We start from the raw sequence: 72089 nt of genomic DNA on the forward strand, positions 1-72089 counted from the left end.
CATGTTTAATTACAGCACCTAGCACAGTGTCTGGCAGATAATAGGGATGTAGTAGTATTACTGAATGAAAGAAAAAGCATGCTAGGTGTAGGAAAGTCTCTCCAACCCAGCTCCTGCCTCTGCAGGCGAGTTACCAGACACCCAGTGGAGGTGAAGAGACTTCCAGCAGGAATGGTACCAGTCCCAGGTTTCTGGCTGATGGGCCCCTGATTTTTCCCCTGCACCATCCTGCCCTCTGCTGCTTAACTTGTCAAGAACCTGTAAGTGTTTTAAAAAGCACAGATTCTTCCAGATAGAATTTCTTGCTTTTGGATTTCCCATTCTAAGGTCATATTTGAAAAACCTTTGCTTTTTGTGCAAACCAACTACAAAAAAAGAAAAAAGAAAAAAGAAAAGAAAATGTATTTTCTGCATTGAGGAGAAAACCAAATGGATTGTGCCTTTGTTCTAAGCATTGAAACCAATATGGGACTAGCCCAACCAGCATGGCTCAGTGGTAGGGTGTCAACCTATGAACCAGGAGGTCACGGTTCGATTCCTGGCCAGGGCACATGCCTGGGTTGTGGGCTCAGTCCCCAGTAAGGGGCATACAGGAGGAAGCTGATCAATGATTCTTTCTCATCATTGATGTTTCTATCTCTCTCTGTCTCCCTCTCTGAAATCAATAAAAAATATACTAAAAAAAAGAAAAAAGAAAACCAATATGAGATTGCAACTCAGTAGCAAAACAAAACCTAATTTAAAAATAGGCAAATATGAACACATATTTCTCCCAAGAAAGTATACAAATGGCCAATAGGTAATATATGAAAAGACGTTCAACACCATTAAGTATATGGAAATGCAAATCAAAACTATGAGGCATGAAGATTTTTTTTTTAAATTAAAAATAAAACTACCATATGATCTAGCAATCCTACTTCTGGGTATATACCCGAAATCATTGAAATCAGTATCTTGAAGAGATATCTGCACTCGTATGTTTGCTGCAGCGTTATTAAATAGCCAAGATATGAAAGCATCCCAAATGTTCATTAACAGATGAAGGAATACAGAAAATGAGGCACAAATAGTATTCAGCTTTAAAAAAGAAGGAAATCCTGCCACTTGTTTGGACATGGATGAACCTAGAGAATGTTATGCTAACACAGTGGTCGGCAAACTCATAGTCAACAGAGCCAAATATCAACAGTATCACGATTGAAATTTCTTTTGAGAGTCAAATTTTTTAAACTTCTTCTAACGCCACTTCTTCAAAATAGACTCACCAAGGCCGTGGTATTTTGTGGAATAGCCACACTCAAGGGGCCAAAGAGCCGCATGTGGCTCGTGAGCCGCAGTTTGCCGACCACTGCACAACAGAAATAAGCCAATCACATGACAAATAAAGCTTGATTTTACTTATACCTGGTGTCTCAAATAGTCAAAATCACAGAAGCAGAGACTACAATACTAATTACCAAGGGCTGAAGGGCTGGGGGGAAGTAGAGTTGTTGTTCAATGGGAACAAGTTTCAGTTTGTTAGAGGAATAAGTTATACAGATCTGAATACAACATGATGCCCATGGTAACAACGTGGTATTTTTCACTTCAAAATTTATTAAAAGGGTATGTCTCATGTTAAGGATTCTTGCTACAAACAAACAAACCACAGAAACGAAGGGACACAAGGAAACTCTGGGAGGTGCTGGATCTGTTCCCTTGATTGTGGTGATGGTATGACAGATGCTTGCACATGTGCAAATTCATCAAACTGTACACATTACACATGTGCAGTTCCCTGTATATCAATTACACCTCCATAAAGCTGCTAAATACACACAAAACAATATGAGACCTTCAACCTGGGGTTCTGGTGACCAAAATGAAGCTAAGGATGATGACAAGTGATTTGAGACATTTATCACCCCCGGGAGCCCCACCCTGGGCTGCTGGCAGTGCTCAGAGCCTAGCTCAGCCTGGCCTGCATAGGTACTTATGTGGTTTTGAGAGAGTAAGTGAAGAGTAGAAACAATATGTGCATGCTGATAATCACCTCGTACGAAAGGTAATTGGCTCATGAACACTTAGAAGTCAGAGGGCTTTTTGTTGGTTTGTTTGCAGGCTCACATCTTAAATGCAGCAGACTCTGAACAAATGTCTGTTGAATTTAACAATGTACTTGTCACGGGAACATGACCTGCACTTCATGGCATCTAACTAAACTAAAACATACTTTTCACGAAAAATATTCAAAATACCAAAATAAGGTAAACAGGTCATCTGTTTGTATGTCAAATATTTATATGCCACAAAAGATCTATTCATTAGAATAAGAACAAAATGGGATTTTTTGGGTCCATTAATAAAATGTAATTTTATTTAGTATAGGTTATTAGAAATGATAGGGAACTGGAGAGATCAGGGAACACAGTTATATGTGCTATACTCTGTATGTTTCTTTATCAGGATAAGAGGAATTCGCTTACCAATACATAATAACAATCATGAACCTCAGACTAGCTCTGTTCTTTGCCAGTGAATGGTTTGGGAGTTATGTGAAATGTTTGTTGTTGTTACAGGTAATACAGGTGACAACGCAAACATCACTTTTCCCTTTGACCAGCACACACAGAAGCCAGGCTGACTCCTAAGCTGCATTTGAGCCATAGGCTCCCAGCGATGCCAGGTTCTTTGCTCTGATTATTCTGAACCTGAGTCCTCTTGAGTAAGCCATGCTGGAAGCATCTGAGGAATTTCTATATGCGTTGTAGAAATTACAGGTAAGTTATATGCTTTTTTTCTCCTTGCCTTTGTTATTGCGAGTGGTAATTACAATTTTTTAGTTTTATCATTAGGTTTCTAAGGGAGAATATTGAACTTTTATTTAAATGTGGAAGATTGCTTAATGGTGTAGAAAACATGCCAGAGATGGCCAAGAAAGCAGAAAAGGCCTGAGCTAACTACTTTTTAGTCTTGGTTACTATGGGGAAGGTGGGTGAACTTATTTTTCTTGCAGTGGCATTTTTGCAGGTGTTTCCAAGATATTCTAGGTTTGAGAGGTTGTTTGGACAATTGTCCTCAAGTTCCATAGCCCATGGGCCATACTCAGACTTGGGACTTGATCCTTAAAGCCGTGGGGGAGCCCTGGAGGGTGTTAGGCAGAGGACTAGTATGATCAGTCTTAGATTTTAGAAATCATAAGGGACATTTTTTTTTTTTTACTATGGGGGCCAACAGGAGAGCGGCTGGCTCACGGTGGGGCAGGACCAGACAGGTGCCTGAACACCAGCTGGGAGGCTATTGAGACAGACTGAAATAAGATGACTTTTAGGGGTGAGAAGGGCCAGGTCAAAGAATATGAAAAGAATATTCAGAACATGAGATGGTATGGGACTGTATGTAGGGACTCAGTCCCCAAATGGGAGAGGAGAAGTTTTAGTTGTTCCTTAAGTTCTGTGGTTTCGAACTTTAATGACAATTTCTCATATTCTTTTGATTGCAACTTCTCATGTTCACTTAGTCACCTTCAAGCTGCAGAGGAGCAGCATTGGGGCATTATAGGAGGAACACGGGATGGGGAGTCAGAGGGTGTGGCGTGGGTCTGAGCTGGAACCCGGCTCCTCCTGTGTGTGTGCCTCAGCACTCCCTCACTCTCTAAGCTAGTGCTACATGAATGTTAGTTATTATCTTGGATTTCTTTTCCTACCAGTTCAAGTGGAAGTTCATTTTCATTTTAAGTCACTAGGTGTTCTGACTGCTGTGGAGCTGGATGGAGCATTAGGGGACCACCGAGTCCTGGCTCATGTCAGACGTGAGATAGGCCAGAAATCTTAGCGTAAGCGCCAGAAGAGTGCAGAGAGCCTTGGTCCTAACCCACTCATGCTGTGTTCAGTGAGCAGAATGTCACTGGTCCCTAAAGTTTCTGCCTGGAGGCAGGAGTGCATGGTGGCTCAGAATGCCTGCTCCAAGTCCTTCACGTGTGAGTGTTCTTTCACCTCCCCATTCCTGTTTCCAAAATCTGAATATTGGAAATGATAATGGTAGGGCTGGGTGCAGACACTATATACAGTGCCTAGTATTTTGTGAGCACTCAGTATGTAAACCAATAGATGTTATGTGTTCTGAGTCTGACATGCTGACGTCGTCCAGGGAGACCTACACGGCCGTTGCACATTTGGTGTCATCTCTGTGTGGGTGGCATTCAGGGGCTTTATGTGGGGCTAGAAGTGGAGCTTCCAGCTGTCATAGAGACATAGGCTTCCAGCGGAGATACAGGCAGTGGCTGCTCTCGTAGTCCCCTCAGCATTGAAGACAGGACACATGGCAGCCTCAGGAGGTGTGATACACTATTTGGTGTTAGAGACATCACAGCTGACTGGGGAGGGACATGCAGCAGAACTGCTTGGTCAGTAGGTGGCGTCACTGGATGAGCCATGTTACCCTGGGAGACGTGGCTCCTCAGAAAGGGTCTGTCCATCTGGCCCCACAGGCTGAAACCCAACCCGAGCAAAAGCTTCCACTACTAAAGCTTCTTAATAAGTCCGGATTTCCTTCTTTCACCTGGTAATTTGAAAGTAATGGCATGATATTTCCACAGGGATATATGATGAAATCACTTTCTTCTTGTTGGCTAACCAGAACTTCTATACTTAAAGTTTTTAGTATAGATTCTGAGTAAACTCAAAGTGCTTGTTTAAGTTACTTGCCATTGGCTCCATAGCAATAGGTGTTTGGTTTCTGTTTGTATTTACTTTATTTAGTACCTTAGAATCATTTAATAGCAACAGACTACCAACGCCAGACAACACCCTTGGAAACTAGGAAACACAACGAAGACCTGGCCATTGCCACAGCTGGAGGGTTCCTCCGGGGCGAGGAACTGCTAGAGTAGTTTGGCAGGCATGGCTTCACGGATCAGTCCTATAGGAAACACAGCTGGTCTGCTCTAAAAATTATAACTTGTGGCTTTTCAGGTGATTAATTGGCACAATGTATAAATTCTGGTCATTGGGTTGCTTTATTCCTGTTGAATTACTTAGTCACAAAAACATTTTAGTAACTAAACAGAAAAAAAGATCAATAGCAAATACCATTGCTAGAACATTCTAATTTCTATGCATGGTTGATGAATGCCATATTCCAATTAATTATATATCCTGATAATATGAATTAATATAATGATATCATGATATAACAACTCTACTCAGATAATGAAAATCTACTCAAATGCATGAAAATAAGTTTGTTTTTTCTCTGAGAAGGTATTTCAATTTTTTATAGCATTTCAGAGACATTGATTATAAATATCACTTACCACAAAAAAGTACTGTTGCTACAGAAGATATATAGATGGGTTGAATGAATGGATGGTCCCCTAACTTGTCCAGAGAAATATGAGATGCTAATAGTTAATATTAAGTAATTAAAAATGAATCTACCTAAAAAACTCAGCAGCTATTCTATTACTCAAATGATTCAAAACCCAGAATTTCAAATTTCTTGTCTTAGTTATGTTCATATGTGAAACCAGTGAATAGGGATGTAATATTTTTCATTAAGAAAGTGGAGGCTGAATAGCTAAGATTTGGAAACAGCCTAAGTGCCCATCAGCAGATGAGTGGATTAAAAAACTGTGGTACATCCACACAATGGAATACTACGCTGTGGTAAAAAAGAAGGAATTCTTACCATTTGCAACAGCATGGATGGAACTGGAGAGCATTATGCTAAGTGAAATAAGCCAGTCGGAGAAAGATAAATATCGCATGATCTCACTCATATGTGGGCTATAATGATCAAGATAATTTGATGAACAAGAATATATCCAGAGACAAATGGCAGGGGAGGCAGGGGGTGGAGTGGTGGTTAGAGAGCAACCAAAGGACTTGTAAGCATGCATATTAGTATAACTAATGGACACAGACACTGGGGCGGTGGGGGCTTGCCTGGGGTGGGAATGGCTGGGGGGGGGGTGTTTCAATTGGGGAAAAAGGAGACATGTAAAACTTTAGACAATTAAAAAAATGAAAAGAAAAATAATTATAGCAATAAATGAAAAAAAAATAAAGTGGAGGCTGAATTAAAGAAAATTGCATGATTCATATCTGAAGTTATCTGATACTTCAGAGAAGGCATTCCTGAAGAACATATTGAAATGATAACACTTGTCTATGATCTATAAACAAGTCTCTGGAATAAGTTAAAAGAAATAGTTTTAAGTAATATTAGGCTTGGTTAAGTGTTACTATAAATTTATAGTTATCGTCTAAAATGTCTTTCTTTGTTTTGTTATGTTATCAGAGCCAGGTGCAAACGGCTTTCATGCTGTGTTCATTGACTTTAACCTGGTTACAACGGGGCTATGAATGCTAGGCAGTGTTTGCTGACAACTTCTTTTGGCTCCTCTGTGCCCTGTGTCAAAACTCTCTCTCCCTCCTGACCTGCATCCAGGGAGTGTGTATTCTCTAAGATTTCAATATTAATTGATTAAAAAGCATTTCCATGGATATTTTTTCAGGTGCCTTCTTCTTCAACATTGAAGAGAAAAGCAGTTTTCCAAAGGTCTTTGAAGGTTCCCAGGGGAGTTCTGGCAAGGATGCAAGGCCAGGCAAACCCCTTCTAATTCTACAGAATTTTCCCTGAATGGGTGGTGCAGGTGCTGGTCCACCAGGCAAGCCACACGGAGGCACCTTTAACCGGGGCCCCTGGTGTCCCAGTAGCAATTGTGGTTTTGTTCCTATAAGTGTACACCCGACTTTCTGCTCGTTAGTCTTACCACTCTGATAGGGAAGGAAATCGAATCTAAAGGAAGAGGAAAACATAATTAGTTGTTGCTTAAGGCCCAGAACAGAAGGGTCCGTGCTCTGGCGTGGCTCTGGCTGCTGTGGGGCTTCCTAAGATCTGAGGTTGGGAACAGGCTGAGAGGGAGGAGACTCAGGGCCACTTGTCCCTCAGTCATAATGGGTAGCTGGATTCCAGAGACACGCTCCTCCCAAAGAGAATGGCAGTGCAGAGTGTCGTCTAACACCCTAGGCCACCATTTCCATGATGTGCTGCAGATAAAATACCTTTCTTACAGAGTTCCTCAAGATTTAAGAGCCCAGCACATTTTAAATGCCTTACAAGTGTTTGCTGTTGCTGTTGTTGTTATTATTATTATTGACACCCAAATTTTCACTTCCTGGCACTAAGTCCCATACATTTGTCTAACAAATGGAAATAAGCAGTAATACTGGTTACTCCAGTAGAAATATAAGTAAACTCATTCCAGGAGGAACTCCCTCAAGTTAGGTTGATGTGAGAGATTTGGTGGCCCAGGGCTTTGTGCACAGAAACAGAACACCTAGAACATTTCCGACCAGGTCTCCTGTGGGTGGGGCTTCGTCCCTGTCCTGGTATTGGTGATGCCAGGAATGTCAGGACTGGTCAGCGGAGGGAACAGAAATCATTGGAGAGATTTAAAGCAGTGATCCTCAATCTCTGTTGTTCTTCCCATAAGAGAGGGACATAGAGAGACTTGGATGCCTTCAGAGGGCCCTGAGCTTGCCCCAAGCTTTCTAGTGGAAGGCCAGGATACTAAAGTTTAACCATAGGTCCTCTGCGTTCCTCTTTCCAATCACTCAGAGGACAGGCCACATTTTTTTAGGTTGGGTTCTCTGAGATGAGTGATGCCCATTTCCAAGGCAAAGCCCCACCGTCTCCTCCTGGAGGAGGACTGGCCAGAGCAGGTGCTTGTCAGATCAAAGCCATTCACCTGGAGGAACTCCACCCATGGCTGCTTTATTCTGGCTTTTCTTCTTCAGAGTTGTCTTAGCACAGTCCCTTTTCTCCTGTTTGAGCTGTGGTTTGTAACCTGAGCTGGACCCACGAAAGCTGTGGGGGTTGCGGGGTGTAAAGAACCAGTGCTGAGCTCAGAGCCACTTCTATTACCCTGGACCCTGGGCCTCGGTCCCATTGTTCCAAAGAAATAAAGGGGCAAGATAAGAGATTTACTGCTGACAAATTATTTACACAGGGCTCCAACCAGCAACTGCTACCAGCCACAGGGACAAGACAACCTTACAGACCAGGTAAAGTGTCTTTAATTAATTAACAGAGTACGAAAGTTCTCAGGACTGGAGGCCACTGTGGGGAGTGCAGGCTGAGGCAAGTGGTGGCTGTAAATTCCTCAAAGCCTCCCCCTGGTCTGACCCTAGTTCGAGGCCAGGGAATGACCAATTCACCTGCTAGTGGTGGCTGCAGCTCTAGACCTATCTTAGCTTGCATGTGTTCCTTGATTTTCTTATAATTGATTTGAATATTTAAATTCCTGTAGCTCAAAGAGCATTCTGACTTTGCTTCTCCAAAAATAAATACTTAAGTAAAAAAAAACCCAAAACACAATATAGGCAATTATTTTATCTCCTTAGAGTTAAATGCCTGTTTGACAAATTTTGTCAAACCTTCCTTTAGTCACAGAATGTACTATTGTTATTCATCAGTTAAGGTCTTTGGACATATAGAGGGATGCCCACATTTTCATTATATCCTGGTAAAAGGGCCAATTTAACATGAGCATCAATATCTCAGCAATATTTTACAGCCTCAGATCCAAATATCTTTTAGGAAACTACAAAAGGCTTTATTTTTACAGCATAATTCAAAGCTTACCCAGGTCACAGGCATTTCACTTTTTATCCAGAGGCTTCCTGAGGGAAAGTAAAATAAAAATATAGGCATGCAGACATCCATAACTTAACTTTTTAACAGGTGGAATGGAGAAGACAAAATGTTCCTACTGGTTTTGAGGTAATTATTTTTAGTGTAATGGTCTTTGAATGCAATAAGCAATGGGAAGCTAGACCTCATTTTGTATATTCAGGAATAAAAATACCACTCTGTGTGGGAGAAGGATCAATGATAGGATCATGGATTTGAGAATGTTTCATAAAATTTTGTGGTCCTCTAAAGCATATCTGTCAAATCTTTAGGAGAGATGTTTGTGGTTGGTGTGATCTCTTTGTTTCATTACATCAGGCATTGCCCAAATACCCACACATACATTGCATGTATGTGGGAACTGGGGCTGGGGGAGGTGAAAGGAATTGTTTCTAGCCTAATGCCTGGCAGGTAGTAGGTGGTACTCTCAGATAATTTTGGCTGAACATAACTGAAACATAAAATATAGAGTTGACTATGTTTCTTTCTTACTAAAATGTGAATGTATAGTCCAGGGCTGATATAGTTCATCTGCAACGCTGAGACCCAAGATGCCTCCATCTTTTCACTCTGCTGTGAATGGCTACCATTCTCAAGGTCATCCTGTGGTCCTCGATGGTTTCAGGAGTTCCAGCCATTGAACCACATTTTAGGAAAGAAAAGAGGAAGAAGGGTTTGGAAAAAAAAAGGAACCCTTCCCTATTCAGGAGTCTTTCTGAAAGAAACATATAACCCTACTGCTTCCAGGTCAGTGGTTAGAACAGTGACATGGGCAAGGTGGCTGCAACAGAGACTGGACAAATCTGCTTGGCTTACAAAAAAAAAAAAGTCAGAATCCTTTTACTGAAAGGAAGGTAATATTGGATTTTAAGATAGAGCTAGCAATCTCTTGTGTATGGCTCAAAAAATACTTGTTGAATTGAGTTGGATCCATGGCCAGAAGTGGTGCACATGAGATATTTTGTTGATTGATATCTCAGTAGGAGGCTTCTAGACCTCACAGTATGAACCATATGGGAGTTAGGAGAGAAAGCACTGGTTCTGGACAAATGTTGGACTGGCCTTGACGTCCTGTGCACAAGGACACTAAAACCCTTGTGCTCTTTTATCCTTCAGGAAGTTGGGAGTGAACATGAATAGTGTGAGACAAATACTTCAGGTTCCTTAAGATGAAAATCAAGTGCTCTGATGATGAGTGAGAAGGAGCAGAGGATATCTCATTTCCTTTGTATAGCCAATACCTGGGATGAAACCTAGGGAAGACTCCTGATTCCTCATCAATTCAGAAATCATTGACATTAGCAGTGGCTCCACCATTTATTTCCTGTGTAACTGAGGATAAGTTATTCAACAACACTAAGCCTCAGTTCCCTCATCTTTAAACTGGGGACCATAAACATTCCTAGTTTCCAGACTGTTAGGAGAATTAAGAAAAAAAAAATGAATGTAAGAGCCTTGCTCAGTGCCTGGCACATATTAAGTACTCGGTAAATATTAATTGTAATAATCAATAATGCAAAGAGCAGAACCAAAATCTTAACAGGTGGAAAATTCAATGACCCAAATGCCTTTATTCCTGGGCTGTCTTGAGGGAGGGAAGAGGAAACCTGGTACATATCACAATATTAATCCTCAAGGAATGTTGTCATCATTTTTCAGAGAACAATTTGCTAAGGACGTATCTAGTGGTCTGGGTATCCTTTGTTACATATAGTTTGGAGTATTTATCAAAATGTTCTTAGCTATTTTTCAAACAAATAAGCAAACACACAGAACATACCTTTTCACAGAAACCTAAAGGCCAAAACATGTTGCAAAGGAAAATGGGCGTTGCGATCTGGATTAAATAATACATGCTTATTCACAATTCTGTTTTCACCCTGCTCAGCACCATTTTTAAATAGAAACCAGAAAGAATGCCATTAGGCCCAACAGAAATCTAAATATAACTGAAGTTTGGAAGTGACTCATGATGTGAGTCTAGGACAGAAGGATTCCTTTGAAACTTGTGCTGCTGCTGCTGCTGCTGGAAATAGTCCCTCCTCAGCCTCCTGTGGCCTCGACAGGTTGAGTGGCAGCTCTCTCTGTATTATGGAGGACATTTGTTGCTTTGTCAACCCTCCATTCTCCCCTCTCTGCCTGTCGAGGCTGTCCCTTCCCTTAGAGAAGGGTTAGACTGTGCGAGCTCCGTGGTGGCCCTGCCCGGAACATGCACACCACCCCCTCCCACCCCACCTTTCTTTGTTGGGGTGCTAATTCCTCACCCTCATTTCTGTCTCTCTCTAAACCTCATTTGCTGGGCTAATTGTCCCAGGGCAGCCTCTGCATTTCCACAGCACACATCATACTTGTGATTACTTGTTTAGAGCAGATCTTCCCTGGGAATTCTGGGCCACAGGGATTGTGTCTTCCTGTTCATGGCTGTGTCCCAGGCCCAGACTGATGCCGGACACATAATAGTTGCTTAATAAATATCTGTTCATTGTCTGAGAGATGCAGCCCTTCCCCTCCCATTACCATAGGCAGGTTCCCAGGACTCAGAGCCTCTGAACAGTTGCCTTTATGGAACTGCAGGTGTTAGGCCTGAAGGGCCAGTAAGATCAATTAGTTTACCCCATCCTTTTTTTGTATGTGTGTTGTTTTTATCTCTCTTTTTTTTTATTGATTAAGATATTACATATGTGTCCTTATTCCCCCCACTGCCCCCCCCCCCCACCACTCATGCCCTCACCCCCCTGGTGTCTGTGTCCATTGGTTAGGCTTATATGCATGCATACAAGTCCTTTGGTTGACCTCTCCCCCTTACCCTCCCCCTCCCCTACCTTCCCTCTGAGGTTTGACGGTCTGATTGATGCTTCTCTGTCTCTGGATCTGTTTTTGTTCATCAGTTTATGTTGTTCATTATATTCCACAAATGAGTGAAGTCATGTGATATTTATCTTTCTCTGACTGGCTTATTTTGCTTAGCATAATGCTCTCCAGTTCCATCCATGCTGTTGCAAATGGCAAGAATTCCTTCCTTTTTACTGCAGCGTAGTATTCCATTGTGTAGATGTACCACAGTTTTTTAATCCACTCCTCTGCTGATGGGCATTTAGGCTGTTCCCAAATCTTAGCTATGGTAAATTGTGCTGCTATGAACATAGGGGTGCATATATCCTTTAATCCTCACCCAAGGATATATTTACATTGATTTTTGGAGAGTGGAAGGGATAGGGAGAGATATAGAGAGAAACATCAATGTGAGAGAGACACATTAATTGGTTGCTTCCCACACATGTCCCGACCAAGGCCAGGGATAGAGCCTGCAACTGAGGTATGTGCCCTTCACTAGAATCGAACCCCAGACCCTTCAGTCCATGGGCCTTTGCTCTATTCACTGAGCAAAACCAGTTAGGGGTATCCCATCCTTTTTCAGATGAGGCAATAGTACTGGTTTGCTAGGTCTGCCAAACAGAATACCACAAACTGGATGGTTTAGACAACACAAATTTATCATCTCACAATTCTGGAGACTAGAACTCCAAGATCAAGGTGTCGGTAGGGCTGGTTCCTTCTTAGGGTTGTGAGGGAAGGATCCTGCCACTCTCCTACCTTCTGGTGTTTGCTGGCGATCTTTGGTAATCGTTGGTTTGAAGAGGCATCACCCCATCTCTGTCTTCATCTTCACATGATGTTCTCCCTGAGGGCATGTCAGTGTCCAAACTTCCCCTTTTTATAAGAATACCAATCATATTGGGTTAGGGCCTACCGAAAGGAACCTCATTTTTTTCACTTGATAATTTGCAAAGATCTTGCTTCCAAGTAAAGTTACATTCACAGGTACTGAGGTTAGGACTTCAACATCTTGGGGCGGGGCAGGATTTAGCCAATAACAATGAGTAACTTCATAACACATTGTCCTCTCTACAAAAAGATGATGATAATTACCCAACATTTTTAGAACATAAGGGTTGCATTATTTTCCCAGGTCTAGTCTTACTGTCTTTTGTGAGCAAGAACCTTAAGACAGAGGACAACCTGGGTTACAAATTTAGAGGTTGGTTTGTTCAGGTATTGGAGCTTGCTTGCTAAGTTTGGAAAATTGTCTCCATATGATATTTTCTACTGACTGACATCAGACCCACTTGGCATATCCAAGAAGCACAGTCACAGGAGTTCATTTATTCTTGTGAATCAATAAACAATTATTTTAAGAAAGTGACTTTGTCAACAATTTAATTAAAGTCACCCAACGTTTGAAATTAGAAGTAATTCAAGATTTTGCCACCTATTAGCAGTGTGGCCCTAGGCAAGTGACGTAATTGGCTGGACATCAATGCATATCCATAAAGTTCTGGCACTGGATTAGGTAACCTCAATGGACCCTTCTGGCTGGAACCTTTTGGGAATTATGTGGTTCTTTTAGTGTTGAAAACAGAGCAAAATCCTCTAAGGAACTGGACTGTGCAAGTATAAGAAAGGAATCAATTGTTGAAGCACTTTTCTATTCATTCTCATCAGTAGATATGAGGTGGTTCTAGTCTCAGCACAGAAGAAAGAGGCTTGATCCCTGCCTTCATCAACTTTTATGTGCTCAGTGTCTACTCCTTATACGCTATGGACCAGCATGCAGCACTCATGTTAACAGGGCGCTATTCCCCTTGTCACCCCAGTGATCACACTCTGGTGGGTTTGTGGCATCAGAATTCAAAGGGGTTGAATGTGTCATTTTCACCCTCAAAATAACAAGTTTCTTGAAGAGCTATTTCTATGAGTGTCTGACAACATATTTAAGAACCAAATCAGAGTTTTAATTACTTGGTACTTGTACAGCTGAGCCTCTGGCTGTACTTGCTCACTCTTTATAATCTTGGCATCAAAACTCCTGCTAATAATAGCATCTTTACTATAAATAGAGGTTTTTAGATGCCCGTCCTTCTATTGTACTGCCTCTTACAATGCTCAATGTGTGTTAATTCTTTTTCTTTATTTTGTCATAAAACTGTGACCCTTGACTGTAGGGAGGATACCAAATAGACCAGATGCCTTAAACATGTTTGGATAAATCAGTCATCACCTTCTTTTTTCCAAGAAAAACGAGGGAGAGTAGCTTGAGTGAGGTGTAGACTCTATTTTCCATTCAGTCTTTCCAATGCAAACAGAAAAAAAACAGAAAGAAAGAAAGAAAAAAAAAAAAGAACGTCTGCTAATTGTGCTGTGTCAGTTGTGTGGTATTTGGTTTTAAGGATGCAACTCTCATTACTACAATTAAAGAGGGAGGTAAAATTATGTTTTTTCTCATTTAATATTGAAACCAAAAATAACCTCTCTCACACAAAAATAACCTCAGGAGAAAGAGAATTGATTAATAAACTTACTTCTAGTTTAATGGTTGAGAGGAATATAGATTTGATATGCAGCTAGGGAGATAGCTCTCAATATAATAGCCTTCCCCTCAAATTTAAAAATACTCAGATTTACATTTAAATGGCAAGTGATTTCAGAACTTTGCTTTTTGCCAAAAAAAAAAAAAAAGTCTCAACAATGTTACAATGAGGCAAAGAGTGGATTTGCAGCAATATCACAATAGAGTCAGTCATCAAAGTATTTTATCCCAACATTTTGTAGTCTGTTATGTATCAGTCATGAGGTTAGTTGTTGAGTGTACATGATATCATTTAAAGCAAAAAACAAACAAACAAAAACCTTATGAGATTGGAACAATGCCAATTTATAGATGAAAATAATGTCAAATTCATCCAAATATGAAATCGAGCGGGACCATTTGAGTCAGGCCCTGAGCCCTTTCCAAAAGTCTGGCTTCTATTAATAGGGCCTGATTTATGCAAATGATGTTGTCACATAGCTTCCCAGGTGTGAGATTCAGGTGAATACAGAGGCCTTGTTATGGCATCATTACTCTAAGCCAGGCCAGGACTGGTGGATTTAGGATTGGAAATAATAGTCACTAAGGGGCATGCAGAGATGAAGGAAACAGTTCCTCAGAGTGCTTTTTGGAGGATCCTGAAAGTGCACGCTATCATTGTGATAAAAGAGGATAGCCCAGCTGGTGTGGCTCAGTAGTTGAGTGTCGACCTATAAACCAGGAAGTCATGGTTCGATTCCTGGTCAGGGCACATGTCCAGGTTGCAGGCTCCATTCCTAATAAGGGGGCATGCAGGAGACAGCCCACTGATGTTTCTCATCATAGATGTTTCTATCTCTCTCTCCCTCTCCCTTCCTCTCTGAAATAAAAATATATTAAAAAAAATGAGAGAGAATAAAAGTGCCATGAGAAAGTCTGTGAGTGGAATATAATGAACAACATAAACTGATGAACAAATATAGAACCAGAGACATAGAAGCATTGAGCAGACTGTCCAACCTATGAGGGAAGGCGGGGGATGAGGGGGCAAGAGATCAATCAAAAGACTTGTATGCATGCATATGAGGATAACCAATGGACAGAGACAATAGGGGAGTGAGGGCATGTGCTGGGGGGTGGGAGCGGCTGGGGAGAGGTCAATGGGGGAAAAAGACTCATATAATACTTTAAATAATAAAGAATTTAAATTAAAATAAAAAGTCTATGAAATAATGCTATGAGGAGCTTAAGGAGAGAGAGATCCTGATATGCAAAAGTTGTTCTGATCTCTAATCTACATGACTATTGAGGGTGGTGGTTGTATCACTGGGTGAGAGGATGAGGAAAGACCTATTGGAGGAAGGGACACATGGAATGGGCCTAAAGGATGGTTAAGGTTTCGGTAAGAAGAAATTTGGGTGAGAGATGGCATTCCAAGAGAGAATGGGAAGACAGTGGGGTAAAAGTGGGGTAGAGTAGCTTTGTTTAGAACAAATATTGGGAAATGCAACCCTAAGTTTATAAGATTGGGGTCTGGGAGCCGGTCTCATGTTCTCTAAGAAGCCTAGGAATGGGCTTGATTTTGTCTATGAAGTTTTATTTTTTTTTTTTTTTTTTGTTTGTTGCGTGAATTTTTGCTTAAGACATTTTTATTTATTTTATTTTATTTTATTTTATTTTTTTTAATTTTTAAATTTTTTTCCAATTTTTTTAATTAAGGTATTATACGTGTACATATCTTTCCATTGCCACCCCCCCCCCCCACTCCCATATATGCCCTCACCCCCCAGAGTTTTGCATCCATTGGTTATGCTTATATGCATGCATACAAGTCCTTTGATTGATCTCTTATCTCCCCCACCTCTCCCTAACTTTCCCCCTGTAATTTGACAGTCTGTTTGATGCTTTACTGTCTCTGTATCTATCTTTTTGTTCAAGTTTATAATGTTCTTTATTATCCATAAATGAGTGAGATCATGTGGTATTTTTCTTTCATTGACTGGCTTATTTCACTTAACATAATGTTCTCCAATTCCATCCAGGTTGCTGCAAATGATGAGAATTCCTTCTTTTTTATGGCAGCATAGTATTCCATTGTGTAGATGTACCACAGTTTTCTGATCCAGTCATCTGCTGACGGGCACCTAGGCTGTTTCCAAATCTTAGCTATGGTGAATTGTGCTGCTATGAACATAGGGGTGCATATATCCTTTCTGATTGGTGTTTCTAGTTTCTTCGGATATATTCCCAGGAGTGGGATTACTGGGTCAAATGGGAGTTCCATTTTCAGTTTTTTATTTTTTTATTTTTATTTTTTTTATTTTTTATTTTTTAATATTTTTTTATTGAGGTATTATATGTGTACATATCTTACCATTACCCCCCCCCACCCCACACCCACACATGCCCTCCCCCCCCCAGAGTTTTGCGTCCATTGTTTATGCTTATATGCATGCATACAAGTCCTTCGTTTGATTTCATAACTCCCCCACCTCTCCCTAACTTTCCCCCTGTAATTTGAAAGTCTGTTTGATGCTTTACTGTCTCTGTATCTATCTTTTTGTTCATCACTTTATAATGTTCTTTACTATCCCTAAATGAGTGGGATCATGTGGTATTTTTCTTTCATTGACTGGCTTATTTCACTTAGCATAATGTTCTCCAATTCCATCCAGGTTGCTGCAATTGATGAGAATTCCTTCTTTTTTATGGCAGCATAGTATTCCATTGTGTAGATGTACCACAGTTTTTTAATCCAGTCATCTGCTGATGGGCACCTAGGCTGTTTCCAAATCTTAGCTATTGTAAATTGGGCTGCTATGAACATAGTGGTGCATATATCCTTTCTGATTGGTGTTTCTAGTTTCTTCGGATATATTCCCAGGAGTGGGATTACTGGATCAAATGGGAGTTCCATTTTCAGTTTTTTGAGGAAACTCCATACTGTTCTCCACAGTGGCTGCACCAGTCTGCATTCCCACCAGCAGTGCACGAGGGTTCCTTTTTCTCCGCATCCTCGCCAACACTTGTCGTTTGTTAATTTGTTGATGATAGCCATTCTGACAGGTGTGAGATGGTACCGCATTGTTGTTTTGATTTGCATCTCTCGGATAATTAGTGATGCTGAGCATGTTTTCATGTGTCTCTTGGCCTTCCTTCTGTCTTCTTTTGAAAATATTCTATTTAGGTCTGTTGCCCATTTTTTTATTGGATCATTTATCTTCCTTTTATTAAGCTGTATAAGCTGCCTGTAGATGTTGGAGATTAAACCTTTATCAGTGATGCCATTTGCAAATATGTTCTCCCATGCAGTAGGCCTTCTTGTTGTTTTGTTGATGGTTTCTTTTGCTGTGAAAAAGCTTTTTATTTTGATGTAGTGTCTATGAAGTTTTATTTGAAACTTTGAGTGTATGTCCATGTTTCAGTTTTCAATTGCTGCGTAACAAACTACACCAAAGCTATTAAAAAAAACCACTAATTGACTTAAAACAACAACAATTTATTATTTCTCATGATTTTGCAATCTGGGCTGGTTCAGCCAGGAACTAGAAATTTGCCATAGAACCTCAGCCAGGTGTTTGGGGCCCTATTGCCTATTTTCAGGCCACCAATGTACTTAGTGCCTGCCCTACCACTGCGAGTTTGAAGTAACAGCCAATCTCATCAAGGGGTTCCCCATCAAAGGCTACTAGATATTTCCACAATTCACATAGAAACTCCTGTTGCTGTACATATAGAACTTATACAAAAGAGTAGATAGACATCTTGAGGACCAGTTCAACATAAGAAAGAACTTTCTTATATCTGGAGCTAACTATGGGCTTTGTCCTAAGCTAAGGAGTCCTCCACTTTTAGATGAATTCAAGTAGTGGATGCATAACTGTGACTCAGGGATTCTGTTGAAAGCAATTCATTCTAAGACTATTACATTAGATGATGGTCTTATGATGACTTGGAATTTACGGGTCCTGAATTAGTTGTTCCCTAATGTAACAAAGCTATTGAGATGGAGAAAAACCAATGAAGTGTCTGAAAAACAGTGCACTTACTAACTGGAAGCTTAGAAAATGCCCATTCCCATAGAACCGTGATTAACTGGTGAGAGAGTAGTTCTTCCTCACCTGAGGGTGTGAGCAGAGAGAAGGAAGATATCCCTTTTTCAATCACTCTTTGCTGCTTTAGAAAGCGCCCAGCCTGTGTGGTGCTATTTACATGTCCTAAGGAGGAAACGAATGAATGAATATGTATGTTATTCTTACCCCTGATGAATGCTAGTAATCAGTCTTGCAACAGCTACTTGCTTAACAACTTCTTTAGCAGCTATGGGGGCGTGGTGGGGGGGGAGGGAGTATGTTTCAACTTCTTTTGCATTACTTAATGGTAACCTAATTTACATTGCCGTTTCTTCTCATGCTTTAAAGACATTCTTCAAAGGTATGCTAGATACCAGAAAAGTCACTGACTGCTTATGCTAAAAAAAGGATGCCCTGTGGGTCACAATGAAGAGATTCTAAACTACAGGTTCCCATTTAATTTGGGATCAGAGTGCAATTGATCATCTTTGTTACAGACAGGTAACAGTTGTTCACATTCAAAACGGCAGGGAAAGTTTTAGAAGTCTGGAAGTGAAAACACTGGGAAGTGATTTATTTTAGGGCAAAAGCTAATAATCTCTTTCCACTTTGGGTCCGGAAATTCATGGGCTTAGTTTCTCAGATAAGACTCCCTACAGCAGGGCCAACAGGGATGTGGTGGTGAGGCAATCTTAGGTGTGGCCGGTGTTATCAATAGCCCAAGGTTAAATTTGATAGACATTGATTGATCAGAACATGTTTTAGATTACTTATTATTTCTACTTTCCCTAGAAATACAAGTAGAATTGTAGAATTATCTACTATTCTACAATTTTAAATATGAAATGATAACTTCTTTAAATAAGAGAAAGTTATCTAAGACAAAAGATTGTCAATCATTTATGTGGGACTTCCATGGAAGGAGGAAAATGATAAAAAATACCAGAAGTAATGAATCCTCATTCAGAGTTTATAGTCTATGGGGTTTCCCATATATCAATAAATGAATTTTGCTTATGCAATTTGAGAATGGTGTTTAAATTCACATTCCTTTCTTACATAGTATGTTATGAATCAGTCCCATGTGTTATGGATTGCTCATTAATAATAAAATGACTAGCCTTAACTGCTTTGGCTCAGTGGATAGAGCATCAGCCTGCAGAATGAGGCGTCCCAGATTCGATTCCGGTCAAGGGCATGTACCTTGGTTTCGGGCACCTCCCCAGTAGAATCAATGTTTCTCTCTCATAGATGTTTCTAGCTCTCTATTCCTCTCCCATCTTCTCTGTAAAAAGTCAATAAAATACATTAAAAAAATAATAAAATGACTAACATGATTTCTTACTAGTGTTACACTACTTTATTTTATTTAATCCTCAAAATAATATTAAAAGATATATACTATGGTAACCCCCCCTATATTGTAGATGAGGAAATGGAGACTTAGGCTGTATAATTACCCAGGTCACACAGCTCGGAAGTGTAAATAAAGGTGGGGCTCCAATCCAGGTGTGTCCATTGCCAAACCATCCCTTTAATTAGTGTGCTCCGCTGGCTTTTCACATGGTGCCTGGGTAACCTCAGACTTGGACAAATTCCTGATGAGAAGCTTGGTAGACCCTTTCAGAAAGAAGATGGGAATGTTAGAAGCATTTTCTAATTACAGAGTAAGACATGGCTTAGAGCAGTGGTCTGCAAACTCATTAGTCAACAGAGCCAAATATCAGCAGTACAACGATTGAAATTTCTTTTGAGAGCCAAATTTTTTAAACTTCAACTTCTTCTAACGCCACTTCTTCAAAATAGACTCGCCCAGGCCGTGGTATTTTGTGGAAGAGCCACACTCAAGGGGCCAAAGAGCGGCATGTGGCTCGCGAGCCGCCGTTTGCCGACCACGGGCTTAGAGGAATTGATTCATTTATTAAAGAATATGAGTTGACAAAAATTAGTTGAAATTTTACACCTAATTTCATTTACCTCTGATTTGTGCTCTGGGAGTAGAATATTTTAATATTTCTCGCAAGGGTGACGTGCTACCTTTCAAATAAAAATATCTTTTTTTTTTAAAAAAAAATGAGCTGCTGTGTTCTTGTGTGCGGTTTATCAAAGGAAGGACTCCAGCATTTGTTAAGCACAAAACACTGTGCTAAGCAAGTTCCTTGATTTAATTCTCACCAGCACTGTGTCAGCAGGGTGTTAGTGTAGCCATTTTTCAGCTGAGGGAACCATTTCAGGGAAAGCTAAGTGCCTTCACAGAAGTTGTGCATACTGTAAGCCACAGGGCTGGGGTTCCAACTCGTGTCTGCCTTGGGCCCTTCTTAGAAATCAATTTATTATCCCTTGAAAAGTGAGAGGAATAAAATCATTTCCTCAAATAAGCAGATTCTTCATCACCCTTACAGTTCTCGGCTCCAGTGCTGTGTTCCTAAGGTTGGATGTGTAGTCAATGTGAGCTCCAATTCATGTTTGAAAAAGCTGCATCAGTGTGTTGTTTCAAGAACCGCCAATCTAATCAGCAGAGCTTTTGTCGGGGAAGCTGAAATCAGGGGCCTGAAGTGTCCAGATTTCCACTCGGTGTTATCTCAGTGGACACACAGCTGTAAATCAGCAGCTGCAGGCAGGCTCCTTTGATGATTCTCAACGTTTCCCTCCAAATGAGGGGGGAAACTAAGCAAACTGACGAGGAGTCTAGTCCAAGAAGCTAAAATGTAGGATCGATTCTGAAGGCTGAAAAGCAGGGAGGTATTAATGACTCACCTACCTGGGCAGATCTGCTCCTCCCTAAGGAAGGCTTGGGTGCCTGGTGGCATTTTGTTACCCTTTGTTAGTGTGGGGCATTGGGGATGACTGAGCTATAGGAATGATTCCTGATATTCCTCTTAGGGTCCGGGTCAAGGAGAAGTTCTGAGTCAGGTTCTTTAAAACACCTGGTCCCACAAATCTGTTCAGACCCTGATTCAAAGCCGAGGGTGGATCCAAAGCAGCTGAAGCCACAGTGGGATGGTCAGCAACGTAAATGTGTTTGCCAAGGATCAGGAGCTGCTGCTCTGTCCTGCTCACTCCCCGCTTAGGCAAGCTTGGGTGTTGCTACCCCACTGCCTACCCCGGTGTTCCCTAGCCCCAGAGTCTAGGTTCCTCATTTCTGCAACAGAGCAACAATGCCCACCTGGTTCTCTCCGAGATTGTCTCCAGAACGCTTAGAGGCAGTTTGTCTTCGGGGAAGTGTGGTGCTCTGCCCCATCCATCGCCTCACAGTCTACCCGGGGCAGGAGACAGCCATCATCTGCTTGGACATGGAGAGCCCAGAATCAGGTGCTCACATTCTCTGACAAAGGTGCTGTAGAAATGGCACAGGCAGCGGGAAAAGCAAGGGTTTCAGCCAGACGGACATGACTGAACTATTTTAACTCCAAACCACAAGTCTCAATTTCTTCACATTTAGGAAGAGGTGAATCACTGCTGTGTAGGGTTGTTGTAAGGTCAGAGTCAATGTATATAAAGCATCTGGCAAGTATTAGCCGTTTCATAACTGGTGGCGTTTACTATGTCTTTCAGTGAACTATTTGGACTTTGGAAAGAAAAATCTAAGTAGAGATTCTTAAGCCTCTGGGTGCTTTGCAATATTGAAAACAAATCAGGACTCAAGTTCTCCTGCACCAGCCCAGTGGTGATCTTTGGAGAATGCCTATCTTGGTTTTGATGAGATCTCACCTTTCTTAGGTATTTTATAGATAGATCTGACAAAGAAGAGAACATTCTCCCTCTAGCACTGCATCTGGGCATTGCAGCCAGCGAAGGCCAGGAGACCCAGGGAACCTATCGGAAGGTTGAAAATTTAGGCACAAGAACTAGAAGGACTGACAGATCATGAAGCTTCGTTAGACAGCAGAATGGTTTTACAAATGAAGTGCCTGAAGTCAAGACTCTCCGGTCATCTAAAATTAGACTGGACGAACCCTGGAGAAGGAGCTATGCTGGCCGGGAAATGGACAAGGTGGCCTAAGAACTTTTTCCATTTCTAATTCCATGTCTAATCTCTTCCTCTATCTCTCTTTTGTATGTTTTCTCATGTATTTTTTTCTTTAGCCTTCTTGGATTTTTTTTTTTAGATATATTTATAGATTCTACTTAAAGCTTAAAATTACAACAAAAGTGCCATTTCATACACTGTTGAGTTTAGTGCATTTTAAATCCTGTCTTGCAGATTTCTTCTCCCACAAAGCAAAGCTGTCCAATCATGTTGCCTGATGTCTGTTGCTATTTCTGAATTACATTTACGGCAGAGTTAATCCATCTCTGATAAGGAATTTAATATTCATTGGCAGGTCAACTTGTGACTGTATGTTGTGAATACAGCTGCACGTTATAGAACATTTTTCAATTTAAGTTAGTCTCTGGGATAGAAAGCCAGTCCAAATGCAGAAGAATACTTCGTGCTATAAGATCAAAGAAGCAATCTTACAGAAACAATGCTTCCAGGGTGGCTAATGCTCTCAGGATGGAATGTTCTGGAAGAGTGTAAGTGGCTTTGAACAGATGGAAGGGAGTTGGGTGTGAAAGAGCAAAAGCGAGATTGGAGAAGCCATAGGAGAGGCCACTGTGGATTCAGAGGGACCGAGAGAAAGTCCATCATGGCACTGAGGTTCAGAGTTGGGCCCAGCATCCGGACTGGTACAGGAAGTGTTCTTTGAAGATTAGAGCAAGCGGCTGGGCTGGAGTTTAGGAAAGCAGCTTCAGTGTTTGGATCTCAGCACAGCGGGAAGCAGGACCCAAAAGAAGGAAGTGGATCACAGGCGTTGGCCACAGAAAAGGCTTTGGCCACTAAACTGACATTTCGGTTTAGCCTGGAGTTTTTATGCTTGGCATGTTAGGTCAGTAGCTGGTGTCAGTTGCCTGAAGGTGCCAGTGTAGCTAAGTGAGAATATTCAGGGGAAATGTTACTGAGTAAGATTTATAGAAGGAAAGATCGTGGTTGACTTGATTACATATCCAGACACAGGCCTACCTTGGTTTCAGGATCCCTTGACTTTCAGCTTTTATTCAAATACTGGATCTTCTATCGGGGAAGTAAACTGAAAGGAAATTAAAGCAACACTTCTAGGATGTCTATTACTGAAAAAGTACTTGGCTAGGCACTCTGCATATGCCACACATTGAGCTGTTAGAGCAGCCCATGAGACAGTTATTTTTATCTTGTTTTTACAGAAGATGTAGAGGCTCAGAGAGATAAGTAACTCACCCTGGTGCACTCAGTTACTAAGTGGTGGCCTATAGATTCACTTCCAGGTTTGCATGATTCCAAAGTCCCCACCCTTTTCACTCCACCAGGCTGCCTCCTATAGATGCCCAGTGTCTCCAGGGCCTGGGCCTGGCACACAGCAGCTTTCAGTAAGTCCCATTAGATCCTGTTGACTTCCTTTCTCCCTGCATATCTCTCTCTCTCTCCTCTCTCTCTCTCCCTCTCTCTCTCTCTCTCTCTCTCTCTCTCTCTCTCTCTCTCCTACTAATCTCTTAAATCCATTCTTCCAATTTCCCCCCAATTTTAAAAAAATAAGCTATTCTTTAAGAGCAGTTTTATGCTCACAGCAAAATGGAGCACATATTTCCTATGATTATTATAGTAACTACCAAACAGGGCTCTGGCCTCTCCTCCTGCTGTTCTAACGCCCATGTGCCTCACAGCAAGTGAACGATCTCTCTAAAATGTAAATCAGTTTCCTCACCAGAATAAAATCCCAAATCCTTACCAGGTTTAGAGAGCGCTAAACAATCTGGTCTCTTCCTATTTCTCTGATGTTATCTTTCGTCACTCTCCACTTTGTTCATATTTTTAAGCAATGCTAGTCACATTCCCTGTCTCAGGATCTTTGCAAATGGGCTGTTCCTTTTGTTTGGAATAGTTTTAAATTCTTCAGATTTAAGTTTCACCTTAAATATTGCCTTCTCAGTGAGGACTTCCCTGAGAAATTGAGTGGACTTCATCACTTTCTACTAAATTAAACTGCTTTAGTTTTTTCAAATCTTAAATTATCTTATTTACTATTTTATTTTTTATGCTCTCTGTAATTTTTTCCATTAGCTTAAAAATATTTATTAAATTGTTTGGGGTGACATTGGTCAACATGAACATATGTTTCATATGTGGGTTTCTATGTTATAAGATCTGTATATTGCACTGTGTGCTCACCACTTAAAGTCACATCTTCTCCTATCAACTTATATTAGTGTCCATTAGCTTTTATGTCATAAAACATCACCTCAAACTTAGTGGCTAAAACAAACATTTATTGAGCTTACCCTTCTTTGGGTGAGCCAAGCAGACTGGGCTCAGATGGATGATCTTCTGTGTTAGGCAGGTTTTACTTATGCGTCTGCGATCAGGTAGGTGGCTCTGTTTCTGAGGGTTGGCCAGCTGTTAGCTGGGGTGAATGGGACACATGGAATAAGATTTTTTCATCATCTAGCAGGCCAGACAAGGCTTATCTATAATAATAAAGGCGTAGTATGCTAATTAGACTGGATGGCTGAACAGCAGAATGATGGTCCTGACGACCTTCCAGACGACCTTCCGGACAGAAGAAGCTGGGCACCATGGTTGCGAGGGCCAAGCCGCTTACATGAAATTTGTGCATCAGGCCTCTAGTTCATGAATAATAGAGGATTCTTAGGAGGACAGAGTATACCCATCCTCTTGAGGCAGGTTTAGTTTTGTTGCTGGCATAATATCCCCTCTGCCTCATTCTATTGGTCAAAGCAGTAAAAATTCAGGGAGTAGGGGAGAAAAAAACCAGATATCACCTCTTGATGGTTGGAGCTACAAATTACATAGGAAAGGGGTTTGCAGGGAATTGCAGTCATTTTTGCAAATCACCCTGTTTGAGTTTGGGAGATTATTCACCTTATGAATCTTCATAGGGCAAAGACGATTTCTTCCTGTAGGAGCTAAATAAGCTACATATTTTCTTTCCATTTTTCCCCCCAGTGAGGGCACAGGTACTAGTGTAGGTTGGAGGTGAGCAAGGTGAAACAGCAGGCTTCCCATGAAATTGATTTTCTGGTTAGGGTGACAGCAAAGGTGAATAGCCAGGTTGGTCTTATTTGAAGTATAATTGTGTTCCTGGCAGAAAAGTGGCAAGGGTGCGAACTTTCACACCATGGGCTCTGTGGTGTACAGGTGATTCCTCGTCAGGCCAGTTCTATGAAAGGTTTTAATGTTGTTTCTAGAATCTTACATTTGATCCTTATTCTTTAGAACTTTCAAAGATTCTGTGAGCAATTCACTATTCTTTTTTTTTTCTCACTATTCTTTTAATAGACTCCTTTTTAATGTAATCTCCCAGAGTCAGACATGGTTGCTTGCCATAAGGAGTTCTATTTCAGCAGTTGGTATCAGGAGTGGGGTTAATTTTTCTCATTAGAAGAGTTAGGTGGTTGCCAGATTAGTCCAGTTGCTCACACAGCTATCAGGACTCTTTCTATCCCTCCCCTCCTCTCCCCTCCCCCCCTTCCCCTCCCCTCCCCTCCCCTCTCCTCCCCTCCCCTCCCCTCTCCTCCCTTCTCCTCCCCTCTCCTCTTCTTTCCCTCTCTCTCTCTCTCTCTCTCTCTCTCTCTCTCTCTCTCTCTCTCTCTCTCTTTCTTTCTTTCTTAATTTTAGAGAGGAAGGGAGAGGGAGAGAGATATAGAAACATCAATGTTGAGAATCTTGATCAGCTGCCTTCTGCATGCCCCCTGCTGGGGGTTGAGCCCCCAATCCAAGCAGTGCCCTGACCGGGAATTGAACTGTGACTTCTGGTTCATAGGTCCACTATCAACAAATGAGCCACACCAGCCGGGTTCTCCTATCTCTCTACTTGGCCATCCTTAGTGTGTTAACATTTTATCTTCATACTTGTTGCCTCTTAGTAGTGCCATGTGTTACTTCCATGTTCCAGGCATGAAGACAGAAAAGGGGGTGGCACCAGGTGTGTCTTTTACCAAGAAAGCAAAAGTTTCCAGAAGTGCTCCTTCGGAGCTCTCTTACATTGTCTTGGCCCAAACAAGATCACTTAGCCTACTGACGTAGAGATTGGGAGGTGAGTACCTGGCTTTCTAACCTCTCTGAGGAAGGCATACAGGGAGGAAACTTGAGAATGTGTGTCAAATACGGTATGAGTGGTGCCTATTGCATTATTAGCTTCCCCTTTGTTTTTTATTTTTAGATATGTTTTTATTGATTTTAGAGAGGAAGGGAGATGGAGAGAGAGATAGAAACATCAGTGAGGAGAGAGAATCATTGATCGCCTGCCTCCTGCATGCATCCTACTGGGGATGGAGCCTGCAACCCGGGCATGTGCCCTTGACCAGAATCGAACCCGGGACCCTTCAGTCTACAGGCTGATGCTCCATCCACTGAGCCAAACCTGCTAGGGCTTTAGTTTCCCCTTTAGAAGGACGGTTCCTGGAGGGCAGAGATTGTGCTTCATTTGTGCTGTCTCTGTGGAGCCTACAACAGCGCTTGGGAGATACCTTTTGCTTTCATTACAGAACCACCATTTTATTCCAAGCCAATTCTTAAAGATTTGTTCCCATGCTGCATTTCTTTCCCCAGTCTTTTCCATCCTCTGTGTACATTTACTGAATGCTGCTACTAGAATATCATCTTAAATATCATTTTTTGTCTTGTCCTTTCCTTTCTCCAAAATCGGTGTTAGTTCTGTTGTGATAAATCTCAGTCTCTCAGGCTGGGATTCAACTCATTGCACTAGCTGTCCATTACCGCCCCCACATCAGCCATTTGATTTGTAATCACTCACAAATCCAGCTAATCTCGTGGCCATCTGGCATGTGCTGCCATATCTACTCTATGCAGAGTGATAGGCTGCAGGGCTATCTGGGGACTTCATGTGTGGAAAGTCCTGGAACGTTCAAACTCCCATCATGATTAAGCAAAGCAATGGAAGAGTGCTGTGTATGCAGAAGCGTAAAATTACTTCACGTCACCATGCTCTGCCTCTCTCATTTGTCCTGTGTGATGCTGAGCAGCGAATTTGTTCACACTTCCAGCCATTTTCATTAGAACTACACTGATGAGTAATGAAGAGTGCTTACATTAAAAACAAAAAGGCTTAGGTCCTTTGCTTATTTAATGACTACCATGAGCAAATATTGACCCAGAATGACTTTTCAAAGAATGATAAGCTGTCAAACTATTTCATTTTGGGCAGCATAACAATTTTTTCTCTTCAACATCAATAAATGAGGACTTAAGGTTGTCTGGGAGAGAAATGTTTATAAATTGGCAAAGTGTTTTCTCTTGAGAATGACACTAGGTAAGCAAGATAATACAAGGGACACCCTAATTAGGCAGATTTCAGAACTGTGGAGCATGCTAGAAACTGATTTGTTTCTGGCTGTGGTCCCCTTTAAGGTGAATCCTGTCTGGTGATTAGCATCACCTTGAATTAAGTTAATTGGCTGTACTAAAGCCCTGAGTGGATGCGCTAACAATAAACCCAAAGACATTCTTTTCTTTGCACGAAATGAGCACGTTACATATCCAGTAACCTTCATGGGAATTATACAAACAACTTAAAACATCTTTTTTTTTTTTTTAAATAAGGAAGTTTCAAGTTCTGGTAAGTACAAAATTATTTGAAATCTTTATTTTGAAAATAAGCTATGCTTAGCTAGTTATACTTTTATTTTTTATTTCATGTCTAGATTGCATATCTGTGTTCTATCTTTAACCACTAGAAAAGGAAGAAATATTCCTAATACCTAAATATGCCACAAGCCTTCACAATACGCTGACATTGAAGTAGAAGGGAACCTCACTGTCAGGAAATGAAGGAGTTCTAGTGTAATAAAATATGAGTAACATTTTCTTTTTACTGATTATAAAATCACTATTTACCGATTAGAGAAATCTATGCAACACATTATAAAGAAAGCTGCTTATAATTCAACAATGCTGTGACTACCATAGGGGACTCTTGTCTTTCCTTTCTGAGCTCCCACCCCTCACTGCCACTGCATAGTTATGATAAGCTGTGAAATGAACCAATTTTTCTTGCAACATTAAATCTCTGAAATGCCACAGAACTAATACTATGAATATACCATTTTCCTTATTTTGTTTCCTGTTATTTCTACTTCATGGTAGAAAATTACAGTTAAAATACAATTAGTGAAATGATGCATGGCTACTGTAAGTCTGCCATTTGTTTTGTCAAATGAGTAGTGTAGAGAAGGTACAACTCTCTTGGTAGAGGCAACCACTGCGTTTGGCTCAGAGCAGCACAGATAACTGAGACCAATCATGACCCCAGGGAACCAAAAGGTGCTCAAAAAACCCTGCTTAATCTTCAGAAGCCATACATGCACAACTATTCACGATAGTTCATGGTCTGACTCTAGGCACAGAAGAGAATGAATGGAAGAGGAGAAGATACTGGTAGCAAGCTGCCTACTCATTAGAAGCAGATTTCAATATAATCTGGGCTGGAGGCAGGACAGTTTGTTACTTCTAGGGAAGTCAGTAGTGAGGAAAGTGAGGGGCCTAAAGATTCTACAGTTCCTCTTGTTACCCATTTCCGCTTCTCCTTCAGCCTAACCTGCTGGGAGAATTAGACTGCTTTAGGCTACGGAGTGTTTTCATTCCCTAGATATCCCCTAAGTCAGTGGTCGGCAAACTTCGGCTCGCGAGCCACATGCGGCTCTTTGGCCCCTCGAGTTTTTAGCAAAGGCCAGCTTAGGAGTACCCTAATTAAGTTAATAACAATGTACCTACCTATATAGTTTAAGTTGAAAAAATTTGGCTCTCAAAAGAAATTTCAATCGTTGTACTGTTGATATTTGGCTCTGTTGACTAATGAGTTTGCAGACCACTGCCCTAAGTATATTACTGACACATCCCAAAATCAGAGGGATAGAATAAACCTTATTATTTAAAACATATGTAAAGAAACATTTAACAAATTCCATCCGAATTCTGATTCATTTTTTATTACTGGTGAAAGAGAGAGAGAGAGAGAGAGAGAGAGAGAGAGAGAGAGAGAGAGAGAGATCAATTTGTTTTCCACTTATTTATGCATTAATTGGTTGTTTCTTGTATGTGCCCTGACCAAGGGATCGAACCTGCAACCTTGGCATACTGGGACGGCCCTCTAACCAAATGAGCTACCCGACCAGGGCTCTGATTAGTTTTTAAAGCACAACGGAGTCAGGGTAACAAAAAGTTGTGGAGGGCTGGTAGCTCTGTTTCATGAAAGGGGACACTACTGTGAAGGCTTACTAACCAACCTCTGGCCTTGCTCCGGTGCGCTGGCAGATTCTCCACTCATTCCTGCCTTCTTCCTGGAGGGCATCTGCACCACTCTGCCCCTGCTCCTGGCACCACAGCTCCTCATAGGCTTTCCTCTGGATGCTGCCATGCTTCCCACCCACAGCCCCAATCCCTCAGGCTGGGCTGCACATCTCTCCTAGAGATTCTCGTGCTCCCTGGACTCCTCCTCAATCGTGCTATTGAGATGCTCTGTGAATTTCCCATAATCCCTGTAAAAGATACATATGATCAAGGCAAAAGCGGAAACACTTCCCATGGAAGGAATCTGGCTTGTACTCTCTTCCCTGATTATTGTACTGTGCACTGTATGCACACAGATCCTTTTAGTCAACAATAACACTGAATCTTCATCATGTTTTATGCTATACACACAACGCCCACCTTACCATAGGCTTTTAAGCCTCATCTGCATGTATGCAAAAATCTCACCATTATCTAGAAACTTCTCCCAGTGATTCTGGGAGTTCCCAGAGATCCTTTTACATGCCACTAGGAACATACGAACTTGTGTTTTTGCCACTGCCTCCTCATCAAGGTGCTAGCAATCACCTTGCTGCAGGTACTTCCTTGCAAATGCCCCTTCACTGATGGGCATCTGGCATCTTCCCAGGGCATGGTACTTTCAGCTTCTGCCCTTCATGCATCAGACTCAAAACCGGTGCTCAGGGCTGGGCAGCAGTGGGATAGGAACAATGGGGCCTCTTCTTTCCAATTATCCTTATCCTATATGATAACGAGCTAATATGCTAATTAGACCGGATGGCAGAACAACCTTCCAGAACAACCAGTGGGCGGGGTGGGGGGGGTGGGGCCGTGAGGCAGCTGGGGCTGCAAGGGCCAAGTCCCTGGCACGATTTTGTGCATCAGGCCTCCAGTCTTCTATGTTCTCCTTCCTGGTCCCAGCACAAAATCTCCTTTCTCTTTTTTAGCCAGCCCTCCACAAACAAACACACCAACAAACCAAAACCCTTAGCCTAGCAGCTCACATAACTGTGTTCCCATCATGATCACCAGGTCAACAGCTCTCCAAATAGTGAGATCCGTCAGAAAGCTATTGAAATGAAAAGCCTCACTATGTACTTACACATAAATATAATTTTCCAAAATTAGGAGAAAAATGTATTTCAAACACTATTCATGAAAAATGTGTACGTAAAACCAACCTAAAAAGTAATTGGAGGCAAGGAGTTCTGGAGTCTTTTATTTAAATACTGAAGGAATTCCTCCCTCTTATGGTTGGTGAGGGTGCGGAGATTAAGCAGCGCGCTCAAGGTCAGGACACAGTTTATGAGCAGAGGATGAGAAGAGGCTGCAGTTTGCTGACTCCATGGCAAAGCTGGATTCCCCAGTCCTGATCCGAATGCCTGCTGCAGCTGCCTTTATTGTCCTAAGTACTATAATTGCTTTAAACCCCGTGGGGAGGCAGAAGGGCAGACGCCTAATTTATAGGTTGATCTTTAAATTCATTTTCCTAAGTTACATAGAAGTAAGATTTACAAATTATACTGGATAATGTTAGGTGACAACTTGCAAACATTTAGGTAGGAGATTTGGGCCAGATTTATTATAGCTCATTTATAATGGCAAACACGCTGTTGTCATCTCTATAATACTGATCACATTTATTTAGTGTGTTTAATTTGTCTTCAAGGCTGCAGAGGTTTTTTTTTTTTTTTACCATGTCAAAAGACACTAATAATTATATTGATTTAAAACAATAGAAAATACCTATATATGCTGCAAATGGCAAACAAGCCCCCAAACAGATAAACCCGTCCACAAGAAGCTTACTTGTCAGTCAGATTCTCAGAGATTGGCTGAAAATGGCTCTGAAATTCCTTCCTGAAGTTTTCATTTGAGAACCAGTAGTGGGAGCAGTACTCATTGCACCAGTTTCAGTGCCCATAACAATGCTGTCATTCAAAACTGGGTTATTTACTGCAGTTTCTCCAAGCAGGATTAGTGGTGTGTTAGATAATTTTCCTGCCTTCTACAATCTGTAATAGAAACATTTTACACAATCTTAATGTGGCTATTATTTAAGGGTTTATGTGATACATTTCTTCTAGAATTTAATGTCAGAAAACATTTTCCTCCAAATGAAATCATTTGGTTGCCTCCAACAGACAATTTGAACTTTATAAACCTTTCCTATTTCCCCTCTTTTTCTTAACTATGAGGGCATGCAGAACTAATTTTCTCAGTGGATGGTTTCTAATTTATGTCTCTTTATTTTTTTAATTGTTCAAGAATACCTGTTAATTTTAAAGATTCACAACATTTAGCAATGTATAAAAAAACCCATCAATATTATCCCTAGCACTGCCATCCATAGATAATTGTCATAAATAGTGGGCTGCACATACTTTTAGAATTTTTCTACTAGTATAATAAATACAGGGGTGGGCAAAAGTAGGTTTACAGGTGTGAGTACACAAAACAGAGTTTACTCTTGTATTATTATTCATTTATTATTATATTAATTATTATTAACCCACATTTGCCCACCTCTGATGTACAAGTTGAACATCAGTATCCATGGGGGGATTGGTTCCAGGAACATCACAGATAAGAAAATCCATGGATGTTCAAGTCCCATATATAAAATGTCACAGTATTTGCATATAACCTATGTGTATCCTCCCTTATACTTTAAATTACTTCGAGATGATTATACCCTATACAATGTAAATGCTATATAAATAGTTGTTATACTGTATTGTTTAGGGAATAATGACAAGGAAAAAGGCCTGTACATATTCAATACAGATGCAACCATTGTAGGCCTAACTACATAGTACACATCAGCAAAAAACGTAACTTTTTTTCCCCTGAATATCATCCATCGGCAGTTGGTTTTATCTACAGGTGTGAAATCCATGGATAGGGAGGGCTGTTGAATACACTAGCAATGCCATAGTATATGTATTTTACAAACTGCGTTTTCACGTAGTAATGGACCATGATCATTTTTCTATACCAATAAATACAGATCTACAAAGTCATGTGTAATGGTTGCCTAGCTTTCCATTGCATGAGTGCATATATCATAATTTATTTACCTAGTCACTTATTAATGTCTTTAGGTTGTTTTTAATCTTTAAATGAGAAATACCATTATTTAACTGTTTCATTTATGTCCTTTTACTGTTAGCCCCTTAAAATTATCTTTCAAAACAGGCAGGTATAATGAATGAATAAATGAATGAACGAAATCCTGGGAAAAGCCTGGATATCTACAACTACAATTAGTTTGCATTATCATTATCATGTATTCTTTATGGTGCTGTTATTCTGGAGATGAATAATTTTCTTCCCTTCTCTAGGTCTTGGCCAAAATGAGTGAAACGCCTTCTTCTAGTTTTTCCATGATTCATCCGACTTCTTCTGAAGGTCAAGTTCCTTCTCTTCGCCACCTGAGCGTCACTCATCCCGTGGTGGCCAAAAGGATCAGCTTCTACAAGAGCGGAGACCCGCAGTTTGGGGGGGTCAGGGTGGTGGTCAACCCTCGTTCCTTTAAGACGTTCGATGCTTTGCTGGATAGCCTGTCCAGGAAGGTGCCTCTACCTTTTGGGGTGAGGAACATCAGCACCCCTCGGGGAAGGCACAGCATCACGTGCCTGGAGCAGCTGGAGGACGGTGAGTCGTACCTGTGCTCGCACAGCAGGAGGGTGCAGCCCGTGGACCTGGGCAAGGCCAGCCGGCGCCCGCGGCCCTGGCACAGCAGCCTGGCCATCGGCGCGCATGCGCACCGCCTGCCCGCTGCCGCTGCTCCCGGCATGCTGCGCGCCCCACGCAGGCTGCTGGTTTTCAGGAACGGGGACCCGAAGGCTAGGCGCGTGGTTCTGCTGAGCAGGAGGGTCACCCAGAGCTTCGAGGCCTTTCTGCAGCACCTGGCGGAGGTCATGCGGTGCCGCGTGACCAAGCTGTACTCCACGGATGGAAGGAAGGTAAGGGTTCTGGAAGCTCCTCGTGCCCGAGCTCACGTCCCGCGGGACGGCGGCCCCGGGAAGGAAGGCTTGGGTGCCCTTGCGTGTGCTTGTGAGCTCCCACCCTCGTGGGCCGTTGCTTTTTCTCCCCGGGAGGGTGGTTTTTCTCCCAGGCTCCCTCCCCCTTGCTGCCTTCCCTGAGCAATGAGTTATGTAATGTGTTGGCAAAGGTTCTCATTTGACAATATTTCTTGAAAAGGCGTCCCCCAGAGTTGTATTCTGTTAGGGAGAGAAAGACTTTTCCTGGGATCCGTGCTGATGGAGAGTCCCCCGTGCGTCCACAAGAGCTCACCTTCCTGGTCCTGGTGCCTCCACCAGGCCCTTCATCACCTGGCTCAGGGTAGACATTTGGCTACAGCTGGGTCCTTTGGTGGGGGAGGCAGGGGCGGTACTGCATGCCTTTTAAAGATTTATTTAGTTTGACGGAAGACAGGTCTTTTTCCAGCTAGTATGGAGGCTCAATAAGGGTGTTGGTCTACCCCTCCAACCCCCCACCCATACACACTTTGGTATTTCGTTATTTTGTATACATCATTGGTGCCTAACAAATACTTGGTGATTATCTCTTTCAAGCCCAGGAGGTTGTTGAATTGATTCAATCAGTTGTACAGTTATCCTATGGAAAGAACAAAACTTCATGCTACTTATGTAAGGACCGTACCTCTTTGGTTTCTTCTAGGTACCCAGTCTCGAGGCCGTGATTGTGAGCCCTGGAGTTGTGGTGGCAGCAGGGAGGGAGCCATTTAAACCAGGAAATTATGACATCCAGAAGTACTTGCTGCCAGCTAGATTACCAGGGATCTCTCGTCGTGTGTACCCCAAGGGAAATACTAGGTCAGAAAGCAGAAAGAGTAAGTCACTTAAATATACAGCATTTCTGTTTAGTACTGAGATTTTTTAGCTCAACAACAACAAATCCATGTTTAAATGACCAATTTTCTTCATCACAGAAGAGAAAATGGGATAAAAAACATTCTAAACTGAAATGGATTATACTTATAGTTGAAAAGTATCATAAAAGGTTATTTCATAATTTGTAAAAGATTTTTTTCCAAATCAATCTGTGATATTTCTGTTTAAATTGAATTGATGAGGTATGGGTTTCTTTCATATACCTAGATTAAAAAAAAAATTCCAGCAGTTCTTTATTTGGAGAGGAATTCTATGGAATATGTAGGTGACATCTCTGGTAGTTACAATTTTCTCTTAATTATATCATGCAGAGCTCAGTAGGTTAGTTGAGTGACTGTATTTTTTTTTTTTTTTTTTTTTTTAAATACTTTTATTGATTTTTTACAGAGAGGAAGAGAGAGGGATAGAGAGTAGAAACATCGATGAGAGAGAAACATCGATCAGCTGCACACCCCCCACTGGGGATGTGCCCGCAACCAAGGTACACGCCCCTGCCGGAATCGAACCCGGGACCCTTAGTCCGCAGGCCGACGCTCTATCCACTGAGTGACTGTATTTTTAAAAATCTCTAACTACATGTATTCTCCACTTATTGAAGGAAAAAACACAGGCCCTTAGACTCACTTTTTATTTATTTAAAGCAAAGGTTTATGTAGCCACTTCATGATGGCTAACAATAATCTAGATTGATAATTTTTTAGGAAATACTGCACAATGTGGATAGGGGAGGAGGAGGGTGTCTTGATCCTAAGGAGTGCAGGGATAGACTAATTTCATTATTCATTGTGCTAAGTATTTTAGCTCTATGCTAGTGTATTGGTTGCCATTTATACTTAAACTAGAGTCCCAGTGCACGAAATTTGTGCAGGGGGGGTCCCCCTCAGCCCAGCCTGCACTCTCTCCAATACGGGACCCCTCAGGGGATATCCAACTGCCAGTTTAGGCCTGACCCCTTACTGCCTCCCCCCCCGCCCCCCCCCCCCCCCCCCCGTCAGCCTGATCGCCCCCAACTGCCTCCTTCTGCTGGCTTGGTAGCCCTAACTGCCTCCACTGCCGGCCTGGTTGCCCCCAACCATCCCCCCTGCCAGCCTAGTCACTCCTCACTGCCCCTCCTGCCAACCTAATTGCCCCCAACTGCCTCCCCTGTCAGCCTGGTCGCCCCCAACCCCCCTGCCAGCCTGGTCGCACCCAACTGCAACCGCCCCTCCCCCGGCCTGGTCGCCCCAACTGCCCCCCTCACCCCGCTGGCCTGGTCATCTCTTACTGCTCCCCCTGCTGGCCTGGTTGCCCCCAACTGCCCCCCCTCCCCCCCACCGACCTGGTCACTCCACGCAGCCTGCTGTTCAGTCATTTGGTCATCCCTCACTAACCCTCCTGCCGGCCTTGTTGCCCCATGCAGCCTGCTTGTTCAGTCATTTGGTTGTCCCTCACTAACCCCCCTGCCGGCCTGGTTGTATGCAGCCATCTTGTGAGGGTGTGATGGTTAATTTGCATATTACCTCTTTATTATATAGGATTTTAATTGGAGATGGATAAGTAGTATTAATCCTCTACTTACTACTAAAGTGGATGAAATTCATTTATTATTTATTGTTGTCATTTAGTTATTTTATGTATAATCTCAATAGATAATTATTAATGTTTCTGTTTTGTACACATTAGCTGCTGAGTATTCATTATGTATACAGTACTACCATTTTACCTTGGTCATTTTGCTAAACTTATTTTATTATTTTGTGTTTAATATGGGTTGTTGAGTATGATTTTTGATGGTTTCAGGGAATCTGAGGGCTTAAGTTTTACTTTAAAAAATTATGAGTGAGACATTTTCATTTAAAGTTTTGGTAAAAGTACAGAGGGATAAGAAAAAATACTTCTAGGTTTATATTTTGAAAAGTTAAGGGCATATAATTGATGGCAAGCATGTACAAATTCTATGCAAACACTAATAGGAATTTGATTTAGTATAAGAAGCATGAGTGCCAAGGTTATCTCTAGAATACACATTATAAAGATAATGAGATATCTAGGCCTTATGAGCTAGATATCTAGCTCTCTTTTGTGCCTAACGTTAAATGAGATTCACTGATTACACAAAGTGAATGCTAAATTAATAATAATTATTTGATTAATGTAGCCTTTAAATTATAAAAATGCTTTAGCTTTCATAATGCTATAGATGCTTCTCTTGGATATGCATAGATGGGAAAATTAATACCACCATAAATTATTACTTGCTTTGTTTGAATAACTGAGCAGAACTTGGGTATACTCCAATTTCAATACTGGTAAAGAAAATCAAACAACAAAAGTAAAGGCCACAAAAATCTATTTTTGCTAGAATACTTGGCAATTTCTGCTTTATACTTTCCTTTTTAAAATTGCCTTATTCAACTAAGAATGAAAATTCTGTGAATCCCCTCATTGAATTATGATTATAAGTTCTTTTTAAAAGAAAAAATTTATAGAAATGTACCAGATATTACAGTGAACTCAAATAATTAATGAATACATAGAGGTGAGAAACATATTAATGATATCTTACTATGAAATTTAGAAAAATTATATTTTTCATACTAATTATTTTCTTTTTCCTTCTTTCTTTGCTGCCTCTTCTATTGGATATATGTACATATGACTTTTCTATCTTCCACATTGTATTTTGATGCGGGGCATCTTGTACTCTTAAAATCTTGAAAGTGGGCACACTTATGCCTTCAAGGCCAAGGTCTCAGATTTATTCTGCTTCTTCTGACAAAATGCATAATAATGTTTGCTACTCAGACCATTCCTTCGCTCCTGAACATTACTTGGCCTTAGAAAAAAAGGATTCTCAGAATTTATTGATATATCCTTCTGAAGATAATGTTGAAAAATCAATTATTTTTAATCAAGATGGCACCATGACAGTTGAGATGAAAGTTCGATTCAAGATAAAAGAAGAGGAAACCATAAAATGGACAACCAGTGTCAGTAGAGCTGGTCTTTCTAATAATCATGAAAAGAGTGATATAAACAGTTTTCCAGGAAGAACAGATGATCTGAAATCTGGTTTAAAGATTGCAGCATGTTCATTGTCTGCAGATGTCTCACCTTTGGAGAAAGGCAATAATCAAGAGGACAGTTTAGCAGAGGAGATAAACACTCACATGACAGATCAAGAGGCTGAAACTTATAGTTCTAGCTGGGAGAATTCTGCTTTGGACACAAATACCACCCAGGGAACTCAGGATCAAGCAGAACATCATTTTTATAGGCCCCCTACACCTGGACCAAAGAGAATGAGACAAAAGAAATCTGTGATAGGGAGTGTAACCTTAGTAACTGAAAGTGAAGTTGAAGAAAAAATGATTGGACAATTTTCTTATAGTGAAGAAAGGAAAGATGGGGAAAATAAATCTGAGTATCACATGTTTACACATTCTTGCAGTAAAATGTCATCAGTATCTAACAAACCAGTACTTGTTCAGATAGGTAACAATGAGCAGATGGAGTCATCTTTAGAAAGAAAAAAGGGAAGCAGACAACTCAAATCAAGTTCAATAAGTGCTGGTGTTACAGAAATTACAAGTCAGAAGATGTTAGAGATGTCCCATATTAATGGCTTTCCACACACTATACCAGAAAACGTAGTTGTGGAGGAAGATATAGTTGATAATGCAACACCAGCAGACAATAAAACTAGTATGAAGAACTCAAAAACTTATGGTAACACCAGTGATAGGTTCTGTCCTATTTTAGCAGATGCAACGCCTTCTTCAAGTAAAAATTCTGGAACTGACAAATCTATTTCTGAGACCCCAGCTTCAGTAGGATCCTCTGTTGTCACCAGAAGAATTGACAGACTAATTAATGAATTTTCTCAGTGCAGTTTAACAAAAGTTTCAGAAGATGAAAAGCAAATTTCATCATCTGTTGCAAGCAAAAAGCTGATATCTCAGCAGCAAGTGAAAAGTTATAGACATCGGGATAGAGAGATTGCAACTAAAGGAATCCCTAGTAAGAAAATAAACGCAAGAGGTAGAATTGCACTGGAAACCATATTGCAAGATTCACACAGTCCCATTGAAGGAGGGTTACTTTGTGAGGAAGACCTTCATGCAAGTGATAGGGTAATTGAAACAAATTATTTTTGTTCCCAAAGTAATCTCAATCCTGTGAATTCTAAGAATTTCCAAATAAATAAATTAAATATTATTCAGAATCCTAAGGTTCAAGGACTTAGAGCCAAAAGAAAAGCCAGACCATTAAACAAAGTAAGCTTTGGAGGCCCTGCAAAAAAAGAAGTTGGTCAAGGAGATAAAGCATTTCCCCATAATAAACTCAGATATTGCAAAAATATTTTTGAAAATCAAAATTTATTTCATGTGGTTAACTTTCTTGAGCAAAACCCCAGTGCTTTTTGCAAACCACAGGCTCAAGCAGAAATAGCATCTTGGTATTTGAGAGGAATGGAAAAGAAGAGTTTAGTTTCAAAAGTTAATAATTCACAAAGAACTTTAAAAATCCAGAAAAAACAAAAAGGGGATAAGTCAAAATCAGGAACTATTGTAAGTAAACAACGTTCTACAACAAGGGTAAATTCCTTACCATCTTTGAAAAACACTGTTTTTCCTGAGGACATTACCCATCATTCAGTTCAAAATTATATACAGAGATGGTTGCAGAACATAAATCCACATACAGCTTTGCAACCTAAAAAATCAGCACCAATATGCAAAAAGGAGAGGCGTGTGGTAAGTTGTAACAATGGTTTTGCAGGAAATAATTATCACACAAGTTCTGAGAAAGGAAATAACGGTGTTACGGAGAGTAATAAACTCATAACTAAAAATGATAGTTTGACAGGAGATAATCTAGATAAAGAGGTAGGTAAATCTAACAGTGAAGAACTCACCGAAGATCTCCATGAGAGCCAGGCTGAGTCTCTGAATGATGCTTGCTTGCTTTCTCTGCATGAATGTTGTACTTTGTCACAGTCAGCTATTGATGATCATAACACTAAAAGTCAAGGATCTGTTGAAAAGTCAGGACATTGTCTACCAAGCCTTGTTTACCAAGAAATAAACCTAGCTACAAAAGGGCAAAGTGTAGAGGCTGCCATCCAAGTAGGTCCAATGGAAGAGGCCACTCCAAAAGACCGCTTTCTAGTACTTTTGCTTCGTCAACTGCAAGCTTTAGTTTCCAGTATTCACCAGACCCAGAATGGTATTGTTCAAATGCCAGGTTCACTTGTAGATGTTCCTTTCCATTCCCCTATATGTGATTCACCCACTAATGTCCTTCTAGCTTGGCTCTTGGTGCTAAACCTAAAGGGAAGTGTGAATAGCCTCTGTCAAGGTGATGCTCACAAGACTACCAACAGAACTTCAGAATTACTTGCATTATTGGAGGTCCTAAAGCACGTTGCCATCACAGAGGAAGCTGATGACTTGAAGGCTGCTGTTGCCAACTTGGTGGAGTCAACTACAAATCCCTTTGGACTCACTGAGAAAGGACAAGACATGGTTCCAGTCGGTCTTTCTGCAAATGGTTCCACACCTAACATTCAGAGAGTTTCTAAGTGCATTGAAAATGAAAAAGCACAGAAAATCTTCTCTGTAAATGCCAGTGAGGACTGTGCTCCTGAAGTTTGTGTTTCAGAGGTGACTTCCTCTCCATGTGAGGTGTGCACTGTGAGTAAGATTTATCCTCCAAAAGAGACTTGTAACCTCAGTAACATTTTTTCCTATAGTGATGGCTGTACCACGGATCAGACCTCTATGAATCAGGATTGTTTCCTAGGAAAGGGCTGTTCACTTACTGATGCCGTATCTTCCCGTAAGGTTTGTGCTCATGAGGAAAAACATACTTATGAGACAGCTTGCCCAATTGATGGGGCCTACATTCCCATCAAAGTCTGCAATACCAGTGACTTTTTAAATTCCAAAGAAATCACATATACTGATAATTTGGAATTCACTGAAGAGTTAGAAAGAGTTGATGATGTTCAGAAAGACCTAAATATTTTGGCAGACCATGGGTATAAACGTGGCTTTAATGTATTGATGCCACATCAAAATAGCAATTTAAACCATTATGGTATTTCCCTAAATGCAACTGAATTAGAATTTGATAAGGAACATAGTGCTCTAGATGAATCTAAAGGTTGTTTATTAAAGAAATCTCAGGATAAAAATTTGCTATCAAAGGATAAGGAAGAATCAAAGACTTCTGAAGAATCAGGTTCAATAACTGAAAGAATAACATCAAATGAAAGACACATTTCAGAACTGGAATCCTTTGAGGAATTAGAAAAGCAGGACATTGATATCTTTAATACAAAGCTAAATTCTGGAGAGCAAATCACTGACGAATTGATCCAAAAAGAGTTAGAGACTAGTAAAAATATGGAATTAATAGAAGTCTCTAGCAGGAACATTGTGGAAGAAGAGAGAAGGAATGGTGTAATTTGTAAGGCAAACAGTAGGGGGCTGGCACCACCACCATCTTTAGTGTTTTGCTCTGTTCCAGAAAAGGAACACAATGAAGGAGAAACTAATACGAAGGTAAAAATGATGGTGAAAAGCATGGAAATTGGAAGTTGTTCAGAGTCCCCTCTTGATTTTAAAAACGGCTTCAAGAGAACAGTGACTTCTGATTGGTCAGACTATACACAAGACAGTGAGAATGATCAGCCATGGAAAACATCCAGTGATGGCTCCAATGACAGCGGTGAGGAGATTGCTCAAGAGAAAGAATATAATAAAGGATTTGTTAAGAGAACAATAGAAAAACTTTATGGTAAAGTGGAGATTGTTAAACCATCCTTTTTCCCGGGGCCTCCGAACAGATCTCAGGTTTGTCCTTACAATTCTGTGGAATTTCAGTGTGCTAGAAAAGCAGGTCTTTATGATTCTGAAGGTCAGTCATTTGACTCTTCTGAACAGGTATCCAGAGGTTCATCTAAGTTGCAGAAATTTCAGGAGGAAAGACAAGATAAATGTGACTTTAGTGACATGAAGGCCAATTATCATGGGGGAGACATTGTAGAACATAGAACAAAACAAAATGATCATAATAGTATCCTCAGGGACAAAGAGGAAGGAGTACTGATTGACAAGGGCAAGTGGCTCCTGAAAGAAAATCATTTGCTAAGAGTATCATCTGAAAATTCTGGCATATGTGGCAATGCAGATACTATATCAGTGGATACTCTACTTGAGAATAGTAATGAGGTATCATATTCACATTTTGGAAATTTGGTCCCAGGCCCAAACATGGCTGAACTCTCCTCTTCAGAATTGGAGGAACTGACTCAACCCCTTGAACTGAAATGCAATTATTTTAACATGCCTCATCGTAGAGACTCTGAGCCTTTTCAGGAGGATTTGCTAGATGTTCAAAATAAAACTTGTCCTAAGGAGAAAATACAAAATCATCATGCAGTGGAGAAGGGTAATCATAGGTCAGAAAGAGTATGCACCTCTGTCACTCATGTCTTTACTGCTGCCAACAAAGTCCATCCTGCCTCTGATGATACTATTAAACACCAGCCATTGCCTGGAAATAATACTCATGGTGCACTTCAGGAAGGTGACTCTCTGGATAAACTCTATGCCCTTTGTGGTCAACATTGCCCAATACTAACAGTTATTATCCAACCTATAAATGAGGAAGACCGAGGATTTGCATATTGCAAAGATTCTGATATTGAAAATTCCTTGGACAACAATTTATGGATGAAAATACACCCCTGTTTCCTAGAGTCAAACAAGACCATGTTCAGTAATAAGAAAGCAAGTAGTAGAAAGGCATTTATTGATAAAGCCTTTGGTGATATATTTGATCAACTTTATTTCAATAGCACACGTGACTTGATGGGTAAAAGAAGAAAATCAAAAAGAATTAACTTCTTGGACTTAGAGGAAGAAAATAAGTTAAATAAATTTCAATTATATTTAAAGAAAAGGTTTTGTGTGAATTTCTTACACACATTACTGTTAGTTGTGGGTGATGTGAACTCAAATACACAAGGTCCCAACAATCAGACAAATGAAATATTTGAAGTAGTTGATGAGAATAACAACTTATTAAACAACAGATTCCAGAGCTCAAGGACAAATCTGAACCAAGTAATAAGAGAAAATATCAACTATTATTTCTTCTTTGAAATGTTTGGTCGAGCCTGCCTAGTTTGCCAACTTGAGACATCCTTAAATATTAGCAGCAGAAATGTATTAAAAATATTTTATGTTTTTGACGGTGAACATTTTTTCATTTGGGAAGAGGAAAACCAACTAAATTAAATAATTTTGAAAGCAGCAAGAAGAGGAAGATGTATAATTTCAACATCACCACAGCTTTTCTTCATCATGAGTTTTTTTCCTTGTAATAAGATGATGTACATGGGATGGATATGGATTAGATAACCTCTAAGAATTTCCTACTTCTTCAAAATGATAATCCGATTTGACAAACCATCCCTCTGTTCTTCATTTTTCCAATAATTACAGACTCAGTTTCTATTCTGTTATTTCAGAAGTGTGTGTGTGTTTCTGATAATATAGAATTTCCTGTATCTGTGATTTTTCTCTTAGGATATTATAAATGCCCTAAGTATAAGAATTATATCTTTTTTTAATGTTGTCAACTCAGTGCAAAATGTATTGGTGAATAAATAGATTAGACATAGCCTCAAAGCACTTCATTTATTAACTTTACTGATTTGATAAAAGTATGATTGTAAGATCTCCACAACAATCTCTAGAGTTTCTTGTGCCAAATGTGTTGAATTTAGTTTTCCTCAGAACATCTGTTAAATGAACTTGTAAGCATTTCCATGGAACAAGATTCACCATTTTTCTTCATGATTAGAAAAAATGTTTTACTACTAAGCTGCCTCTCCAGTACTTTGCCTATAAGTTATAATCTTTTAAATATTAGTAAAATGTCAAGAGATTCAAATAGGTCATACAAAATGGAAAATTTTAAGGCATACTCTGTGAAGAAAAATTGAAGGAGCTGGAACAATTTAACTTGGGAAAGAAAAGAGGTGACTTTAAACTTTTCAGAATTGAAAAAGTGCTTCTGTGAAGAGGAACTTGACAGAATTCTTTCTGTGTTAACCTGCATTAATAAAAAATTAATTGTATATCAATAAAAACATGTTGCCCAGAGGATAAATTCAACTAGACTATGAACTATACATTCTCTGCTTTGAATATCGTGATATTTTGCCTGGGACTTAATCCAGGAACCTTTTAAGAATCCTTCTTCTTCCTGACTATATGATGGTATAGAAATGAGTCTTATAAAATGATGAAATCTATGTCTCTTGTCTGGAATTGACTCAAAGTAGAATGATGAATGTTTTGTGGAGTTACACGTAGAGGTGCTAAAATAACAAAGTTGGTATTAAGAAGCTAAAAGGTAATTAATTTTATGGAGACTACCTTTGGTCAGTTGAACATGAGTAATAAATCCATAAAAAATGATGAGTTGCTATTTATTTCACCAGATGAAGACTGCTTCTACATAGAGGATGGTTTTTCTACATGGTGATACATACTTCTAATTGAAAGGTGAAAGCTTAATGTTATGTAAGCTTCTATATGGAGCAATGAGTACTTTTGGTGAAATTGTGGAGAAATAATAGAAAGGGGAGAAGAGTTAACATTAATTTTGTGTCTACTGTTCACCAGAGACTGTGATAGTCTTACAGATTTATTATATGTAGTCTTTCCTTATAAAGGCACTGTTGGCTTTGATACCTTTTTGCAGATGAGACAACCTGCAAGCAGAGAGCCAGAGTACTTTTGTCAGGGTGCACAGTAAGCATCATGTCAGGATTAGAATCCAGTCATTCATTATTGAAAACATGCTGTTTTTGCTACATCTTTATTCTTTATATGAGGTAGACGGGATAAAATGAATAAAGAATTATGTAGTACTTTTCCTGGAGCAGAGAAACAAGGAAATTATTTTTGTCTTTAACTTGGAAAGAGTGTGATATATAGATGTATCAAGAAGATTGGGGAAATTGCTCATAACAACCAGGAGATTTTAGAAAATTTGGCATGGTAGCTTATGGTTTTTAGTAATACTACATCAAACAATGGCCAAGGCAGCCCAGATTATATTGGGAAAAAGAAGTTGGGAGTGATGACCATGTAATGTACTTTTTATTTAAAATAATGTTCGTATGTATTGAAGTCCAACCACATCTTATGGTTATATCCCAGATCTAGCATATTTCTTAGAACATGGTAAGCACCTAGTAACTGTGTGTTGAATGGACAAGAAGTGCTTTTGAATGATTTTTCTTTACGTCTTACTAACTTTGGATACATACGTGTAGAAGGATATGCGAAGATGCTGAGGGGTAGATCTAAGTTTCTTGTATTTTATGAAGCAATATTTCAATCACCTTAAAAATTTCTGTGGAATTGATTTTTTTTTAAACATTCAAAAACTTTTAAAAATATATATATTTTATTGAGTTTTTACAGAGAGGAAGGGAGAGGGATAGAGAGTTAGGAACATCGATGAGAGAGAAACATCCATCAGCTGCCTCCTGCATGCCTCCCACTGGGGATGTGCCCGCAACCAAGGTACATGCCCTTGACCGGAATCAAACCTGGGACCTTTCAGTCCGCAGGCTGACGCTCTATCCACGGAGCCAAACCGGTCAGGGCCAAAAACTTTAAAAAAAATTTTTTTTACAATGACTGTATTATTAAAAAATCTTGTAACATTGTGAAATTTAGAAGAATAAATGAAACGTTAGAGGAAATTTAAGAATGTTACCCAGACCTGGCTGTTGCTTTAGAGACGTAGTGCCTCGGGGCCGAGGAAGCGATTCTAGCCTTTTTATTGTGTTCAGGGGAATAGACTGGATTTCAGGATCTTGGGTCCTCAAGTGGAGTGGTGCAGTTATAGCTCATGCCCAGCAGATGTCAGCTGTGCTGTGCTGCCAGAGCACAGGCTCCCACTGAAGGAGGCCTGCAGGACCAAGGGAGTGCCTCAGGCATTAGGGCCATCTCAGGGCTGCTTGCTTCTGCTTCAAAGAAAGCGGAGGACCCAGTTGTGCAGGCCTCCCTAAGTCTTAAACCCAGAAGGCATAGTGGTGTTAGCAATTAATGGAAATATGCTGTTAGTAGCCAGGAGCTAGAGTTCAAAAGGGAATACGGAGAAAAATGCCAGCTATTAAGAATCCTCAGAGTTGATCCCCCGGAAAGCTGAATTTGGGAATAATGGGAACAACCAGAAATCCTAACTTAAGTTGCAATTAAGTTAATGAGTGATTGGCTTAGAGGGGGAGGGGTTATTTTTACATGAAGCTTTCAGGTGTTTTACCTCCTAAACCTTTCCGTGACACAAAACACGCCCCCTATTCAAGGTTAAATTTGAGGTCTCCACGCTACTTTGCATGTTTGTAGTACTCACTTTGTTAGTTTTCTCATCTATAAAATAGGGCCACCCACTTTAACATCCTTATGAGAAGCTACCTTTATAAGATTACTGGGAGAGGTTCACTCGAGAGAATGATTTTAAAGCTCTTAGCACGGACCTTGCCACATAGTGCTGAATATATTTTAGCTGTTTTTTTAAAGCCATTAGTACCAATGTCTTTGATATGCTTTTAAAAGTTGATGTTTGTCTAATCAAGAATTATTTAGCTCTCATGGGTACTAAGATACATAAAATAAATATAATTTCAACATCTATTCCTATGACCCTTTATAAAAGTAAAGGTGACTAACATTTTGAGTCCTGCTTGGTGCCAAAATTATGCTAGGTGCTATATGTATACTGTCTTAGTCCTCACAATAAACCCCTCAGATGGGCCATGGTATCTTTAGCGTAGAGGAGACTGAGGCTCATGGGACCCAAGAAAGAAGCACTTTTTCTTCTGTATCTGTATAGGCATACCTCGTTTTATTGTGCTTTGTGGATACGTTTTAGATCAATTGAAGGTTTGTCTGTCAGCACCATTTTCCTAACAGGTTCAGATGATGGTCAACATTTTTTAGCAATAAGGTATTTTCTAACTAAAGTATGTACATTTTTAAAGACATAATGCTATTATACACTTAATAGACTACAGCATACTAGTAGTGTAAACATAACTGTTATATGCTCTGGGAAACCAAAATATTTGTGTGACTCTCTTTATTATCATTCATTTTTTTTGCAATAGTCTGGAACTGAGCCTACGATATCGCCTGTATTTCATCTTCACAAATAGCCCAGGGTTTTGTGGATATGCTATAAACATCTCTACTTTAAAAATGTAAAAATACTTTGTATTCCCTGTTTATTGAAGCTAAATGGGGTTTTGTAACTTCCCAGAGTAGCATAGTAAATCAAAATTATTATAATATAAAGTAGAATACTTTTTCCATACAGGATATAATATAAACACATGCCAAGTATTTTATTTAACTCATTAATTAACTAGGGAACCAGTAATATATTACGGTGGACTCAAAGAAGAATTTAAAGTATCACACAAAAATAGTGAGAAAAAGAATGCTGAAATGTATATGGGTCTGTCTAGGACAGTAATTAATTGCATTCCATTGGACACAATTTATATTTCTTTTTTTTTTTTTTTTTTATTTTATTTTATTTTATTTTATTTTATTTTTTTAAATTTCTTTATTGATTAAGGTGTCACATATTTGTCTTCATCCCCCCATTTCCATCCCACCCCTCTCCCCACGCATGCCCCAATCCCCTGTTGAACTTAACCGTTGGATAGGCTTATATGCATGCATACAGGTCCTTTGGTTGAACTCTCCCCCTCCCCCCACCCTCCCCCTACCCTCCCCTATCCTCCCTCTGAGGCCCGATAGTCCGATCGATGCCTCCTTGCTTCTGGTTCTGTTCTTGTTCCTCAGTCTATGTTGTTCATCATTTCCCCTAGATGAGCGAGATCATATGTCACTAGATATATACTAATAAGCACTGAATGTGAGACGAGCAATAATAGTTATGCTGACAGGCAAATGAATCAGTCTGTAGCGAGCTTCCCCCTGGACCAACAGTTCTTTTGAGACTCAATTTCAATGTCCAGTAGTTCCTTATGTGTACATGTCAGCACTGACCCCCCAGCTCTGGATGGTGGACAAATGGCGGTAACGGAGGTCCGACTCCCTCTGGTTTGGTCTCGGCCGAACCCAGGGGCACGGCGTCACCCGGACTAAGGGGCACGTGGCCTCACCCATACCCAAGGGGCGCGTGGTCTCACCCGGGCCTGGGACCCAGCCTCACCCGGATGGATCCAGGGGCACACGGCCTCACCCGGACCCAGGCTCTGGCTTCACCCGGACCCAGGGACACTTGGCCTCTCCCAGACCCAGGGCCACTTGGGCTCACCCGGGCCTAGGTGCACGAGGCCTCATCTGGATCCAGGGACACATGGTCGCACCCGGACCCAGGGACGCTTGGCCTCTCCCAGACCCAGGGCCACTTGGGCTCACCCGGATCTAGGTGCACGAGGCCTCATCTGGATCCAGGGACACATGGTCGCACCCGGACCCAGGGACGCTTGGCCTCTCCCAGACCCAGGGCCACTTAGGCTCACCCGGGCCTAGGTGCACGAGGCCTCACCCGGATCCAGGGACACATGGTCTCACCCGGACACAGGGACGCTTGGCCTCTCCCAGACCCAGGGCCACTTGGGCTCACCCGGGCCTAGGTGCACGAGGCCTCACCCGGATCCAGGGACACATGGTCTCACCCGGACACAGGGACGCTTGGCCTCTCCCAGACCCAGGGCCACTTGGGCTCACCCGGGCCTAGGTGCACGAGGCCTCATCCGGATCCAGGGACACATGGTCGCACCCGGACCCAGGGACGCTTGGCCTCTCCCAGACCCAGGGCCACTTGGGCTCACCCGGGCCTAGGTGCACGAGGCCTCATCTGGATCCAGGAACACATGGTCTCACCCGGACCCAGGGACGCTTGGCCTCTCCCAGACCCAGGGCCACTTGGGCTCACCCGGACCTAGGTGCACGAGGCCTCATCTGGATCCAGGGACACATGGTCGCACCCGGACCCAGGGACGCTTGGCCTCTCCCAGACCCAGGGCCACTTGGGCTCACCCGGACCTAGGTGCACGAGGCCTCATCTGGATCCAGGGACAAATGGTCGCACCCGGACCCAGGGACGCTTGGCCTCTCCCAGACCCAGGGCCACTTGGGCTCACCCGGGCCTAGGTGCACGAGGCCTCACCCGGATCCAGGGACACATGGTCTCACCCGGACCCAGGGACGCTTGGCCTCTCCCAGACCCAGGGCCACTTGGGCTCACCCGGACCTAGGTGCACGAGGCCTCATCTGGATCCAGGGACACATGGTCGCACCCGGACCCAGGGACGCTTGGCCTCTCCCAGACCCAGGGCCACTTGGGCTCACCCGGACCTAGGTGCACGAGGCCTCATCCGGATCCAGGGACACATGGTCGCACCCGGACCCAGGGACGCTTGGCCTCTCCCAGACCCAGGGCCACTTGGGCTCACCCGGGCCTAGGTGCACGAGGCCTCATCTGGATCCAGGGACACATGGTCTCACCCGGACCCAGGGACGCTTGGCCTCTCCCAGACCCAGGGCCACTTGGGCTCACCCGGGCCTAGGTGCACGAGGCCTCACCCGGATCCAGGGACACATGGTCTCACCCGGACACAGGGACGCTTGGCCTCTCCTAGACCCAGGGCCACTTGGGCTCACCCGGGCCTAGGTGCACGAGGCCTCACCCGGATCCAGGGACGCATGGTCTCACCCGGACCCAGGGACACTTGGCCTCTCCCAGACCCAGGGCCACTTGGGCTCACCCGGGCCTAGGTGCACGAGGCCTCACCCGGATCCAGGGACACATGGTCTCACCCGGACCCAGGGACGCTTGGCCTCTCCCAGACCCAGGGCCACTTGGGCTCACCCGGGCCTAGGTGCACGAGGCCTCATCCGGATCCAGGGACGCATGGTCTCACCCGGACCCAGGGACGCTTGGCCTCTCCCAGACCCAGGGCCACTTGGGCTCACCCGGGCCTAGGTGCACGAGGCCTCACCCGGATCCAGGGACACATGGTCTCACCTGGACCCAGGGGCGCTTGGTCTTTTCCAGACCCAGGGGCACGTGGCCTCACCCGGGCCTAGATGCTCGAGGCCTCACCCGGATCCAGGGACACATGGTCTCACCCGGACCCAGGGACGCTTGGCCTCTCCCAGACCCAGGGCCACTTGGGCTCACCCGGGCCTAGGTGCACGAGGCCTCATCTGGATCCAGGGACACATGGTCTCACCCGGACCCAGGGACGATTGGCCTCTTCCAGACCCAGGGCCACTTGGGCTCACCCGGGCCTAGGTGCACGAGGCCTCACCCGTATCCAGGGACACATGGTCTCACCCGGACACAGGGACGCTTGGCCTCTCCCAGACCCAGGGCCACTTGGGCTCACCCGGGCCTAGGTGCACGAGGCCTCACCCGGATCCAGGGACACATGGTCTCACCCGGACCTAGGGACGCTTGGCCTCTCCCAGACCCAGGGCCACTTGGGCTCACCCGGGCCTAGGTTCACGAGGCCTCACCCGATCCAGGGAAACATGGTCTCACCTGGACCCAGGGATGTTTGGCCTCTCCCAGACCCAGGGCCACTTGGGCTCACCCGGACCTAGGTGCACGAGGCCTCATCTGGATCCAGGGACACATGGTCGCACCCGGACCCAGGGACGCTTGGCCTCTCCCAGACCCAGGGCCACTTGGGCTCACCCGGACCTAGGTGCACGAGGCCTCATCCGGATCCAGGGACACATGGTCGCACCCGGACCCAGGGACGCTTGGCCTCTCCCAGACCCAGGGCCACTTGGGCTCACCCGGGCCTAGGTGCACGAGGCCTCATCTGGATCCAGGGACACATGGTCTCACCCGGACCCAGGGACGCTTGGCCTCTCCCAGACCCAGGGCCACTTGGGCTCACCCGGGCCTAGGTGCACGAGGCCTCACCCGGATCCAGGGACACATGGTCTCACCCGGACACAGGGACGCTTGGCCTCTCCTAGACCCAGGGCCACTTGGGCTCACCCGGGCCTAGGTGCACGAGGCCTCACCCGGATCCAGGGACGCATGGTCTCACCCGGACCCAGGGACACTTGGCCTCTCCCAGACCCAGGGCCACTTGGGCTCACCCGGGCCTAGGTGCACGAGGCCTCACCCGGATCCAGGGACACATGGTCTCACCCGGACCCAGGGACGCTTGGCCTCTACCAGACCCAGGGCCACTTGGGCTCACCCGGGCCTAGGTGCACGAGGCCTCATCCGGATCCAGGGACGCATGGTCTCACCCGGACCCAGGGACGCTTGGCCTCTCCCAGACCCAGGGCCACTTGGGCTCACCCGGGCCTAGGTGCACGAGGCCTCACCCGGATCCAGGGACACATGGTCTCACCTGGACCCAGGGGCGCTTGGTCTTTTCCAGACCCAGGGGCACGTGGCCTCACCCGGGCCTAGGTGCTCGAGGCCTCACCCGGATCCAGGGACACATGGTCTCACCCGGACCCAGGGACGCTTGGCCTCTCCCAGACCCAGGGCCACTTGGGCTCACCCGGGCCTAGGTGCACGAGGCCTCATCTGGATCCAGGGACACATGGTCTCACCCGGACCCAGGGACGCTTGGCCTCTCCCAGACCCAGGGCCACTTGGGCTCACCCGGGCCTAGGTGCACGAGGCCTCACCCGTATCCAGGGACACATGGTCTCACCCGGACACAGGGACGCTTGGCCTCTCCCAGACCCAGGGCCACTTGGGCTCACCCGGGCCTAGGTGCACGAGGCCTTACCCGGATCCAGGGACACATGGTCTCACCCGGACCCAGGGACGCTTGGCCTCTCCCAGACCCAGGGCCACTTGGGCTCACCCGGGCCTAGGTTCACGAGGCCTCACCCGATCCAGGGACACATGGTCACACCTGGACCCAGGGATGTTTGGCCTCTCCCAGACCCAGGGCCACTTGGGCTCACCCGGGCCTAGATGTGCGAGGCCTCACCTGGATCTATGGACCCCTGGCCTCACTCGGACCCAGGGGAGCGCGGCCTCCCCCAGACCCAGGGGCGCTTGGCACCTCCGCAAGAGTCCCGCCTCTCCCCGCAGGCATCTGGGTCTCCCACGGGTCCCCAGAAGCTGGATTTCAGTGTGATGGAGAGCTAATCTCCCCTAGGTTTGGAACAAAAGCCCCTTTCCCCCGCCACCAACCAGACCCACGCGCCTCCACACCTCATCCCCTCCGATTTCGCTGGTTTCCTCTTCCCTCTTAGCTATAAATCTACCATTCAGCCATCTCTCCTGTAGTTCTGGATGGCAGAGGCTCTGTCCTCCATTCGTGCCCCTGAAATTGCTGTGCGCGGTGGAGTTCGCCGTTCCTTTGTTTAACTTAGCCGCCTTCTTGATTCTCCTCTGTCAAAATGGCTTAAAGGGCTTGAATGTAAGATGAGAACTCCTAAGAATCCTCCAAATCGGTGTTGGCGGCCTCCGGGGCCTCGAGGATCTCACTGCGCAGTTCGGCCAGGTCGGTGGCGCGGATGCGCCCCTCCTGCAGAAAGATGGTCTCTTCCTTCACAGAGAGCCGCTGCGCCGAGTCCGCGGCCGCCGCCACAGCAGCTGCTGCGGCGCCCACGAGCCCATGGCCCTGGCTGCGGTGCTGACTGAGAGGAGCAGCCGCCCGGTCTGGGGAGACGCGAGCAGCAGTCGCCACCCTCACTAGTCCATGTTCCAGTTGTATTTCCGAAACTGCCATGTGAGGCAACACATCAGCCTCCGCCGTCATCTTTTTCGAATTCCCCAATTTGTTCTTCTTAATCCCTTGAATTCAGTCAACTCTACTGAGGTCTAGTGGTGCCGGGAGGTGCACGGAGAGGGCGCCCGGGCCTCCGTCCGGTGTGCGGGGCGCGCGGCCCGCGGAACCAGGTGCGCGGGGGCCTCGTGGCGGGGATGGGCGCTGGGCGGCCGCCGGGCTCCGGGCGCCGCTGCCGCCGCGGCGTCCCCAGTGCCCCGGGCCGGGCGGCCTGCGGGGGCGGCGCAGTTGCGAAACTGAGTGAGTATCTACAGTTAAGTCTTGATTGTTGTTGGTGTCACTAGGAGAAATTGTCCTCCAGGCCAATTGTCCATGAGGACCCTCTTTGTCTATATAGGAAGAGTTGCTGTGCAGGAGACATGAGGCTCCTGTGTCTGTGTCCCTCTGTATTCCTTGCAAACACCTCAGAGAAACGCGCCCTGGAGTTTCGCCCGCTGCCTGGAACTGGGTTTCAATGTAGTTGGAACTGGGTCTCAGCGCAGTCTGGCGCCTTTGTCTCCTTCCCAGCAGGGCCATTCAGTGGCGCAGGCAACAGTCCCTCCTCTGCGCGCCCTCCCGTGTGCGCCTCTGGAGCCGCCGCTCCTCTGTGCCTCTGCCCCACAGGCCAAATTCATTCCCCCAGCATGTGCCTGGCTTCCCAGGGTTTCGCCCGGAACTGGGGTTCAGTGCAGTCTGAACTGTGGTTCATCACGGTCCGGAGCCCTTGTCTCCTTCCCGCTAGGGCAGTTCAGTGGCGCAGGCAACAGTCCGTCCTTTGCGCCCCTTCCTGCGCGCGCCTCTGGAGCTCTGCCTTCCGCCGCTCCTCTGTGCCTGCGCCCCACAGCCCAGATTCATTCCCCCAGCCTGCGCCTGGCTTCCCAGGGTTTCGCCCGGAACGGGGTTCAGTGCAGTCGGAGCCGGCGCTCAGCGCAATCCGGAGCCTTTATCTCCTTCCTGCCAGTGAACGCCGGCCAGGCCGTCAGCCGCCCCTTCCTCTCCGGCTCCATCCTCCCCGCAGGCGCGCGTGCTCGTGTCTCCGTCCGTTTCTCCATACCTCAGGCTTTTGCGGCTCCCCCGACTGTCCCCGTGGCCTTCTCCTTCTCCCCAGCTGTGGGCATTTCAGTCCGCCAGCTTTCCTGTGGTTCTGGACGATGACCGTTCTGACCTCTAGTTGTATTTTTGAAATTGTTGTGCCCGGCTGCGGGTTAGGTGTTTAACCTATGGCGCCATCTTGGTTTCTCTCCTAATTTATATTTCTATGGACAAGAATAATTTACATTACTAATTTTTATTTTATTTTTTACAATTTTCAGGATTGTAAGATAATTAAAATAATGGAAGGCAGACATCCCTGAGACTACTTGATAAGGCATTTCAGTAATTTTTTGGGTCCATTTCAAAGTGTTTCATAATTTTTCCACACAGAGAAGTAGCACACAGTTTATGACTAGAAACTTTTTTGAAAATTAAACAACAACAAACCCTCTAAGAGGGAGTTTTGGTGTATCTGATGGTTTAAGGCAGATCTGTTCTTCCTGTAATTCTGGAAATAAGCAGTAAACAATGCCCAGCATAGATTTTAAGTGCAATATATAGTGATAGGTGTTAATGATTAGAATTCTTCTCAAAGGGCATGAACATTATCAGCCTTTTTCTATGCATATATATTTTCAATTATCAATTTTTATATTCTGATTCATATACAGAGATTACCATAACAATAACAACAACAAAAACAGTAAAAGTTGATGGAGTAAAAAAAAAAAAATCAGTCATGTAACTGCTTTTTTTCTTGAGAGTAGTTCTTATCTTTTGCAAGATTAGTCCTCCCCCACCTCTAGCTTTATTGAGCTATAAATGGCATATAGCATTGTTTAAGTTTAAGGTGTACAAGGTGGTCATCTGATACACACATAATAGGAAATGTTTTTCACAATAAGGTTAGGTAACACATCTTTCATCTCACATAATTACTGTTTTGTTGGTATGGTTAGAACATAATATACTTTGATAACAACTCTCAAGTATACAATATAGTATTGTTAACTATGGTCAACCATGCTGTGCATAAGATTTCGGAATTTTATCTTATAACTGAAAGTTTTACCCTTTGACCAACATCTCCCCATTTCACCCACCCTTCAACTCCTGGCAACCACCATTATACTTTCTGTCTCTATGAGTTTGATGTTTGTTGATTCCCCCTATAAGTGAGATCATTTATCTTTATATGTCTGGTTTATTTTATTTAACATAATGCCCTCAAGGCCCATCCAATTTGTTACAAATGGCAGGATTTCCTTCATTTTTATGGCTGAATAATATTCCATTAAAATTATATACATACATACATACCACATTTTCTTCATTTGTTGGTTAACACTTAGGTTGTTTCCATGTCTTGGCTGTTGTGAACGATGCTGGAATGAACAACATGGGGGTGCAGATATCTCTTTGAGACAATGCTTCCATCTCTTTTGCACACATACCCAGAAATGCGATTGCTGCACCTATGGTAGTTCTATTTTCAATTGTTTGAGGATCCTCCATACTGTATTCCATAATGGTGCTACCAATTTACATTCCCACCAATAGTGTACCATGGCTACAGGATCTCACCATGGGTGCATACAGGGCAGTAGAGGCTGGTGATGTATTAGGCAGTTAGAGTGCAAGTACAAAGCTAGAGGTATTGGCCTTGAGGGGACACAGTGGCAAGAGTTAGCTTCACGGGTCTAGATGGCATCTTGCATTCATGCAGCCTCAGAGAGCTGGGCATGAGCTGCTGGTGTGGATCCCAACCTCCAGCAGGCGTGGGTAGGAGTGAGTGGGGTGTGAATCCGGTGGCTGGTGTCTTTGAATTTGAATACCTGTGTGGTAAAAACTGGTGAAATCAGCTGGGGGACTGTGGCTGCTGTGCTGACTATTGGTTTCTCCTGTGGTGAGAACTGTTGGGGTCCTCTGAGAGCACATAATTTGGAACCATGGATGTTCCTGCTGTGTGGTTTATACTGGGAACCTCTGCTCTTCTGCCCTGTCCCTGGACCTCTCTGTGCAATTCAGCTTTGCCAGTCTCTGGGTGGGGTGAAACTGAAGTGGGTCTTTCATGTGGTGCCCCGAAAGGCTGGGAAAGCTGTTTGTTCACCCCTCTTTCCCATTCCCAGTGAGGGGAACTCTTTTTAGCTGGGAAGTTCCCTCTTGGTGCCGAGCTGTGCTGGGCTGGGTGATGAAATGATGTAGGGCAAATGAAGCTGTTCTTCTTTCCCTTTTTGTGTGGTTATTCTCAGGTGTTTTGTCCACTGTCTTGCTGAAGTTTCCTTAGTGGACTCCTCAGCTCTCCCAGAGCTGTTTTTGCTCACGGCTATCCTGTCTAATTGTTGATCTCTGGGGGGAGGCGGGGGATGGTGACTGGGGTCTCCTACATCACCATCACAGTGATATCTCTCTTGTAAGACTCATATTGATGAGTGGCTGGAATCTACTGGCTACTATCTAAATAAACTGCTTAAAGTTCCGATGAATCAATGTAACGAAGTTAGTTAAAATAGGATGTTAGATTCATTGAGAAACATGACTTGTGCATCACAGGAATTCCAGGCATTTTATTAGGATGATAATGGCTACTGAGAAATAAGTGACATTAAATACTACACATTCATGTATGTGAATACACACACACACACACACACACACACACACACACACACATACATACACTAGCAAGGGCAAGGGGCCTTATGCGCAGGTACGGTCCCTAGGCCGGGCCTGCAATCAGGGCCATCATCCCCAGCTGCCCGCAGCTGGCCCCACCCCCTGCCACCACCCACCCCCGGTTCCCCATTCACCATTGGGTGATCGGAGCCTGCTGGCCAAAGGGGAGGAACCGAGAGATTGGCTATTCCCACCCACTCACTGGCCCCGCCCCTGCCGCAGGTTGCGCTCTGTGTGTGGGGCGACTGGTGGGATGGGAGCCTTGGCCTGGTGCTGCCCGAATCCCCTGCCACCCACCCTTGATTCCCCATTTGCCATTGGATGATCAGAGCCTGCCAGCCGCGGGGAGGGACTGAGAAGTCAGCTGTTCCCGTCCACTTGCTGGCCCTGCTCCCCGCCACCACCCACCCTGCTTCCCCGTTAACCATTGGGTAATCAGAGCCTGCTGGCCAGGGAAATGGACCGAGAGGTGGTCAGTGCGCCTCACAGTGACTGGTTGAGTGGTCGTTCTGGTCGTTCCACTGTTACGGTCAATTGCATATTACCCTTTTATTATATAGGATAGAGGTCTGGTGCACAGGTGGGGGCCGGCTGGGCTGCCCTGATAGGGGTTCCAGATCAGGGTGAGAGTCCCCACTGGGTGGCGGGGCAGCCAGGGTGAGGTGCCACCATCATTCTGGTCTCTGGTTGTTCTGCTGTTTCGGTTGCTGGGCTTTTATTATATAGGATATCCTATCTAATAAAGAGGGAATATGCTACTTGACCCTCATGCTGTCACAAAGATGGTGGCGCCCACAGCCAATAAGGCAGGAATATGCTAATTGAGTGCCCCACCCTCAAAGATGGTGACGCCCACAGCCAATAAGGAGGGAATATGCTAATTGACTGCCATGCCCTCAAAGTTGGTGGCACCCACAGCCAATAAGGAGGGAATATGCTAATTGACTGCCCGCCCTCAAAGTTGGCGGCGCCCACAGCCACAAGATGGCAGCGCCCAGTTCCCTCAGCCCCGCCAGGGAGGCCCGGCTGCTCTGCGTGCCTGTCTCCAGAGTCCCCCAGTCCCCTAATCCCCCCAGGTGCCGAGGGCCAGCCCGAAGTGCAGGCAAGCCTCAGATGGCAGCTGTCCAGCCGCCCAGGGCTGGCCCAAGGCGCAGGCAAGCCTCGGATGGCTGCTGCCCAGCCGCCCAGGGCCATCCGAGGCTCAGGTAACCAAGGCCGGCCGAGGCTTGTGCTGCCGGCATCGGCAGCAGCAAAGGTGTGATGGGGGCGTCGCCTTCCCTTGATTGCTGGGTTGTCTCCCGCTCCTGAGGGTTCCTGGACTGTGAGAGGGGCAGGCCAGGCTGAGGGCCCCCCCGCTCCAGTGCATGAATTTTTATGCACCGGGCCTCTAATATATATATATATATATATATCCCATTTGGTCTTATTAATGTATTGTAGGAAATCTAAAATAATAATTTCCTGTCATTTATATGATATTGGGAATTCTTTTAGACTCACATTTAAGTATACAACTATTAGACAGTGGAAATTCTCAGTCTAAAGATAAAGTTATGTAAAGAATGACTTGGATCAACAGAAAACTCTCTAGATACGTACTTTTGTGCTTTTGCTTACTTTCTTCCTGTTAACTCATAGTATACACCAATGTGTACATTGAACTCTGTCATATGTTTCATAGAACTTATCTTTGTCTCTCTCCTTTCCAGAATGTGTGGTGTAGAATAGCATTATGGGGGTTCAGTCTGGTGCTCTATTTCTTCAGGAGGCTAATATTGATCTCAGCTGGATATGCCCTGTTTGGCTGTCCACCACACATAATTATAATGTAGGGCTTGACCTGGTCAATAAATTGGTTTAACATGAAGTATATATGGTTGATATGACATATGTGGAGTGATATGGAATGTCTTGATAGGACTGATTTAACCTTGTGTGCTCTTGAGTGGGATAGGAATAGTGTCTACAATGACTGCCTAATTGGCAGACAGCTGCAGACATCTGCAGACAGCTGGTTTGAGGGCATTAAAGCTAAAACCAGAGAGTGGGCCTGTACTGCATGTTGTCCAGATCAGAAGGATAGTATGGTCTGAATCTCGCACATGGACCAAATCAACACTGATTCCCACTGCCCGATGCAATGTGGGCTCCCCTTCCCTTCTCTGCTGCTCTGTTTTGGGGAACCTGTGTGGGGCTGAGACCCCATTCTCTCAGGGGGCAGGGCCTGCACTCCTGTACCTTCCCTCTGGCTTCACCGACTCCATCTCAGTGCTGCCCACTCACAGTATTTCAGATCAGCTATTTTTCAAGTTGAATCTTCTGCAGTTTAGCCCCAAGTCTGCTCTGGTGCTGGGTGCAAGCGGAAGGAACTTCCTGAGACTGCAGCATCTTGCCTCCTCTCCCCTCTAGCACTGTTTTTATTTGTTGATGATACATTTACTTAACATGTTTTAAACTCAGTTACTTCATATATTAATTAAAGGTACTTAAAACAATAAGTGAATAAATTGTTGACTCCTCGAATGTCTTCTAACATCTCTGATTCCAATTTTTATGCTTATGTAAATTATTGGATATTTTATTTTGATTTGGTAAATAAATATCTAAATCCAAATTATCTTGAGAAGTATAATTCTGAATGCACAATTATATGTCACAGCTAAGAATATTGTTGATATTTTGTCAAAATGCTGTCAAAAACTTAAGAGAAGTTATATTAGTGAGTATCTTGGAATCCAGGATGACCAACTAACAATGACAGGATAATGGTCTCTTTCTAACCTTATTATTAATGATCCTTTAGGAAATATTCTCAGAGTTATATTGTAGGACATAGTAATTTTATTGAGTATTTAAACAACAGTCTAACGCTGTGTTATAGACTTTTCCAGAGGAGGTGGAGAAGAGTGAATTATGTCTGTCCTGAACTCTCCTAGGTTATGATGACCGGCTGTTCTGAGTCTTCCATTTTTATAAGTTGCTGTAATGCTACCATGTGTTATTTGTACTGCTGTAGGTGGTAACTGGAAAGTTTCCATAACCACCAGTGACTTGCCAAATGCAGGAACCAGCTCACAGGTTTATATTATACTATATGGACAACGGAGAAGCTCAGCCCCCATATATCTTTACGGAACAGATGGAGCTCAATTTCAGGATGGACATGAAGACATATTTACTGTAAGTAATAAAATCAAGTAAAACTTGATAATATAACTGATGCAGTTAGTACTTTGGAATGAATGCAATCTATTGAATTTGGCACTTTCCATTATGACTACATGTGTCCTGTAGACAATCAATCAAAAATAATTTATGGCAGTTTTGCTCAATCATGCTTAAGCAGATTAAACACAAATAAAACTGTAATACAACAAAAAATACTTTATTGTTTTTATACTTGTGGTTGAGAGCAAGGGCTTATGCCTTTCTGGCTAAGGCTTTAACAGACAGGACTCTCAGTCATGATCAAAAAGGGAAAAGTAAAATTGTCAAATAAAGGAGGGCAAAAAAGCTGTCATCAAGTTATTAGTTCATAGCTAGACACATTGAGATCAAGAGCAAGGGAGAAACAGGAAGCAAAGATAAACGGGTATCAAAGAAACAGGTAGCAGGGGAGACTAGTATTTTGTTAAACTAAAGTCAGAAAGATTAGTATGAAAGGCATGACTTGAAATGAGTCAAGCACCTTGCACTTTATATGTATTTAATAATGTCTGTTGAGTGAATGGATGCATAGAGGGACTGTTTTGAACTGGGTAGAGATAGAGAAGTCCCTGCCCCTGGTTTTTGATTGGTCTGTCCTCATACAAATGAGGACTCCAAATCCTCACAGTTTGATTGGTCCAAAAGACACTGTCCTGATTGGTCAGAGTAGAGCTGCTGTGGTTGGTTGGAGCTATGTAGCTATAATGGGATAGGGAAAGCCTTGGCCCTATTGGTTAAAATAGGTTTCCAGGAACTCCTGTATAAGGGTTGGCTCAGATGGCAGAAACAGCATGCAGGTAGGCAGGTCAGTGCAGAGTAAGGCAGTTTAATGCAGAGTCAGGCAGTTCAATGCAGATTTCACCCTGAAGTGCAGCTTATATGAGAGACCCCCTCTGGAGAAGTGGTTGCTAGGCACTGTTTTTAAATTTGAGCTCAGTTATCCACCAGCAGCCCTTCTTAGTAGGTGTCTGTTCTCAGGGTTCAAAAAGTACATTCAAATTTTATGGAATTACATCTAAAATTCCCCTCTGAGTTATGTTTTTATTGAAATCCCTCTGTTTTTGTATGTTTTTTAAAAATAATATTTATCTCAAGGTATTTAAAAATATCTCTTGCATTTCTTTTTGATTTATGGGTCACTCACTTAAGAGTATGTTAATTTCCACCGTATGTGTGGATTTTTCAGTTTTTCTTTTTGTATTGATTTTTAGTTTCATTCCATTGTAATTAGAAAAGATAGATGACTTCAGTTATTTTTAATTTTCAAAACTTGTTCCTGTGACATAACATATAGTTTATCTGGAGAATGTTGCATGTACACTTGAGAAACTATATTCTGCTGTTGAGTGGAATGTTCTATACATGTCTGTTAGACTTAGTTGATATTGTTCAAGTCCTCTTTTTCCTTATTGATCTCCTGTCTAGTTCTATCCATTATTCAAAGTGGGATACTGAAGTCTCTGACTATAATTGTAGATAATTTCTCCATTCAGTTCAGTCAATTTTTGCCTCAGACATTTTGATGCTCTGTCATTAGGTTCATACATGCTTATAATTCTTACTAGAGGCCCGTTGCATGAAGATTCGTGCAATAGGCCTTCCTTCACCTGGCTGCTGGCACCGGTTTTCCTCCGGCACCTGGGACCCAGGCCTTCGCTCTGGCCGCTACCTTCTGCCTTCCCTCCGACCGGAGTTTTTGCTGACTCTGGCCGGAGTCTGCAGGCTTCTCACTGACTCCAGCCGGAGTCTGCAGTCTTAGCTTCGCTCTGGCCGGAGCACTGCTCCTGTAGCTCCCTCTGTCCCCCACCCTCCTCCTCTAGCAGGCATCCTGCTCCTCCCAGCCGATCTGCACCTGGAATGGCTAGGGGGCAGGCCCGTGCCATATTTGTCCTGCTAATTTGCATATTCCCTCCTTATTGTCTGGTGGCGTCACGGAGGTATGGTCAATTTACATATTTCTCTTTTATTAGTGTAGATATCTTTTTGATGGATTGACCCCTTTATCAATATATAATGTCCTAAGATTAGCTGTTTTTAATGGGGTTTTGTGAAATTGCATTGAAAGATTTTCTCATGATTACTTTGTAGATCATGGTTGGAGACATTGGTACACTCTTTAAAATTCGTATTGGTCATACAAACTCTGGAATCTCCCCTTCTTGGCACTGTAAACAGGTAAAGACATATCAACACTCCTATCCTTTTCAAAGACTTTGCAAATTCTATTCAGGAATCAAAACTAAAGGGAGCATTTCATGCCTATCACGAGTTGATGGAGTCAAACCTGGACCTTTTTAGTCAATGTAATCCTTAGGGTGGTAGTATCATGTGCCCTTGTTAGTAATTTAATCCCTAATTAATTAAGGGAAGCACCTCAACTAATAAATCCTCTCATTTCTTTGGAAAGAGAAGAAAATACTTGGGACTCTGGAATAACACTGCTTCTTGACATTGTTGCATTAGTATCTAGGTGGATGTTATATGCTTCAGTACAGTTGTAAAAATAGAACATTATTGTCGATGAAATAATAATCTATCAGACCTTGACTTCCAGCTCTCAAATTTAGTCTGCTCATGTTAACCAAGATAATGCCCCCTGAATACTCTTAAGAGCAAAAGTCCCCACAGAAAACAACAAAAAACTTGTTTACATTTTACTTTAAAAATTTTATTTATTAGCATGATTGCCAATAAATGCAAATCTTGAGAACTGGAAATCATACAGCTTGTCATTCATTTTTATATATGGTGTATTTCCATCTCTTGTCATTTCAAAAACAAATGATCTTTAACTAAACAAGTTCTTAAAATGCAAAGAACATCTAGTCAAACTCCTGATATTCTTGGCAAACTTGTTTAATAGTTTTATAATGTGAGAAAATAAATGAAAAATTTATGTAAGATAAACATATTTTTTAATCTATTAGTGGAAATATATAGTTGTTAATAATGCCATCTTCTTTGCATCAAGTCATGAAAAATCTTGAGGCAGAATGAAAAAAATAGGAACTCATAAAAGAAAATTCAGAGGGTTGAAATTTGATTTCAAAATTCAAAATTACTGCCTGGCCTCAATATAAAATAATTCTCTCTTTTATATTATATAGAGCTTTTAAAGGATGATATTCAAATTAATGTGACCATATATAATAATACCTTTTTATTTTCTCTCCTAATAAACTAACTTATGAAAATGACCATTAATCCCCCTGCCATCTCATTTGATTTATAACCAATAAACAATATTATATCCATTTTGAAGCTGAAATGCTAATACAATGGTTACATTATCTGAAAAAGTTTGTATAATATCGCAGAGGAAACACAAAAAAATCAGGCTGAAAATTCCTATTGTCTTACTCTCTATGGCAAGTTCTTTCTCACTGCAAGGTAACTTGTTTGCCTGAGGTTTACCTCACCTATCTTTGAGTACCAATAAAGAAGAAAGATATTCTTGATTCAAAGTTTTATTCTGAGTGTGTAAAACCTGTATATAATTTACTCATTATTTCAAATTAAGATGCTAGGTAATTGGCTGGGAATTTTCTGTTCAATGCTTATAATACAGTTTTGAAGTTTGAAATTTAAAATTTTAAGTAAGCCAACTTGTGTTTCTAACTTGAAGGGACTTGAATGAAAAGATAGTCCATTATAGCAATAATGATACAATATTTTCACAGCACATAAAATATTCACATTGCTCTTAGGACCTTAATCTTGATTCTTTCAAGTTTAATTAAGGAAGAGTACAAAATAAAAAGTTTCCATTGGTGATTTATTTTGTGTATTTCTCAAATAATCTTCTTAAGATTTAATTAAAATAATCAAATCAAATACTAGTGGCAGCAGTAGCAGCTTTGCAAGCCAATGGTAATTCTGTGTGGCTCTTTGAGAGCCTTTCTAAAAGTATGATTACACCATAATCACACCTCACTTGAATTTATTAATGTAAATTTCTGTACCTTACCAAGACCCACAGAATTAGTAAGTTTAGGTCTTGAAAATCTACCTTTATAACATGATTTCTTAAACACATTAAGTTGAAAATCTCTGATTTAAGACTTTTTAAAGATTAATTTAACAGATAACAACTACAATAATAGTACCCTACTATGAAATGCTAGATTTTAGAATTAGAAAACATAATTTCTATTTTTTTATGATTTTGGACATTTATTAACATCTTTGTTTAACTGCAGGATAAATGATTAGATATAGTACAGTATAATAGGTGCTCAAGTAAATAATTATTGCTTGAATTTCATTCATTGCTAAGACACCAGTGAAATAACTACCAGTTCGAATCTGTAGTGCATAAAATCTGAGCTCATGCTAATATTTTATAAAAATCACTTTAAAATAAAAAAGTATTCTTAAATATTTTTACAAGTACTATTGTTGTTTTTGTAGATACAATTGTGGGACATGAATTCTGGAAAAAAGTTTTATATACCTGTACAACGATGGTTGGCACGTGATCAAGAGGATGGGGAAATCTGTCGAGAATTTCCTGTTTTAAACAGAGGACAACCCACTCTTCCAGGTAGGAAAAATCCAACTCCAGGTAGCACAAAAAAAAAACGTTGTTTCCCTAACTGCTGAAGGACAGGGGACTTGATAAATACATGTTGAGTAAATGAATAAATGAATGAATGAATAAGGAATTGCTAATTTCTTATCTCTGCTAGTGGTATATTTTTTAGTTGTTTCATATAGTGGCAGTCAGAAATATGTTTCTTATCAACAGTTAAACCTGTAGGAAGGTCAGCTGAAATGCCTCTTAATCAAAACAAGAAAATGAATTCTGAGAGGGTCATGAGAAATTGGATGTCCAATGAATTTACTCCAGGACTAAGAAATGCAACTCAATGTATGCTTTTCCCACCAGGCTCTGCCTTACTTTTGAAAATTTATCTATTTGATTGGGAAATGAAAACAGAACTGCTCAATGACTTTGTAAGCATTTGATCAAAGGCAAAGGTGTGTTCAAGCCTTGTGTATATGTGGCTGAGAAGTAGGCTCTGCTCAGGGTTAGACTATCACTGCTCAACTGCCACAAGGATTCAGAGTGATTGTCTATAGCAGCTATTTGCTGTTGTGTTTGCTGGCCTCTGATTTGGAAAAGAATAGGAAAAGGGTAAATGAGAATTATTAAATGGGAAATCGAAAAAATAGATTTTTCTCCAATCTAGAATATTTTCTACTGAAAATGTGATACCTTAGTTTTCTAAAGAAAGAAATGATAATAAATATTATGTGAAGATTAGCAAGAGCTACACAATGCCATAGATCTAATGTTATGCTTAGGTACATAACTTGGGTATCTTTTTTAGGGAACATAGGTTGGTAAAACATTTGCAGAGACTGATGATACCTTTGTGGTTTTTATATAAGGTGCATTAAACTCTCTGTTAAGTTTCTGAAGTTAAAATATTTTTGAAGTGATGCGAATAGTTCCAGTTGCTAAAAAGTGAAGGCTATGTATGAGCACTGTTCTCACCACTCCTAAGTATTCTTCTCAACATCCTTTCTAAGCCCATTCTCTTCCCTAAGAGACATTTGCTAGGTTCCCTGTTCCTACCCACTGTTAGTAATGATGCAGAGGTCACTTTTTGCTTCTTTGTTTCATTTTAATTGTATAATTCTGCTCAAAAGAAGGCATATTCTACAAATACTTACTGATTTCCATCGCCTTCCCTATAGTACTTGGTATAATGGTTGATTAATAAGAAAAAATTACTTTCAGTTTTTCCTCTTGGCTTGGAGAAACCTCTCAAGTGGTGTCTCTCATGTGCTATCTATATCATCTCATGTGCTATTTATAAATTTGGTAGGCCTTTAGTTATCTAGGTCAGTGGTAGATATAGCAAATGATGGCTGACAGCCATATTTTTTGCCCAAAATTCTAGCAGAGATTGGTGCTGTGTATGAAATGATGTCATTGTACATAGAGTAAGGAAAGGCTGAATTAGTGTCTTTTTTCCCTATATTGTATATTTTTGAGTCTATAAAGAAGTATAATAGTATTTGTCATTTAAGGTAAAAAGAAGTCTAAAAGTGTTTGCCTGGTTAACCTGAAAAATATGTTTTAATTATGGAATTATTTTCCTGAAGACAATAAGGGTTGCTAAGAAAACCAGGGCAAAAGTGGGCTCTCTCAGGCTGTGCAAGGTATTTTTTAAATTTGTTTTTAATTGTAATTAACACATTATAATAAAGAACTCATTTTTCCTGAGGACAGGCCTTATTAAGAACAGAATGGTCTGGTGTATGTCAGATTGCTCCCCTTTCTCCTCTTCCTGAGGAAAGAAACAGGAGGAAATTTTTCTCTGATATTTACTGTCAGAATCCAGTTGGGCTCCTGGAGACAAAACTCACAAAAGTATAATTGGTTGCCCCTGGAGTTTTAAACACTCAGACTTTTCTGCAATGAGCCTCCAGCAGTTGTTAATTACAGTTCAGATTTTCCTACCCCAGCAATGGTTCCTGTGGCAGTTTCTGCCACTAAGACTCTGCTACCATAAGTGTGACTCCCTGGGTTCACCTGTGTGCCACAGGTTGCCCTGTGTCCTTCCTTCTTCACAGTTTCTATATCTTTTTTGACATTTTCCTTTTGTTTGTACATAGTGTTTCTGGTGTCCTTTAGATGTCTATGTTCTCTTTTAATTCATTGTTCACCTTTAAGATTGTTATGTGAACTCATTGTTAGGTATTCATAGATCTCCATTGCTTTGTGGTTGGTTTCTTAAGATTTAATGTGTTATTTTGTTTGGGCTATATTTCTCTTTTATTTGCTCTGTCTGTGATTTTTTGTTTCAATTTGGGCATTTGAAAAAACAACTACCTGTCTAGTCTTTGTGGACAACTTCATATATAGGAAGATCTTCACTAATTAGCCCCACTAGGGATTCTGCAGACCCCTCTATCCTTTTCTAGCTTTGCTTCCTCTTTGATTATGCATATGGTCTCCTACTTGAAAAGGTTTGTGTGTTTTCACTCAGGAGCTTCCCTGGATGTATGTAGGCAGTTCCGCAGTCTCTCTGGTGCTCACCCTGGGCCCATTCCTGTCAGTGTTTTGATTTAGGTAAGACAGAAACCAGTCGTTCAGATAGACTCTTGAAAAGCCAGAATGTTGGCCATATGTTTCACTTTTCTCATTATTTCCCCAATGAGAAGCTAGGTTTGGGCATTTTCTCCCATTTGCATTGTGGTGTGCTGGGGAGGCGGGGCGTAGGCATATACAATGCCATGAATTTTCTTAGAGGCTTTGATGCAGTCTTTTTGGCTTTGGCTTGCCTGGGTAGGGGAACCTCTTATAGTTTCTGGAGTTTTTACTAAGGCAATTTGTTAATGTTTTGTTAAGTTGGTGCCTAAGAAAACAGGACTGGGGCTTCCTATTTCAGTATCTTGCTGAGATCCCATGAAAGCTATTTTATTGAAATAACTATTTTGCATTTCAATTTGCATAATTGACCCCTGGGTGAATATATCAGTTAATTAGGAAGACTCCCCTTCACTTTTTTCTTTCAGTTTTATTGAGACATAATTGACATAAAGCACTGTATGAATTTAAGGTGGTCAGCATAATGACTTGACCTATAGCAAAGTGATTGCTGCAAGTTTAGTGAATAACCATCATATCATAGATACAAAAAAAGAAAAAGAAAAAGGAAGTTTTTTTCCTTGTGAAGTTTTTTTCCTTTTAGGATTTACTCTCTTAGCAACTTCCAAATACTAGTATATCATACAACACTATTAATTATAATAATCATGTTGTACATTATATCTCCAGAATTTATTTATCTTATAACTGGAAGTTTGTACCTTTTGATCGCCTTTATCCAATTCCTCCACCCCTCTGGTAACTACAATCTCAGTTTTATGTTTATTCAATTTGTTTCTATGCAGGCTCGTTTTTATTTGCTCTCCCTTTATTCTTGATGTTCCAGGTTTCCTTTTGGCATCATTTGCCTTCTCTCTGAAGAATTTCCTTTAACAATTCTTTTAGAGCAGGTCTTATGGCAAGAAATTCTCTTAATTTTCATTAATATAAGAATGTCTTTATGCTACCTTCATTCTTGAAGGGAATATATATATATGTATGTATGTATGTATGTGTGTGTGTGTATATGCCTCATCCAAAGATATGTTTTTATTGATTTTGAGAGAGAGAGAGAGAAACATCGATGAGCCTCTCATATGCTCCTTGACTGAGGATTAAACCTGCAACCCAGGTATGTTTCCTGACCGGGAATTTGCTGTACAGGATGGTGCTCCAACCAACTAAGCCACCTGGCTAGGGCCTAAGGATATTTTTGATGGACATAGAATTCTGTGTTGATAGTTCTTTGCTTTCAGCCCATTAACAATATTGTGCTACTTCTTTTGTGCATCTGTGGTTTCTGATGAGAAATCTATTCTCATTAGAATCATTATTCTTTATAGTAATGTACCATTTTCTCTGGCTATTTTAAATTTTTTTGTTTGTCTTATGTTTTCAGCAGTTTTAGTATAATGTTACCAGACATGGATTGACTTGGATTCACTGTATTTAGGGTTTACTGAATCTATTGGGTATATATCTTTTGCCAAATTTGGAAAATTTTTAGCCATTACTTTTTCAAATAGTTTTTGAGCTTCATACTTCTCTTCTCCAGATATTGCATGATATGAATATTAAACTTTTTCTTACTTTCCACAGCCCCCTGAGGCTTCATTCATTTTTTAAAGGAATGTTTTCTGGTAGGTTTCTGTTTATCTTCAAGTTCTTCTGTCCTCTCTATTCTTCTTTTGACCCTATTCAGTAAGTCTTAAAATTTGCTTTCTTCATGTCTAAAATTTCCATTTGTTTCTTCTTTAAGTTTTCTATTTTAATTTTTTGCTAAGATTTTATTTTTCCCCATTGATTTTAAAAGTGTTTATGATTGTTTTCAGTAGCATTTGTATCATAATAGTTGCTCGAAAGCAGGGGTCTTCAAACTTTTAAAACAGGGGGCCAGTTCACTGTCCCTCAGACCGTTGGAGGGCTGGACTATAGTTTAAAAAAAAACTATGAACAAATTCCTATGCACACTGCACATATCTTATTTTGAAGTAAAAAAACAAAATGGCAAAAACATCCGCATGTGGCCCGCGGGCCGTAGTTTGAGGACGCCTGCTCTAAAGTCTTTTTCAGATAATTTCAATATTGTTGTCATCTTGAATTTGGTGTCTCTTCATTGTCTTTTCCCAGGTGAGTTGTGATTTTTCTTTCATATGCTGAGTAAGTTAGAATTATATCCTGAACATTTTGCATATTATTATTTGAGACACTGGATGTTATTTAAATTCTATGGAGAATGTTTCTCTTTCTGTTTTAACAGGCAGTCGACTGCTGGTTGGTTTCAGGTCACATTTTCTAACCTGTCATCTGTGGGCTGTGGTTCCAATGTCAGTCCAGTTTTGAAAGCCTTGTGGTGCTATTTAGATCTGTGTACCATTCAGTGATGAATCTGGGGCCTGGATGGAGGTTTATTTGTTTGTTTAGATCTCAAAGTCTTTGGTATGCTGAATAGGATCAGATTCTGGTTAACTGGTGCTTTAGTTTTTCTGTTTTCCTGTACACTTCTTCAGTCTTTCTGTGCCCAGGGCTAAGCAGTAGTAGGACAGAGAGAGGAAAGAAAGCAGTGGCTATTGGCCCCACCCTATTGAAGCCCAGCTCTTCTTCATTGAAGTAAAGTTCTTTTCCCTTAAAGGGTTGGGTCCTGTGTGCTTCTCTGTCCAGACAATGGAATGTGAGAGAGTGGAGAAATTAAAGAGAAAATGATGGTAGAATATCTGTACCTTCTCAATATGTTAGGTGTTCCACTTCCTGTTTCTTGAGTCAGAGCAAGAAGGCTTCTACGGAGCTCCTGTGCCTACTTCCAGGTTCCTGGAACATTGAGTCCCAGGTGGGAGATAACAGGGGGTGAAAAAGAAAAGAAAAAAAAAAGGTAAAATCACTGCCACATGTTGGTACTTTAAATACTGGTCTTCTTCTCCAATCTTCCTGCTACTCTTTATTTTTCAATGTCTTCTTATAGCTGTTCCATGCATTCTGTCAAGATTTTGTAGCTGTATTCAATGGGAGAGACAGGGTGGAGTGTGCCACTCCATCTTACCTGAAACTGGAACTCTTGATCATATATATGTATATATATTATAATTTTTCTATCATAAAAGTAATGCTTGGCATAAGAAGCTTATTTTTCTTTTGTTGTCAGTGACAGTCTATGAAGTGCATGTGGCAACGGGTGAGCTTTGGAATTCTGGGACAGTAGCAAATGTCTACATATCCATCTATGGGAAAAAGGGAGATACAGGATCCAGACAACTATTTCGATCGAAGAGCTCCATCAGTTTTTTAAGAGGACAAGTAAGTGATGAAAAGTCCTTTGTCTGATTTAAAAAAAAATTCTGGTAAGAACACATAAAATAAAATGTACCATCTTAACTATTGTAGGTGTACAGTTCAGTAGTGTTAAGTATGCAGTCAAACCTCAGTTCTCAAATGTCTCCCATCTTGAACGATTTGGTTCTCGACCAAGTTGTTTACGGAAAAAATGTCTCATATGTCCAATAAGACTTTGGTTCTTGACCCAGCAACCCTTTCATATTCATACCTGTATGATCAATCACGTGTCTCTCAGAGGACAAACAAAGGAGAGAATGCATGGGTACGAGTCAGTTTACTGCAAAACCTTGTGTTGTTTTCTCAGGAAATTGTGCTGTGAATATTTATTGAGAAATATCACCCTGACAAAGTACTAGCAAACTGTGTGATAAATCTGTTCAGTGACAATGCAGTGTTTCACTTCAGGCAAGTGTTAAAATGTAGGCAAAACCAAACATCATTGGATAGGTTTTTAGTGAGACAGAGGCTCAGTGATCCTGAAGTAAGTTCTAGTGCAGCAAAGAGACAAAAGAGGGGAAGAATCCCAGAGAACAGCTAGTGACTTTTTACATTCAGTAGACACAAGGGCTTCTCTTGCCAGCTCTGGGATCCTGGGCTGGGGGTCTGTTGTGGGGCTGGGACCCCTTGCTCCTCACAGGTGGCCTCCACAGAGACGATCTCCCTCCTGATGAGAAAAACAGCACAGGTGGATGTCGGACCAGCCTGTTCCGCACCTCCACCCCTCCTACCAATCTCAATGTGCTTTGAAAACTATGTTTGTAGGGAGACCCAATTTATGCTTTTGTAATGAAAAATTGGTAGTAAAAAGGAGTTAGGTATATTAGAAAACTGGTTATTATGTTCTATAAATTAATATTATTGTTTTACTTTTACTTTAAACATATTTGAATATTTACTGAATGAACCTAATTCTTTTCATAATTTTTACTCTATCTAAATTTATACTCTTGTTAGAAATCAGACTCATAGTCTAGATCTAACCATACTTGTTTGATTTATTGCAGACTGACACCTTCTCCCTAGAGGCTGTGCACCTTGGGGACTTGTACAAAATTGTCATAGGACATGATGGGCTTGGCCCAGGTAAGAATCTTCCATAGGCCTGCTTCCATTATATTCATATGAAACTCTGTACAAATCTTACCTTATAATAGACAAATATGCAAATTGACCGCACCTTCGCTACGCCCAAGCCACACCCATCAACCACGCCCACCAGGAAACCGTTGCAGGGACGCTGGGCTGAGGCGGAGCCCAAGGCCCGGAAAGCCGCGGGCCTTGGGCGCCAGCCGGGTGCCTGCTCCGATCACAGGGACCCGGCTGGGGTGCGGTGGAGCCCAAGGCCCGGAAAGCCGCCTGGGGCTTTCCGGGCCTTGGGCGCCAGCCGAGTGCCTGCTCCGATCGCAGGAGCGAGCCGACCTGGGGGTTCGGCTCGCTCCTGCGATCGGGTTGCAGGGACGCTGGGTGCAGCCGAGCCCAAGGCCACCGCCCAGGGCCAAGCCAGGACCCTGAAAGAAGGTAGAAGGCGGTGGCCACAGCCAAGGCCTGGGTCCCCGGTGCCGGCAGAAAACTGGTACAGGCAGCCAGGTGAATGAAGGTCTATTGCATGAATCTTCGTGCAAACGGGCTACTAGTTTAGAGAATAATTATAGAAAACTTTTAATAGGCTGACGCTTAAGTATTGACCGTCTGAAATTAAAATGGTGTCCCCAGATATTCTTTAAATTTAAAGTGTATATATTTTTCATTGAAATAACATAGGCTTGACTAAGTAGCTGTTCTGCCTAGAATGCTAGGAAAAGTGATGCATAATTTTGGGGGAATTTGGGATGAAATGCTGTGGCAGTGGAAACATCTCAGCGTGCTACTGGTGGATACAGCCACAGGATAGTCCATGAAGTACAAGCTCTCGTGCCAAGCGTGGCACGTTAGGGAGACTGTCCTGGCAGCAAGGTCCCAGCTGTATTTTCTGCTGCCATTTGTGTGTGCTTCTTCCTCAGTTTTCCCATCAGTGCTGAGGGGTGACCCACTTCTTCCCAATGCAATCATTTTCTTCTAGTGTATGAAATAACCATAAGATAAACAAAATCCTTTAACAAAAGACAAGAGTATTAATGTGCCTATACCACAAAAATGATAAAAAATAAACTTCTTCTTAAAAGTATCAATGTGTAATTTTCAAAATGTTAAGAACAAAGTTCTCAGAGTCCCCAGAATGCCTGCAGCGTAGCCGGAGGCTGAGGGTCCTTCCTCCCAGCCAGGGACCAGATTTACAGCTAAAATACTTCACAATCAACTTGAAAAACCAGGTGAAGTGCAGCTGATGGGACATATTATATGTAAGGAGCACTGAAGAAACCATGTAGAGACTGGTAAGAGAAGGGGAGTCTCAGAAAGGGGCAGCACCCCTCGAAAAGCTGTGGCAGGCCTCAGCCCCTGTGACATCCGCTGCAAAGCTCCCTCCTCTTGGGACTGTGGGGTCTCAATTCCACTCAGGGATCCCAAAACCAGAGCAGCAGAGACAGGAAGAAGAGCCCACATGGTGTAGTCTTTAGGGTTTTCTATGTACAAAATCATGTCATCTGCAAATAGTGACAGTTTTACTTC

General features: G+C 42.3%; 1 protein-coding gene across 1 annotated transcript; it reads left to right on the forward strand.

Annotated features, from left to right (window-relative positions):
• Window positions 1-32760: 32760 nt before the first annotated feature.
• On the forward strand, window positions 32761-42611 carry RP1 (RP1 axonemal microtubule associated). The gene is made up of 3 exons (XM_054708514.1): window positions 32761-33372; window positions 34091-34262; window positions 37024-42611. The coding sequence occupies exons 1-3, from the start codon at window positions 32761-32763 to the stop codon at window positions 42609-42611; spliced, it is 6372 nt and encodes a 2123-aa protein (XP_054564489.1).
• Window positions 42612-72089: the final 29478 nt, after the last annotated feature.

Source organism: Eptesicus fuscus, chromosome 19, assembly GCF_027574615.1.
Source record: "Eptesicus fuscus isolate TK198812 chromosome 19, DD_ASM_mEF_20220401, whole genome shotgun sequence".
In the NCBI taxonomy this organism is placed as follows: Eukaryota; Metazoa; Chordata; class Mammalia; order Chiroptera; family Vespertilionidae; genus Eptesicus; species Eptesicus fuscus.

Excerpts from the sequence above, each read along its gene's own strand:
- RP1 (XM_054708514.1), top strand. The coding sequence starts at position 32,761 with ATGAGTGAAACGCCTTCTTCTAGTTTTTCCATGATTCATCCGACTTCT. Across the intron at positions 33,373-34,090 it reads ACTCCACGGATGGAAGGAAG|GTACCCAGTCTCGAGGCCGT; the intron begins GTAAGGGTTCTG and ends GGTTTCTTCTAG. Across the intron at positions 34,263-37,023 it reads TAGGTCAGAAAGCAGAAAGA|TGGGCACACTTATGCCTTCA; the intron begins GTAAGTCACTTA and ends AAATCTTGAAAG.